Source organism: Panicum hallii, chromosome 6 (genome assembly GCF_002211085.1).
Source record: "Panicum hallii strain FIL2 chromosome 6, PHallii_v3.1, whole genome shotgun sequence".
Lineage (NCBI taxonomy): Eukaryota > Viridiplantae > Streptophyta > Magnoliopsida > Poales > Poaceae > Panicum > Panicum hallii.
In genome coordinates this window covers 1,467,838-1,536,152 of record NC_038047.1, presented here as the reverse complement: position 1 = coordinate 1,536,152, position 68,315 = coordinate 1,467,838, and the positions used below count along the sequence as shown (strand labels likewise).

At 46.6% G+C, this 68,315-nt stretch overlaps 8 protein-coding genes and 3 long non-coding RNA genes across 17 annotated transcripts; 5 read left to right on the top strand and 6 right to left on the bottom strand.

Moving 5' to 3' along the window:
• Positions 1-23,494: 23,494 nt before the first annotated feature.
• LOC112897646 lies at positions 23,495-25,359 on the top strand. The gene is made up of 3 exons (XM_025965998.1): positions 23,495-23,616; positions 23,720-24,096; positions 24,196-25,359. Exons 2-3 carry the CDS (start codon positions 23,863-23,865, stop codon positions 24,958-24,960), a joined length of 999 nt encoding a protein of 332 aa, XP_025821783.1. The 5' UTR covers positions 23,495-23,616; positions 23,720-23,862; the 3' UTR covers positions 24,961-25,359.
• A 756-nt stretch (positions 25,360-26,115) lies between these two features.
• On the top strand, positions 26,116-28,732 carry LOC112897512 (zinc finger BED domain-containing protein RICESLEEPER 2-like). 2 transcript variants are annotated; one of them, XM_025965818.1, is made up of 2 exons: positions 26,116-26,279; positions 26,383-28,732. In XM_025965818.1, exon 2 carries the CDS (start codon positions 26,428-26,430, stop codon positions 28,357-28,359), a length of 1,932 nt encoding a protein of 643 aa, XP_025821603.1. In that variant the 5' UTR covers positions 26,116-26,279; positions 26,383-26,427; the 3' UTR covers positions 28,360-28,732. The 2 variants fall into 2 exon arrangements, with proteins under 2 accessions (XP_025821603.1, XP_025821604.1); XM_025965819.1 differs by having other exon boundaries at positions 26,380-28,732.
• A 1,388-nt stretch (positions 28,733-30,120) lies between these two features.
• Positions 30,121-32,611, top strand: LOC112897883 (zinc finger BED domain-containing protein RICESLEEPER 2-like). The gene is made up of 2 exons (XM_025966280.1): positions 30,121-30,375; positions 30,502-32,611. The coding sequence occupies exon 2, from the start codon at positions 30,575-30,577 to the stop codon at positions 32,528-32,530; it is 1,956 nt and encodes a 651-aa protein (XP_025822065.1). The 5' UTR covers positions 30,121-30,375; positions 30,502-30,574; the 3' UTR covers positions 32,531-32,611.
• Positions 32,612-32,857: 246 nt separating this feature from the next.
• Positions 32,858-35,143, bottom strand: LOC112897884. 3 transcript variants are annotated; one of them, XR_003229783.1, is made up of 4 exons: positions 34,981-35,143; positions 34,741-34,865; positions 33,851-33,954; positions 32,858-33,133 (listed from the first exon to the last, which is right to left on the bottom strand). XR_003229783.1 is itself a non-coding variant. In XM_025966282.1 (3 exons), exons 1-3 carry the CDS (start codon positions 35,109-35,111, stop codon positions 33,114-33,116), a joined length of 276 nt encoding a protein of 91 aa, XP_025822067.1. In that variant the 5' UTR covers positions 35,112-35,143; the 3' UTR covers positions 32,858-33,113. The 3 variants fall into 3 exon arrangements, 2 of the variants coding, with proteins under 2 accessions (XP_025822067.1, XP_025822066.1); XM_025966282.1 differs by lacking the exon at positions 33,851-33,954; XM_025966281.1 differs by lacking the exon at positions 32,858-33,133 and having other exon boundaries at positions 33,582-33,954.
• A 2,000-nt stretch (positions 35,144-37,143) lies between these two features.
• Positions 37,144-41,281, top strand: LOC112896744 (serine/threonine protein phosphatase 2A 57 kDa regulatory subunit B' theta isoform-like). Its single transcript, XM_025964865.1, has 3 exons — positions 37,144-37,525; positions 37,596-38,880; positions 40,395-41,281. The coding sequence occupies exons 2-3, from the start codon at positions 37,672-37,674 to the stop codon at positions 40,701-40,703; spliced, it is 1,518 nt and encodes a 505-aa protein (XP_025820650.1). The 5' UTR covers positions 37,144-37,525; positions 37,596-37,671; the 3' UTR covers positions 40,704-41,281.
• Positions 41,282-48,300: 7,019 nt separating this feature from the next.
• LOC112897730 (glycosyltransferase family 92 protein Os08g0121900) lies at positions 48,301-51,122 on the top strand. 3 transcript variants are annotated; one of them, XM_025966125.1, is made up of 2 exons: positions 48,301-48,744; positions 49,286-51,122. In XM_025966125.1, the coding sequence occupies exons 1-2, from the start codon at positions 48,525-48,527 to the stop codon at positions 50,842-50,844; spliced, it is 1,779 nt and encodes a 592-aa protein (XP_025821910.1). In that variant the 5' UTR covers positions 48,301-48,524; the 3' UTR covers positions 50,845-51,122. The 3 variants fall into 3 exon arrangements, with proteins under 3 accessions (XP_025821910.1, XP_025821909.1, XP_025821911.1); XM_025966124.1 differs by having other exon boundaries at positions 49,259-51,122; XM_025966126.1 differs by lacking the exon at positions 48,301-48,744 and adding an exon at positions 48,753-49,197.
• An 88-nt stretch (positions 51,123-51,210) lies between these two features.
• On the bottom strand, positions 51,211-52,642 carry LOC112897733. The gene is made up of 3 exons (XR_003229731.1): positions 52,124-52,642; positions 51,443-52,004; positions 51,211-51,343 (listed from the first exon to the last, which is right to left on the bottom strand). It is a non-coding gene; the product is annotated as an uncharacterized LOC112897733 (long non-coding RNA).
• Positions 52,643-53,239: 597 nt separating this feature from the next.
• On the bottom strand, positions 53,240-55,298 carry LOC112897731 (30S ribosomal protein S21, chloroplastic-like). 2 transcript variants are annotated; one of them, XR_003229730.1, is made up of 4 exons: positions 54,868-55,298; positions 53,914-54,124; positions 53,680-53,813; positions 53,240-53,591 (listed from the first exon to the last, which is right to left on the bottom strand). XR_003229730.1 is itself a non-coding variant. In XM_025966127.1 (2 exons), exons 1-2 carry the CDS (start codon positions 55,245-55,247, stop codon positions 54,004-54,006), a joined length of 501 nt encoding a protein of 166 aa, XP_025821912.1. In that variant the 5' UTR covers positions 55,248-55,298; the 3' UTR covers positions 53,766-54,003. The 2 variants fall into 2 exon arrangements, 1 of the variants encoding a protein (XP_025821912.1); XM_025966127.1 differs by lacking the exon at positions 53,240-53,591 and having other exon boundaries at positions 53,766-54,124.
• A 1,649-nt stretch (positions 55,299-56,947) lies between these two features.
• Positions 56,948-58,547, bottom strand: LOC112896822 (UPF0481 protein At3g47200-like). Its single transcript, XM_025964952.1, has one exon. It carries the CDS (start codon positions 58,545-58,547, stop codon positions 57,138-57,140), a length of 1,410 nt encoding a protein of 469 aa, XP_025820737.1. The 3' UTR covers positions 56,948-57,137.
• Positions 58,548-61,065: 2,518 nt separating this feature from the next.
• Positions 61,066-62,808, bottom strand: LOC112898528. Its single transcript, XR_003229848.1, has 4 exons — positions 62,551-62,808; positions 62,400-62,434; positions 62,022-62,107; positions 61,066-61,328 (listed from the first exon to the last, which is right to left on the bottom strand). It is a non-coding gene; the product is annotated as an uncharacterized LOC112898528 (long non-coding RNA).
• A 2,560-nt stretch (positions 62,809-65,368) lies between these two features.
• Positions 65,369-66,197, bottom strand: LOC112897999. The gene is made up of 3 exons (XR_003229813.1): positions 65,775-66,197; positions 65,605-65,680; positions 65,369-65,512 (listed from the first exon to the last, which is right to left on the bottom strand). It is a non-coding gene; the product is annotated as an uncharacterized LOC112897999 (long non-coding RNA).
• Positions 66,198-68,315: the final 2,118 nt, after the last annotated feature.

The following is a 68,315-nucleotide window of genomic DNA, read 5'->3' as shown; positions in this document are numbered from 1 at the left end:
GTTCTTTTTTTTAGAAAAAATATTAGTATGAGATAACAGTATTTGGGTTTTCACTTCTTTGGTTTGAACCACCTATCATTAGGCCAAAAAAAGAGAGATCTTTTATGTTACACAATACCATCACTTAGTGGTATATATTATAGAGGAGATAGGGTAAGTTTATAATTATTTTTCAATTATAAATGAAAATGAAGAGATGAAATTAGAAAGATAGTCCAGATGAAATGGATCCACATGTCATTAATATTTTCCAAATTCAGCACAGCATGTTTTCATTAACAGACGGTTTATTAACATGCATGATCACTAATCAGCTTTAGTACAGCACAACAGGCTTTTCCAAGTGCTTCGAGACATCTTTGAAGGCGAATTAACGAAGAATTTGCCTTCATCCCCGACGTGCTACTTTTTTACCTTATAATTTTCTTTTCTATATGTATGCCTGTATGGTGAGCGATTTAGCTAACATTTCTAAGTTTCTAACTTCCCGCATTTTCGTAATAAATTGCTATAGAGTGTTTAAATAAAGTTGCCTTAGAGATTTGACCAGGGCCGTACCAAAATTTTTGAGGCTCTGGTGCGAGATATCAAATGGGACCCTACATATCGTAAATATAAATACTCAAAATAAATGAAATTCATTATTTAACTTCATGTGTTTGGCAGTGCTAAGAAATACCATAAGCAACTAATAAGCTGAAGGAGAAAATGACGAACCTTTCTTACCAATATTTTCTTAACCTCTATTAAATATAATCAGCGTCTCGGTGACAATCAAAAAGTTGGCAACATGGCAAGATAGCAGCAGATAGTCAGCGACAACCTGTAAGTTAGCAACTCACCAGTCACAGCTGCAGCGCGGCAGGTCATGGTGTCGGCCCTTCGTGAGGGCGGTGCGTCCTGCACATGGCCGTGTCCAATAGATGAACAGTCCAGGTCAAACCGTCCAATCCTAGATAGCAACGAGGCTGTGGGGCTTTGGTCTGTGGAAAGGAATCAGCATTAGAAGTTAACGGAAGCCACGGTTGGCTATCGCCCGGGCATAATATACGGGCCTGGATTTGATGTTTTTGGTTTATTTTTGTTATCTTTTGAATTTGTTTCGCAAAATATTTTTATTGTTTCCTTAATTTATTCTTGTGTACCATGTTTTGAGATGCTCCGTGCTGCTTCATTTTCTGGATGGTGGAATTGTATTGTTCTTGCAATAGATATACTAAAGGATAAAATAAAACATGAATATGTCCCAGGTACTTAGTCAATGATACTTTAAGTTCCAGGACCAATTTAAACAAAAACAAACAATATGACTAATATCACCCGCTTCGAGTAAAACACAACGATCTTTTTGCTTGTTCTTTTAATCTTTGGCGCTGCGTCCGATCGCCTGCATGGGGCAACACACAACACACGCAAATAACTAAAGATGCTAATCGATCAATGGAGCTGCTGCCAGTGGCAGCTAGCTATAAGGATGGCAACGGTTATGAAATACCCGCGTACCCATGGATATTAAATCCAGTGGGCACGGGTACGGGTTTAGATTTGTGCCGCGGGTACAGGTGCGGTTACAGATCTAAACCCAACGGATAGTTTGTAACGGATTTAAAAAATTAATACCCGAACCCGCAAACCCGCCAGACCCGCTGACATGTGGGCCCCGAGTGATTATATATATACACATTTTAGGGTTTCATTGTTCCCATCCCCGACTCCCCACTTCCCCAGTCCCTACCCCGACCTCCCAGTTCTTCCCAGCTGCCACCCCCATCCGCGCCCGGCGGCGCCCGCCCGCCCGCCCGCCCCCATCCGCGCCGCCGGCCGCCCGCCCCCGTCCCCGCCGCCGCCCGCCCGTTCCCATCCGCCCCGCCGCTGGCCGCCCGCCCGTCACCATCCAACGCTCGAGCCATACTGGTAGAAACAGATCTGGCCCTTGTTCTTCATGACATTTATGATGTTTTTGCTTGATGCGTTAAGAACCACATTATTTACATGATGTACTTTATGATGCGCGTGATATGCATTTTGATGTGGTATATTGAACAAGCGTGGAAGAACCATTTCAAATTAGCCTTGTTCTGTTCTTTGTCTTTGGTTTCATGAATGACTTACTGGATGCACAATTGGTACTTGTGACACATATTCTTTAGATAGATGCCGAGCTATTTAGTTATGGTTGGCTACTAGTGCCACTCTGAGTATAAATATCCACATATTGTGCAAAGAGCAAACTTTTAGTTGATATTATGGATAGTCATATCAGGCCTTTCTCATTGATGTGAGGCTGTGAGCTACTCTGAAATAGCTCGAGCTATTTAATTTAAGATCATGTACCTTTCATGCTTGGTCTTTTAGCTAGATATCTAACTTAAGAACATGTTAATTGTTCTACAGTTGCAATGGCTAGTGCTCCTAGTAGCTCCCAAGTTCCAGGTTCCTAAGCATTAGGTGCTGTAGTGGCTGCGGCTGATACAACAGAAGATAATGTTGTGCACATTTCGGATGGGGAGGAAGAAGCTCCTGCTGCTCCTGGTAAAAGGAGGAAACTTTATTCTAAAGTGTGGAATGACTTCGTCCAAGTTTGTGTTGATGGAGAATGGAAGGCCAAATGCAATCATTGTGACAAGAAATTTTCAGCCGTCTCAAGGAATGGTACAACCCATATGAAAACCCATCTGAAATCTTGTCCTTTAAATAATAAGAAGGTAGGAGATAAAATTCAAAGTAATTTGCGGCTTGTAACCACTGAAAAAGGGGCAATAACTGTAGAAAACTATATGTTTGATCAAGAAGTAGCTAGGAAAGCTCTTTATTCCATGATCATATTGCATGAGTACCCATTATCCATTGTTGACCACCATGGTTTTCGTAAGTTTGTTAGTGCCCTGCAATCTTTGTTTAAAATGGGTACTAGAAACACTATTAGAAGGGACATAATGCATTTCTATGAGGGTGAGAAAAGGAAAGATAGGATATTGTTGCAAAGGACCAATTGTCGTGTTGCTGTTACAACTGACCTTTGGACAGCTGATAATTAAAAAAGAGGCTATATGGCTGTGACTGGATATTTTATTGATGAGTCGTGGATGCTTAAAAGCTGCATTTTGAGGTGATTATCTTTTTTCTGCAATTGTTGCTTGCTGTTCAGCTTTCAAATTTCTATACATTATGAACTTTACATCTAAACTATTGCTTTGTTATGTGTAGGTTTATGTATGTGCCGTGCCCCCATACCGTTGAAGTTATTTGTGATGCATTGCACAAGTGCCTCCAGAGCTGGGATATTGATCGGAGGGTATCAACCGTGACTCTTGACAATTGCAGCACCAATGATAGTATGATTGGCTTAATGGAGATAAGGCTGTAGGAACAAAGACACCGGCTAGAGAGGGGGTGAATAGACGGTTTTAACTAAAAACAAAGCACTTAGGAGAAATTTAATTAGTACAATAAGATATTTAAATTTCTAACCTAAGTCGAGCTAAATTGGGTTTGCAACCTAGGGTGATCACGCAAAGTTAGAATCTAGGAATGTAAACTTGCACAAGAGTAAATGCGATAAAGAATTGTAAGGTAGGAACCAATTCTCAAGACACAAGAATTTATCCCGTGGTGTCGATGACTTGCCGGTCACCCCTAATCCACGTTGAGGTGGATTCAATGAACTCGATTGCTCCTCTACCAAGTCTTCACTTAGTCCTTAAGCCAATTGATCAAAGAACCTCTCCAAACCTCGATTCCACTAGAATGCTCTTCACCGCTCCGGCGAGGTGAGCTCAACCTCTCACAAATTTGGCCATGGCACCTTCACAATCTCCTTTTAAGTGCTCGGTGGCCCACACGATCTCCAAGCCGTCTAGGAGGCGGCAACCTCCAAGAGTAACAAGCCAACAACGCTTGCTTGGAATCCCACTAGTGCCTCAATGATCAACCTCTTTGATGCAATGCACTAAACACTCTCTAACTCACAAGAATGCAATCACTAAGCAATAGTGAGTGAGAGATGAGTGAATAAGAGCTCAAGTATGTTCTAGTGTCTTTCTCAAGTGCCAAGAGAGCTCTCATGCAGTCAAGGGGTGAGTATATATAGCCTACCAACACAAACTAGCCGTTTGGAGAAGTTGGTGGACATTCTGCGACATTGGCAGGTGTCTGCCAGCTCCACTGTCCCCCAACGGTCAACTATTGCAAAAACGGCGTTGTCAGAACTAGCCTGTAACATTCCTGTAATTAGAATCTGGACACTAGGTATTAGTGTGTTGTATGTATGTTAAGGTTTGTATAAAGGAATAGGGGTGTATTTGTAAATCATGAGTTTTATAAATTCTTATGTGCAAGTGTGTGAAAATGTTCTTAAGTGTCAAATTTCAGATGGCTATAGAAAAGAAAAGAGCAAAAGTTAAATAAACTTAAGGGGAATAGACTTTATATGAAATTAAGGACCTTTATGTAATTAATACAAAAATATAAGGATTTACATGTGAAAGGGTAAAAGATAAAAGTAAAACTTAGTTTTACCTAAGGACTAAAGTGTAAAAAGAGCTAGTCATGATTACTGCAGAAGAACTTACAAAAAGACCCCAAACATTAGGGCATTTTATTTTAATTAACACATAAAGTTTATAATTTGAATTGTGTTCAAAAATTCAAAATAAAACCGTACCCTTTAAGATTTTAAACCCAAGCCTTAAAGCAATATTGTAGAGTTTGAAAAACTCTACAACTTTCATGTTGAGCACTTTTTCATTTGACCTTTGTAGCAGTAGGAAAATTTTAGTTTACAGTAGGGTCCCTGAACTTTTTGAGAATTGCAAATAGATCCCCTGACACCTCCCCGCTTCGTCTTCCTCTGACCCCGCCGCTTCCCCCTTCTGCTCTGCTCCTGTCGCCACCGCCCACCGCCGGCACAGCTTCCCGAGCACCACCTCCTGCTGGATTTCTCTTCCACGCGTCGCTCCTTGCCTTCTCCACTTCTGCTCCCCTCCCTTCCTGGCCTCACGCGCGCGCGCCACGGCAACCCGAGGCCCTCGCCGGCCGCCACCTCCTGGTCACCGTGGACAGGCCATCCTGGTGCCTTAACTCACTCTCTCTCGCGCGCAGCAACATTACTTCAACACACACGGCCTATTCTGTTACTCCGAGAGCCCAATTTCGAGCGCCCGAGCTGCATTCCGCCGCCGCCGTCCCGTTCCACTCCGGCCGCGCACGGCACGCCCGTGGGCAGCCCACACCGGACCTCCTCCGCCCCAACCAACACCCGCACCAGCTTTCCCGTGTCTTGCTCGTGCTCGACGACCCACTGATTTTCCCCAATTTCCACTGAAGCCTTGTCCCCGACGAGCGCCGCCGCCGCCGCCGCTTTCGGCCTCCACCGTGGGCAGCTCGCTCCGGGTACTCTCACGCCACCACGACTCTCTGGCCAGCACCACATCATCGTCCTGAAGCTGTTCGACCCATCCATTGGTTCCCTAGTGCACCACAGAGCCTTCCCGACGCTCGCCGGCGTTCTTCCTCGCCGCCGCCGCATTGGTCTCCGTCGATTCCCCTTGATCCAGCGTGTTTTCATTCAATTAATTGCACGTACACGTTCCCCGGGACTCACCGGTTCTCGTGCGCAGGATCTTGGCCAACGTTCATCGCCGGAGCACCCTCGTCGCCGTCGACCCCTCCGCCGCCGCCTCGGGTCCTCATCGGGATCCCTCTTTCCGTCCGTCCCAGCCCTCGACAAGTGGAGCAACGGGATCACCATAAGCTCCTGACCCTATCCCTGCACTTGGACCTCGCCGCCGGTGACCGCCGTCGCCGGAACACGGTCGCCTCCAACTTGCTCTGTTCGGGTTCACGGCCAAGGACTTCGGGTTAGAAGGAATAGAAGTCCAGGGGGTTTTGTGCAAAGGAGTAGACTCAGATGAATAGTACCGAGGGACCTCCTTATGTAAATATTGCTGCCAACTTAGAAATACTATATCTCCTCGAGGAAAACTCATAAAATTGCAAACTAAATTTTGTTGGAATCCTCAGATAAAGATCTACAACTTTACTTAAAGAATCAACTTCAGTTTCTGTATGCTTGGTGATCTAATTTAAATATTAAATCTAGTTGCTTGTAGGCTTTGGAAATGCATAGTAATTCATAGAAAAATGATAAAATAGTAAAACTAGTGATGATAATTCTCTTTTAACATATAGAATTGAAGAAAAATAATCATCATGGTATGGTAGTATTATTTTCTTATGGTATAAGTTTTATTAGAAATAAGGAGTAGTTTCTTTAGTATAATTAATAAATACAATTTTAAATGTTCAAAAATCATGAAAATAGATTAAGGTTCTGTTTTGTAATATTGTAACATGTTATTAAGTTTCCAACCAAGGGTTAGGTATTAAATAATTTAGATATAATATAGTTGATTTATAATGTAATGGTAACTCAAGTTCATATAAGTAATTAGTATAGTCATTATATAAAGCCTTTAATATAAATGTTAGGAACCACCCCACCTGTTGCCTCATGCCACTAGATAGATACTTAACGTAATTAGGTTTACTGTTTAATGTATCTAAGTGAACTAATTAATACTCGATAAATGACTGCCCAGTACTGGGTAGTTAGGAAATTTATCAAAATGACATGTTAATTATTTTGGATTGCAACTTTATCGGGAAGTAAAATAAAAGTAAAAGTATTCCATAACTTGTAATTTTTGCATTTCATATAGACTCGACCACTCTCGCTGACGGGGATTATCAGCTGATCCCGGAACAAGAAGAAGTTTATTCTGAAGACCCCGGGAATCTCGTCGCGGATTTCTCTGAAGCCCCGAACCAAGGTTCGGAAGAAAATAGTTTGACTAACCCTAACCCTACCAGCGAAGGCAAGCCCCGGAAATAACCCCTACTTTATTACACTGTAACCTATGCTATTATTTATATATCTCTTTATGCATTACGTTCTAGGAGTTGTTTGGAAACTTAGTTGCATTATTCTAGGAACCAATGTATTGAACACTAGAACTTGAGTCCGACTAGCTGCTCTGCTTATAGGACCGGTACAAGTCGAGTGATTTCCTGTCACTCGCGCGATTTAGGAATTGTAATGTTTACATTCCTGCTATCACTATAAGGATGCCGGACGGGAGTTTTATGAGGTATCATGGTCAAGATGATACCCCGTCTGTGTTGATGAATTTGTTAAGGTCGCAGTGTGTGGTAGCGGTGGTTAAGCGTTTGAAAGTACTAGCCACATGCCGTGAAATATGGTAAGCGGTAAGCCTAGTAACCGATCGGCCCGAGGAGTGGACATACCACCCACCACATGTATTTGCTTCTTTTGGTTACTTTGTTCGACGTGTAGGTATACGTGTTGCTGGGCAACCAGGAGTACGGGTTTTGTAGTCGCGCTACAGACGTACGTCCTGCACTTTGGAAGTGCGTATGACCTGCAGTCGCTTGTGGTGGCACTGATCCACGAGTCGGAATGAAAGGCAAACGGTTGCTTCGGAACAACCCTGTGGTGTTCCAAGCGTGTGAGTTAGGTTTACCTTGCAAGGGTTGAATCTCGATTCAGAATCGTCCGCCTCTCACGATGTATGAGACTTCTTATCCCCTTTATCACATAGAGTAACAAGAGCAATTATGTGATTATTCAAGATGATGTTTGAATAAAGATTCTACCATGCTTGAGTAGTTATAGGTGCTTACCTAGAATGGTTAATCAACTAGAACTTGAAAGCTAAAAGTTGAAAATAAGGATCTACTCTTTGTTGCTTTTCAGCTGAAAACCCTACCCAAAGCTAAAAGCCATCATGAGTCTAGTTATGGGCTAAGATATACCCAATTCCGGGTAAGTCTTGCTGAGTATTAGTATACTCAGCCTTGCTTTTGTTGATTTACTCCAGGAAATTCTTCTAATGAGCCAGCGTTCATTACACCGTGGCCCTACCCCTTGCCTGATGGTTGGTCCGTGGAATGGGATCCGTCCCCGGCCAACACAGATTCCGCCGAGTGATATTATGCCAGGGCTAGCATAATATCTGTAATGACGACGTGTATAATGACTACGCTTTTCAAACTCCGCTGCTTTGACTAGAAACCTGAACTTGTTTTGTAATAATCTCTCCTTAGTGGGAGCTAATGTTACTTTATATATCCTTGTAATATAACTGCCTGTGGTGTAAATTATTTTGGCATTATATCTCTGGACTCACCTTCGTGTGAGGTACCTTGTTGGATCCTGCGTTCGGTGGTTTATCGGGACGTTACCCGACAGACCAATAGTTTTATACTGTTTGAAGTACGAGGTAGCCCTTCAGTGAGGACTCGCGTACTTGAGCCGGTATAATTCAGGTTGGTTCTGCCACAGCTGGTATCAGAGCTAACAATTGTACCCTGGAGATATAATTAGCCTTAAAAAGTAATTTTTAGTATAAAATTTCATTAATCAAGTATTTGTGAAATACGTTGATTCGTTAAGGATTATGTATAGTACATAAGCCCTAGGGTAATGTTATTATGGGAATTAAAGGTGGCTGTAATATGTATATATATGACTAACTTCCAGCATTACTTTTCAGTTGAAACTTAATTTTGTGCACAATTCAACTTTACATTATGTAACGACATCTTCGATCGGGAGGTAAGAAGGTAAGAATCCTCAGCCAACTGAGGGAGCTTGGCCTTCCTGTCGGTGATGCGAACCGAACGCTGTTTCTCAAGCAGTGGCCTACTTGAGATGCTGCCAATGTATCAATTTCGATTGATCACATTGGGAGTATATGGTTCGGCGCAGGGTATGGCGATCGCTGTTCATACCCCCGCATTTTTGCGGTACCCCCGTGAATACGTTATCCAATAACGTATGTTAACGTTGTCTGTACGGCGGTAATTGTACAGATGCTATTTCTATAGTGAGCAGTAATGAATGGGGACGCTTTCATGACATGCTGGCATGAAAGGTTCATTGGATATATATATGCATTGTGGTTTTCTGCAGGTACACTAACCACGATTCCGAAACTAGGACGGATAGGATTTATCGACTAGTTAATAGTGAGAGACGTATTTATATTGTGCCACCGTAACTAACCACGTAAGACCAAGATTACTTGGCAGTTAATTTTTGTTTGTGAGATCGGTTAGTACGTGCATGCATAATCCATTAATCAACTAAATTGAATGCTTAAATTGATGCTTTCTAAGAAATAGGCAACATGTTGGTATTCCTTAATTTGGGTAAGTAGGAATTTTTAGTTGGGTATCTTAGGCATCCATCTGATTTCCAGCCTTTGCTGTTATCAGAATTAGCTATCCTAATCCACTTTACCTTGTAAACTTTCTCAACAGGGTAAAAATATCTTACCATTTGCATTGTTGTCGCAGATGGCTGCTCCTACTAGTACCTTTTGGGATCAGGAGGGGCACTTTCATACCAATGGTTTACATTGGTAAGGGTTTCCTCGTCTTTTGTGGGAATCCTTGAGTATGTTTCATTATACAGAGCCTCCTCTGTATGATGGGGTAGAGTATCTTGAAAAAGGAGTTTCCCGCTGCAGGGTTAAGATGATAATTCCTCAACACCCTTTCCGCTCCTTATGGCCTCCCATAGAAGTGGAAGTGGTTGGATATCGTCTAGTGGATACTCTTGAAACTGCTGCTTTAGAAGCTATCAAACTCTTCTGCAATCAACATCCTATTGAAGTTGCCGCATATCCTATTGGGTTATTTCCTACCATAGACCCGGGTAATTCGGACTGGGATTTTCGGATAGACCATCATGGTCATCTGCTAGGAGATCTGGCTGAAGAAACCGTCCGTATCGTTACCAGGTTCATGGACGTGCAATATCATTATCAAATGCTACTGCGTCATGGGGTAAGTCAGATAACTGGTGTGGCTCAAAGCCACTATCGGAATGCTGACCACCAAGTAACCCAAATAGAATAGTTACAAGCTTTGGTAACACAAAAGGATGAAATTATTGCAGCAAGAGATGAAACAATTCTTCATCGCGAAGATCAGATCAATGAGAGTGATCATCTTATCACTCAACGTGACGCTGTTATAGAATTTCTACAAGAGCAAATTCATGATCTGATACTCGAAGCGGATGATGCCCAGGCTCATATTGAAGAATTGCAGCAGCAACCCATACTCCCCGCTATACCCATAGTACCTGAAGAAGAAGAAGAAGAAGACCCAGAGGAGATTGAGGGTATTTCAGAAATTGACTCTGAGCATGGGGACCCTGTTATTAGTCCCCATCACTCTCTTTCTGGCAGTCAGTCTTCTGTAGGAAATTTCGACGATTTTTAGTAAATCGTCGACTTTCGAGATGTAATCTAAGGGAATGTAATAGTTTAAGTAGTCAAACCTCGCGCCATTTGATGTAATATAGATGGCCTATGTAGTGAACTTTCGACATGCGAAGTGGGAACTATCTGAGTCAGCAATGTAATATAATTTCCGGTTTTATCATCTTGTTCATTATCTTTAATTCTGAGATGAGATGATTGTGCGGAATATATGCATTGTTTATGTCTTCTTAAATTGGGAGTAAGGATATATGGTTAATAATGGACATCTCCTTTATTTCAGATGGTTGGAGCTACACGGGGAACCCCGGAGGGTTTCCGGGCTGATCAGGCCAGCGGTTCTCAGCAACCGCCACCACCTCCTCCCAACCTTGCCGAAGTCATGGCTCGGCAAACGGAATTGCTTAATTTGCTGGTTCAAGCACAGCAGAATCAGCAGCATCAATTCCGAGGAGGCCGGGATGATCGTAATCCTCCTGTGGCTAGTTACCAAGATTTCCTCAGTACTCAACCGCCTTTCTTCAGTAAGGCCGAGGAACCATTGGATGCCGATGCCTGGCTCCACATCATTGAATCGAAGTTCGCTCTCCTGACCATACCTTGTGCGGATTCTAGCAAGGCTTCCTTTGCTGCTCAACAACTTCGTGGTGCTGCTAGAATATGGTGGAACAATTTCTATGCCATGCAACCTGCAGGGCATATCATCACATGGGATGAATTCCGGGTCGCCTTTCGAGCGCATTATATTCCCGCAGGACTGTTGGAACGAAAACTTAATGAGTTCCTGGCTCTTACTCAAGGTGCCAATACGGTTCTGCAGTACGCACAGAATTTCAATCATCTGTGCCAGTATGCAGGGTATCATGCAGATAATGATACCAAGAAACAAGACCGCTTCCGTCGGGGCCTGAACACCAAACTCAAGGAACGCCTGAACCTTGTGAGGGCTAATACTTTTAGTGAGTTGGTCAATATGGCCTTAACTCAAGAAGACTGCATTGTGGCGCAGTATGCTGAGAAGAAGCGGAAGAACCCTGCTGGACCCTCGAGTGCTCAACCACCGAGGTATCGGGTTGTTTCCAATACGCCGCCCAGAGCACCACAGCGCAATGCTCCAACGGGTAGATTGGTTTTTAGGCCGCCTCAGCAGCAAGGAAGGTACAGACCTCCTGCGCCCCCGCAACAAGCACAACAATCTGGCCAACGGCCAAATATTCAGCAAGTGCCACAGAAAGGCAGCAACTATCGCTGCTACAATTGCGGAAGTGCGGACCATTTCATTCGAGATTGCCCGCGGCCTAAGAAACCTAATCAAGGGCAGAGCTCCACCCAGGGAAACCAGAGTAAGGGCAAGAAGCCAGTGATGCAAGTCCGGCAAGGACGAATTAACTTCACCACTCTTGCAGAACTTTCAGATGGAGCTCCCGTCATGTCGGGTACATTTTCTATCTACCATAAACCAGTTGTTACTTTATTTGATTTCGGAGCAACCCATAGCTTTATTAGTAACAACTGTGGTACCCGACTAGGACTTGAATCTTGTCCTATCCAGGGGTCATATATGATCACTACCCCTGGAGGAAATATTACTTCCAACCGAATAAGTAGATATGTGCCAATTCAGTTAGGTAGTAAAGAGATCAAAACTGATTTGGTTTTACTCAGTTTAGAGGGTATCGATGTCATACTTGGGACAAACTGGATGACTGAACATCGAGTCCAGTTAGATATATCTTCCCGAGTTATCGAAATTGATTCACCATATTGTGGAGCCATTACTCTTGTTCTGCCTCCGCCAGAATATCTACACCCTTGCGCATATGCTATCACAGATATCAAAGTCAAAGATATTCCGATAGTATGTGAATTTCCCGATGTCTTTCCAGACGATTTGCCTGGAATGCCCCCAGATAGAGACATCGAGTTCATCATTGAACTTCAACCGGGCACTGCTCCAATTTCCAAGAGGCCGTATCGCATGCCTCCAAACGAATTAGCAGAACTGAAAATTCAGCTCCAAGATCTTCTTGATAAGGGTTATATACGCCCCAGTGCTTCACCTTGGGGTTGTTCTGCTCTCTTTGTTAAGAAGAAAGACGATAGCCTGAGACTATGTGTCGACTACCGTCCACTCAATGCGGTTACTATCAAAAATAAGTATCCTCTTCCCCGCATTGATATCTTATTCGATCAACTAGCTGGAGCAAAGGTCTTTTCTAAGATTGATTTACGCTCCGGTTATCATCAGATCAAGATCAGGCCTAGTGACATTCCAAAAACGGCCTTCTCAACCAGATATGGACTTTATGAATATCTGGTTATGTCATTTGGACTTACAAATGCACCGGCATATTTCATGTATCTCATGAATTCCGTATTTATGCCGGAACTCGATAAATTCGTGTGGTCTTCATCGATGATATTATGATATACTCCAGAACCAAAGAAGACCATGCTAATCATTTACGTGTCGTTCTTCAACGACTACGTGATCATCGCCTTTATGCCAAATTCTCGAAATGTGAATTCTGGCTGGATAGTGTGAAATTTTTGGGACATACTATCTCCAGTCAAGGCATATCAGTTGATCCAACTAAAGTTCAAGAAGTTATGGACTGGAACCCTCCCACTTCAGTCCATCAAATCTGAAGTTTTCTTGGATTGGCAGGATATTATCGCCGATTCATTCCAGACTTCTCCAAGATAGCTAAACCTATGACTGAGCTACTCAAGAAAGAAGTTAAGTTCCGTTGGGATGATAAGTGTGAGGAAGCATTTCACACCTTGAGAAAACTTCTAACGACTGCTCCAGTACTAGCTCAGCCAGATAGTACCCAGCCTTTTGATGTCTATTGTGACGCTTCTGGAACTGGCCTTGGTTGTGTTCTTATGCAAAACAACCGGGTTATTGCTTATGCATCCCGCGCACTTCGGACTCATGAGCAAAATTATCCAACACATGATCTTGAATTGGCAGCAGTTATTCATGCTCTCAAGATCTGGAGACATCATCTTATGGGTGCTAAGTGTAACATTTACACTGACCATAAGAGCCTCAAGTATATTTTCACTCAAGCTGATCTAAATATGAGGCAAAGGCGTTGGTTGGAGTTAATCAAAGATTATGACCTTGAGGTACACTATCATCCGGGCAAAGCTAATGTGGTTGCGGATGCACTTAGCCGCAAGTCACATTGTCATTGCTTAACCATATCCACCTTAAATGACACTCTTTGCCATCAAATGAGGAGACTCAATCTTGAGATTATTCCCCAAGGTGGTTTAAACTTGATTTCCGTTGAGTCTACTCTGCGGGATAAAATCATCATGTCGCAGCTACGTGATGAGGGTGTCAAAATTATCAAATCCAAGCTATCCCAGGGAGAAGCTAAATATCGGTGTTTTCACACTGATCATCAAGGAGTCCTATGGTTCAACGATCGGATTGTTGTGCCTAAGGATCATCAACTTCGTAAGCAAATCCTTGACGAAGCACATTTGTCCAAATTCTCTATTCATCCTGGTAGCACCAAGATGTATCAAGATCTTCGGCAATATTTTTGGTGGACCAGAATGAAGAGAGAAATTGCCAAATATGTATCCGAGTGTGATACGTGCCAGAGAGTTAAAGCTAGCCATTTAAAAGCCTCTGGTACGCTTCAGCCATTACCCATTCCGTCATGGAAATGGGAAGACATTAGCATGGATTTCATTGTCGGTCTTCCCAACACATCTTAAAAACATGACTCCATATGGGTGATCATAGATAGACTCATAAAAACAGCTCATTTTCTTCCGGTGCATACCACTTACTCTGCTAAGAAGTATGCCGAGGTCTATCTGGAACAAATCGTTCGATTGCATGGGGTTCCAAAAACCATCATCTCTGATCGAGGGCCCCAATTTATCGCACGGTTCTGGGAGTAGTTACAATCAGCCCTAGGAACCAAATTGATTCGAAGCTCTGCATATCATCCCCAGACTGATGGGCAGACTGAGCGAGTTAACCAAATCCTTGAAGACATGCTCCGAGCTTGTATTATTCACTATGGTGCAAGCTGGGACAAGTGCCTTGCTCTAGCTGAATTTGCTTACAACAACAGTTATCAAGCTAGTCTTCAAATGGCTCCTTTCGAAGCGTTATATGGTCGCAGATGTCGAACTCCTTTGAGTTGGTCAGAGACCGGTGAACGCAAGATTTTCGGACCAGACCTAGTCGTTGAAGCCGAAGATAAGGTTAAGATTATTCAATCTAATCTTAAAACCGCTCAGTCCAGACAAAAGAGTTATGCAGATAAGAGGAGAAAACCTCTACAATTTCAAATAGGAGATTTTGTCTATCTCCGAGTGTCTCCAACTAAAGGTGTCCAACGTTTTGGCATAAAGGGGAAGTTAGCACCTCGATATGTCGGACCCTTCGAAATTTTAAATGTTTGTGGCCCAGTGGCTTACAAACTTCGTCTTCCGTCTCAATTGGCTGCTATTCACGATGTCTTCCATGTCTCTCAACTTAAGAAGTGTGTCAAAGTACCCACGGAAATCGTTGAGACATGTGCCATTGAGATTGAATCCGATTTATCGTACATCGAGCAACCTCTTCGAATTCTGGATACTAAGGAAAGATTCACCAGAAGAAGGGTAGTTAAGATGTACAAGATCTTATGGGATCATCACACCGAAGAAGAAGCGACTTGGGAAACTGAGTCTTATCTTCAACGGAATTTTCCAGACTTCCTTCAAGCCAATCCCCAAATCTAATCATTCTGTTCTACTCAACTTCGGAATCTCGGGACGAGATTCTTTTTAAGGGGGGAAGGCTGTAACATTCCTGTAATTAGAATCTGGACACTAGGTATTAGTGTGTTGTATGTATGTTAAGGTTTGTATAAAGGAATAGGGGTGTATTTGTAAATCATGAGTTTTATAAATTCTTATGTGCAAGTGTGTGAAAATGTTCTTAAGTGTCAAATTTCAGATGGCTATAGAAAAGAAAAGAGCAAAAGTTAAATAAACTTAAGGGGAATAGACTTTATATGAAATTAAGGACCTTTATGTAATTAATACAAAAATATAAGGATTTACATGTGAAAGGGTAAAAGATAAAAGTAAAACTTAGTTTTACCTAAGGACTAAAGTGTAAAAAGAGCTAGTCATGATTACTGCAGAAGAACTTACAAAAAGACCCCAAACATTAGGGCATTTTATTTTAATTAACACATAAAGTTTATAATTTGAATTGTGTTCAAAAATTCAAAATAAAACCGTACCCTTTAAGATTTTAAACCCAAGCCTTAAAGTAATATTGTAGAGTTTGAAAAACTCTACAACTTTCATGTTGAGCACTTTTTCATTTGACCTTTGTAGCAGTAGAAAAATTTTAGTTTACAGTGGGGTCCCTGAACTTTTTGAGAATTGCAAATAGATCCCCTGACACCTCCCTGCTTCGTCTTCCTCTGACCCCGCCGCTTCCCCCTTCTGCTCTGCTCCTGTCGCCGCCGCCCACCGCCGGCACAGCTTCCCGAGCACCACCTCCTGCTGGATTTCTCTTCCACGCGTCGCTCCTTGCCTTCTCCACTTCTGCTCCCCTCCCTTCCTGGCCTCACGCGCGCGCGCCACGGCAACCCGAGGCCCTCGCCGGCCGCCACCTCCTGGTCACCGTGGACAGGCCATCCTGGTGCCTTAACTCACTCTCTCTCGTGCGCAGCAACATTACTTCAACACACACGGCCTATTCTGTTACTCCGAGAGCCCAATTTCGAGCGCCCGAGCTGCATTCCGCCGCCGCCGTCCCGTTCCACTCCGGCCGCGCACGGCACGCCCGTGGGCAGCCCACACCGGACCTCCTCCGCCCCAACCAACACCCGCACCAGCTTTCCCGTGTCTTGCTCGTGCTCGACGACCCACTGATTTTCCCCAATTTCCACTGAAGCCTTGTCCCCGACGAGCGCCGCCGCCGCCGCCGCTTTCGGCCTCCACCGTGGGCAGCTCGCTCCGGGTACTCTCACGCCACCACGACTCTCTGGCCAGCACCACATCATCGTCCTGAAGCTGTTCGACCCATCCATTGGTTCCCTAGTGCACCACAGAGCCTTCCCGACGCTCGCCGGTGTTCTTCCTCGCCGCCGCCGCATCGGTCTCCGTCGATTCCCCTTGATCCAGCGTGTTTTCATTCAATTAATTGCACGTACACGTTCCCCGGGACTCACCGGTTCTCGTGCGCAGGATCTTGGCCAACGTTCATAGCCGGAGCACCCTCGTCGCCGTCGACCCCTCCGCCGCCGCCTCGGGTCCTCATCGGGATCCCTCTTTCCGGCCGTCCCAGCCCTCGACAAGTGGAGCAACGGGATCACCGTAAGCTCCTGACCCTATCCCTGCACTTGGACCTCGCCGCCGGTGACCGCCGTCGCCGGAACACGGTCGCCTCCAACTTGCTCTGTTCGGGTTCACGGCCAAGGACTTCGGGTTAGAAGGAATAGAAGTCGAGGGGGTTTTGTGCAAAGGAGTAGACTCAGATGAATAGTACCGAGGGACCTCCTTATGTAAATATTGCTGCCAACTTAGAAATACTATATCTCCTCGAGGAAAACTCATAAAATTGCAAACTAAATTTTGTTGGAATCCTCAGATAAAGATCTACAACTTTACTTAAAGAATCAACTTCAGTTTCTGTATGCTTGGTGATCTAATTTAAATATTAAATCTAGTTGCTTGTAGGCTTTGGAAATGCATAGTAATTCATAGAAAAATGATAAAATAGTAAAACTAGTGATGATAATTCTCTTTTAACATATAGAATTGAAGAAAAATAATCATCATGGTATGGTAGTATTATTTTCTTATGGTATAAGTTTTATTAGAAATAAGGAGTAGTTTCTTTAGTATAATTAATAAATACAATTTTAAATGTTCAAAAATCATGAAAATAGATTAAGGTTCTGTTTTGTAATATTGTAACATGTTATTAAGTTTCCAACCAAGGGTTAGGTATTAAATAATTTAGATATAATATAGTTGATTTATAATGTAATGGTAACTCAAGTTCATATAAGTAATTAGTATAGTCATTATATAAAGCCTTTAATATAAATGTTAGGAACCACCCCACCTGTTGCCTCATGCCACTAGATAGATACTTAACGTAATTAGGTTTACTGTTTAATGTATCTAAGTGAACTAATTAATACTCGATAAATGACTGCCCAGTACTGGGTAGTTAGGAAATTTATCAAAATGACATGTTAATTATTTTGGATTGCAACTTTATCGGGAAGTAAAATAAAAGTAAAAGTATTCCATAACTTGTAATTTTTGCATTTCATATAGACTCGACCACTCTCGCTGACGGGGATTATCAGCTGATCCCGGAACAAGAAGAAGTTTATTCTGAAGACCCCGGGAATCTCGTCGCGGATTTCTCTGAAGCCCCGAACCAAGGTTCGGAAGAAAATAGTTTGACTAACCCTAACCCTACCAGCGAAGGCAAGCCCCGGACATAACCCCTACTTTATTACACTGTAACCTATGCTATTATTTATATATCTCTTTATGCATTACGTTCTAGGAGTTGTTTGGAAACTTAGTTGCATTATTCTAGGAACCAATGTATTGAACACTAGAACTTGAGTCCGACTAGCTGCTCTGCTTATAGGACCGGTACAAGTCGAGTGATTTCCTGTCACTCGCGCGATTTAGGAATTGTAATGTTTACATTCCTGCTATCACTATAAGGATGCCGGACGGGAGTTTTATGAGGTATCATGGTCAAGATGATACCCCGTCTGTGTTGATGAATTTGTTAAGGTCGCAGTGTGTGGTAGCGGTGGTTAAGCGTTTGAAAGTACTAGCCACATGCCGTGAAATATGGTAAGCGGTAAGCCTAGTAACCGATCGGCCCGAGGAGTGGACATACCACCCACCACATGTATTTGCTTCTTTTGGTTACTTTGTTCGACGTGTAGGCATACGTGTTGCTGGGCAACCAGGAGTACGGGTTTTGTAGTCGCGCTACAGACGTACGTCCTGCACTTTGGAAGTGCGTATGACCTGCAGTCGCTTGTGGTGGCACTGATCCACGAGTCGGAATGAAAGGCAAACGGTTGCTTCGGAACAACCCTGTGGTGTTCCAAGCGTGTGAGTTAGGTTTACCTTGCAAGGGTTGAATCTCGATTCAGAATCGTCCGCCTCTCACGATGTATGAGACTGCTTATCCCCTTTATCACATAGAGTAACAAGAGCAATTATGTGATTATTCAAGATGATGTTTGAATAAAGATTCTACCATACTTGAGTAGTTATAGGTGCTTACCTAGAATGGTTAATCAACTAGAACCTGAAAGCTAAAAGTTGAAAATAAGGATCTACTCTTTGTTGGTTTTCAGCTAAAAACCCTACCCAAAGCTAAAAGCCATCATGAGTCTAGTTATGGGCTAAGATATACCCAATTCCGGGTAAGTCTTGCTGAGTATTAGTATACTCAGCCTTGCTTTTGTTGATTTACTCCAGGAAATTCTTCTGATGAGCCAGCGTTCATTACACCGTGGCCCTACCCCTTGCCTGATGGTTGGTCCGTGGAATGGGATCCGTCCCCGGCCAACACAGATTCCGCCGAGTGATATTATGCCAAGGCTAGCATAATATCTGTAATGACGACGTGTATAATGACTACGCTTTTCAAACTCCGCTGCTTTGACTAGAAACCTGAACTTGTTTTGTAATAATCTCTCCTTAGTGGGAGCTAATGTTACTTTATATATCCTTGTAATATAACTGCCTGTGGTGTAAATTATTTTGGCATTATATCTCTGGACTCACCTTCGTGTGAGGTACCTTGTTGGATCCTGCGTTCGGTGGTTTATCGGGACGTTACCCGACAGACCAATAGTTTTATACCGTTTGAAGTACGAGGTAGCCCTTCAGTGAGGACTCGCGTACTTGAGCCGGTATAATTCAGGTTGGTTCTGCCACATAGCCGTTACAGCCAAACCGAACAGTCCGCCATACAGGATCGGACAGTCCGATTTGACGAAACTTTCTGTCCAGAAGTTGGAGGAAAACCGGACTGTCCGATGTAATGGACCGGACTGTCCGGTGTAATGGACCGGACTGTCCGGGGGTGCCGGACTGTCCGATGTAAAGAACCGGACAGTCCGGTTCAGACGTGAAGTGCCGAAAACCAAGCTATGTGTGCACCTTTTCTCTCATGTGCTCTGTTTCTCAAGGTACGCAATGCAAAGACTCGATCATAAGGCACTTAGCAAATTTTCAAGCAAACTAACATCAGCCCCTCTTAATAGTACGGCTATCTAGCCTAAAAACCCGGTCGAATTCTTCTATACTCTTCTTTGGACCGGCAAAAATAAAATTCCTATGTTATACCTTTGCTTCGAGCTATCCGTTTTGAGTCTCTTCTTAGATCCTTGCGCCATTCGCTCCTTTTCAACTATTCATTTATGAACCATCCTACACTCATAAATCTCAATGAAGCAGTTAGTCCACTTATAGTTATCATTAATTACCAAAACACAATTTAGGGGTCTAAATGCTTTCAAAGGCTTGGTGCAGCTAATATGCTTTTGAGGGGTAAATGGCTGCATATGCGGTGCTGCGCACATATTCTCAACCTCATCGTCAAAGATGGCATGGACGTCATTGGAAGTGCCGTTTCAAACATCCGAGACAGTATTGCTTATTGGGTTGCTACACCAAAGAGGTATGAAAAGTTTGAGAAAATAGCTTTAGATGAAAATGTTGAATTGGTCAAGAAGTTGCAACTAGATTGCAAAACTAGATGGAACTCAACCTATGTCATGCTTAGAATTGCTATACCCTATAGAAAGATTTTTGAACGCTTGGATGAGCTTGATAGGAACTATGTTTGTCCACCACCAAATGATTGGATATTTGCTAGTATAGTTTGTGAGAAATTAGAATTATTCTATGACCTTACTGAGTTATTTTCTGGGACTAAATATGTGACAGCCAACCTTTTCTTCCCTAAAGTATGTGAGATTAAACTTAAGATCAAATCTTGGGAGCATGATGAATATGAAACAATTAGAAAAATGTCTGCTGCCATGATAGAAAAGTATGATAAGTATTGGACTGATATACATGGTCTTATGGCTGTTGCTGTCATTCTTGATCCACGTCTTAAGATGATAATGTTACATGCTTGCTATATTGCCCTTTTTGGTGAAGAACATGCTGAAATTTATGTGACAGAGGCCCATGAATTGCTATCTGATTTGATGAAACAATACCATGTTAAGGAACAAGAGTTTGTTAGTACATCATCTAGTGGTGCTAGTTTTTCAGTTGATGCAGCTGGTGTGTTGTCTATTTTTAAAATCCTTGCTGCCAATAAGAAGATTACTAGCTTTGTTAGAAGTAAGAATGAGCTAGATCGCTATTTGGATGAAGAAACTCTTCCTCATGATGAGAATGAATATTTTGATATCCTTAGTTGGTGGAAGTTGGAGAGGACTCGGTATCCCATTTTGAGGCAAATTGCTCGTGACATCTTAGCTATTCCAATCACAACAGTAGCTTCGGAATCAGCTTTTAGCACTAGTGGAAGGATTTTGAGTGAGCATCGCAGTCGTCTTACTCTTAAAATGTTGGAGGCTTTGATATGTGGTCAAAGTTGGCTTCGTCATACTCTTAAAGGTAGTACTCTAGAATGTATTTTTAATATAAGACCTGTAAATTGTATCTACTAATATATATGAAACTTGTTTGTAGATGACGGTGATGGGAGGGTCAATAGCTTCTGGTCATGTCTTGAAGATATTCAAGAAGATATGAAGGATTCTTGCATCAGCACTGTTGATTCCGACTAATGATTTCTAATATTTGCTCAATTGGACTTTTATGTAATAATGGTTTTGAACACGGACTCTTGTATGGTTGCATATGATTGTTTCTGTTAATGTGTGATGTATCATGTATTCATATATGAGACCAGTTTATTTATTTGCCTAGATTTATTTATCTCGTAAAATAAATAGTGTTTACTTGCTGTTGAAATATAATATGTGCTTGATTTTCTAAAGTTTGCGGGTACGGGCGTGCCCGCGGGTACGCGGATATCCGCGGATAGCGGTTACGGGCGTGGTTTCGTGCCCGTGGCGGGTTGCGGGCGCGGGTGCGGGTACGGATTTTAGTACGCGGATACGGATATACAAAGTTAATATCCGCAAGGATATTATCCGTTGCCATCCATCTATAGCTAGCTAGTTACGTACTACCTCATGACTCCGGACGCGATCGAGGAGGGCCGAGCGGCGGTGCAGACGGCGAGGCAGAAGACGGCCGAGTCCGCGGCGTCGCCCCGGTCGCCGCCGCAGCCGCTTGCGAGGTAGCCGCGCTTGAAGCGGCGGCGGCCCTGGTCGCTGCAGCGCAGCATCTGCATCTTGATCGCGTCGCCGCGCCGCCGCCGCCTCCTCTTGGCCTCCCTCGCCATCATCGCCCGCAGCTGCGGAGCCGTGCCTGACGACGACCCTCTGCACCATGGATGGTGGATCATATTCTCCTCTTTTTTCTCGGTGCTTGTCGCTTTTATAGCAGAAAGAACGCACAAGGGAGGCAGGCCTGAAGAATGGAGGACAGGCGATCAGTGCTATTTATCAATGGCCGTATCGTCCATAGATCACGATTTGAGAGGACAAGTTCGATCTGGAGGGGGCAAAAACATGGATTTTTAATGCTTTGTGATCTGACCTCGATGCATTATTCAGGCAGCAGAAGCAGGAATGGTCGGTGATGACAATGGCTGATTGCAGCCGCCTCACTCCATAATCACGTGCAAACCCATCCAGTTCGTTCATCAAGCAGTTAACGAGGGTGCGTGCGGTGCAGGCCCCTTGGCTCGTGGGAGGCGCGTGCACGAAGAAGCTTGCGTCGGGATACTTTCTCGGCGCGGCTGCCCAGGTCGAGAAAGGGCTCAATTGGCTTCGTGGGTTGGAGGACCAGGACGGCTCAAGACAGAATTTTTTTAAAAAAAGGGTTAAAAAAGTTAAATTTGGAAAAAAGGTGTCGATTTGAAAAATTTTCAAAAATAAGTATCTCCCGTCCGATCAACGGGCGGAAAGCGTGAGGCCGAACACCTCCCGTCCATCCAACGGAAGGTACCAAATTTTTTTTAGACCCCTCACAAGGATCTCGAAACTTTTCTTCGGCATCCCGCCCTGTTGGGGCGGGAGGTGCCCAGACGCCCACGCTTTGCTTTCCGGGCGGGGCGTCTCGACGCTCATCGCTGCCCTCCTGGCCGGTCACTTCTGCTGCTGGGTTACATGGCGCTGTCGTTTTCTCGCCCACAGTGAACGCTCGATCGCCGACGTATCGGGGAAATAGGATCGATCGCGAATCGGAAGAAAACGGCGCATACGACGCGGTGAAACCGGGCAAGGAAGGACAGCATCTTCTCTTTCCACGGCTTCAGTTGACGCGTGTGGTGGCTCTGGGGCGATTGGATCGACGTACTGTGAAGCCAGCGGAAGAGTGGCACTAGCACCCGTACGTCATTGGATCTACATGATGCCTACACTGATAGCCTATGCATGGCTAGCAGGACTTGCTAGCAAGCCTAGCGCAACCACTGCTCTGTGGTAGGGAGTGACTACGTGACATCTCAATCAGCGAAAGTTTCGGAGTCTAGTGGTGCTAGCCTGCTAGTCAGGAGTAGGAGCAGCGAGGTGTTCGGTTCTCGTACAACCCAGCAGTAGAAGTGACCGGCCAGGAGGACAGCGATGAGCGGCGAGACGCTCTGCCCGGAAAGCAAAGTGTTTTGACACCACGGGAGGGGTTTCTTCACGAATATTTACGAATAAAAAAAAATTTATTCGCGAAGAGACAATCAGGAGAGGTCTGAAAAATTATTTGGCACCTCCCGCCCGTTGGATGGGCGGGAGGTATCTATTTTTGAAAATTTTTCAAATCGGCACCTCTTTTTCAAATTTATTTTTTTAATTTTTTTAAAAAACAAATACTTCGGCCCACGAATGAAAACAGAGGAGACAAAAATAGCCCAGCTCAGCCCGCAACCGGCAAAGGCGTCGCTCGGCCCCACCAGGCCCGCCTCGTGGCCATCGGGTATTCGGCGGTCGTCTGCAAAGAAGTCAGTCAACGTCTCCGCTGACGTCTGCTTTGACAGCGTCTCCTAGCCCTTCCGACTAGCAGCTGCACAGGCACAATCAGACGCACGCCCCCGGCCCTGCTCCGTCGTCTCCTCCGTCCGGCCGCCGCCACGAAGGCGCGAGCAACAAGCCGCCGGCCGGCGCCGCTACCTGCGTGCTCGGTCGATCAGCTTGTAAGTTGCCTATCCCCCCTTCTATGCCTTTTACTCCAATTGGTAATCGATAGCACGGTGACTTGATTTTCTTCCGCCCGTATATGTGTATCTTCTCCGCTAGACGCTTCTAGTGTTTCGAGGTCGAGGGTGGAAGAACAAAGGGGATCGAGGGAAACCAGCCTGCAGTAGTCTCTGGTAAGGCAAAAGGAGATCGCGGAGAACACACAAGGGCAGGGGCAGCCAAGGCAAAGGGCACGCACCACGATGCACGCGTCCGCCGCGTGGAAGATCGAGAGCTTCACTCATTTCAGAGATGACGACGGGAACTACAGGGCGCGGTGCGAGCGCTGCCAGAAGGTGTTGCCCGCAGATGCTAGGAAATACGGCCCGTCCACCCTGCGGAGGCATGCCACGGTCTGCAGGGGACGGAAAACTGCTTCGGGCGTTGTTGTCAAGCAGATCAAGCCCATCACAACGCTAGCTGCCGACACTTGCAAGGTAGGTTCTTCTTGTTCCCTGCACTCTCGGGTCGACTAGCTAATTTCTTTTCCTCCGTAGATCCAAGTACCTGATCTTTCTTTTCTGTAACACAAGCAGGGCATCGCCGTCCGCTTCACCCCGGCCGACCAGATCGAGGAGCAGCAGAAACGCTGCGCAGCGTACTCGAAGCAGGCGCTCCCCTTTGCAATCACCACATTCTTGGCATACGTGGATGCTCCGTCTGCCTCCAGTACGAAAACGACCTTCAAGGTCGCCATGGCAGCCTTCTTCCTCGCAGTGCCCGCTGACCTCGTCTGCATGACCAGGCCACCAAAGTGGGGCAGTCTCTTGACCTACCTCTCGTGGTTCCTTCTGGTGCTAGTGTCGTACCTCCTGCTCATCTCGTTCAACGAGGGCTACAGCTACGCCATCCTCCCCGTGCCGATCCCCGTTGTTATCGCCCTCCTCCAACTCAACAGGTCTTCTCGAGCTCTCAACAGAGACATTGAAACTGGTCATCTGAATGCCGACACCGAAGATGAAGCTGTTCCAGCCGTGAACAACACTGCCAACAACCAAGAAACTGATCAAGATCTTGACGGCATCTTCAATTTGTCGGCTGGCATTGTGAACTTTGGTGGCCTCGTCAGCTTGATCTTTGCACGCTACATGGGAGGGCCAAATGAACTCACCATTGGTTTCTTCTTCTTCTTCACCATTGTCCTTGGCCTCTACCTCATGATGGCCACAACGGTGAGAACTGTGGCGCTCACTCTCCATGCAAGGCACCTCTCCTACCTGCTCATGTTCCTGCTAGTGAGCACCCTCATCGCCACCTTAACCCACAAAGTTCCGGACTCAGGAAGCGGTTCGCATGTTTAAAGTAATGGCCTTAAGTGCTTGGCCAGAAGGGATTGTTCAGATGCCGGATCAGCATTCAGAGGTGCAAGACTGATGGTGGGAATTGAAGCGTCACTTCGGCACTTGCCTAAGACAACAAGAAGAGTGAAAGGCTGCGCTCCTCATGTATACGGTTTGGGATATTTGGAAAGAGAGAAACCGGCGCGTCTTTGAAGGGAAGTCCATGGATGCATGCTATTCAGGTGGAGTACGAGATAAAGGAGGAAATCTTGCTGCGCAAGAGGGCAAGTGGAGGCCATGAGCATTTTTAGTTTATCTATGTCGTCGCTTTCCTGCATTCTGTTGTGTGACCTTCTATCTTGTATGTAATAACTATTTGTTAGAAAATTTTAAACTCGCCTCTATTTAAATGATAGCGCAGTGCTCTGCAGTCTTTTTCATAAAAAAATAAAAGTTCGTTACATGAATGTTTGCAATATATGTTTGGACTTGTGGAGCAATAATGGCCTCCAACAAGTTTTTGGGATGTTTCCAAAGAGCTTTTGGCTGCCAAGCTGCTGCTTCCATTTCTGATGATGAGGTAAGATGGACGAGATTTACACGGACTATGTTGGACATGGTGGTGGTGGTGTTCTCTGCGATGGTCGTGCTTGGCAGCGTCGCTGATGCATTACAGTTACAGCACCAAGCATGGGATGTGCATCGCCAAACAGAAGCCCGGACAGAACTCGACCGTTGCTGCCGCCCGTTCAGCACACGATCTTGACGTTCTGAAGTGGTGGAAGGACGCAGCAGCTAGCTGGAACTAGCAGACGAAGGATCGGTTGGCAAGGATGCTGCGGCCATGCCCACATGCAGAGCAAGCTAGCTTTCCTCTGAGCAGATCATAGCTGTAGCTGACCCGCTGCTCCGATCCACCGCGATCATTCATTGGATCGAAGGTCAAACCGGTCCTCTGATTTGCCCTGCCCGGCTCATGTTCACGGCGGCGGAGGTGGCTGGCGCCGCAGCAGAAAGGGCTTAGTGGTTTCGTGCGTTGGAAGGCCGTGATGGCCCAAAACAACTACGTCGGCCCACGAACGAAAAACAGAGGACCCAGAAATAGCCCAGCTCAGCCCGCAACCTGCAAAGTCGTCGCTCGCCCCGCCCTCGTGGTCGTCGGCAAAGCCGGTCAAACTCTCCGGCTTGCCAGCGCCTACGATTCCTTCCGATCGACTCTACGTCTCTACCAAACCTTGTGTTGCCGGCCGCACCACCAGACGTCCAGACGCACGCCGCCGGCCTCCGCGCCGCCGCAGCCGCGGGAAAGCTGCGGCTCTAGCTCATCGATCGGCCACCTTGTAAGTTCCCAGACCTAGCCGTGATTTCCTTTCTTCGCCTTCATCCCCATGCCTAGCCTGGTAAATTAATCCCGTCCGCCGTATGCATCTTCTCCGCTAGTAGCGTTTCGAGGTCGAGTCGCGGGAAGCCATAGCCTCCGCTAAGGACATGGAAGCGGAGGAGGACCAGAGCGCCCAGGTTCAGGGGCAGCCGGGGCGAAGGCCGCGCAGGGTGGCCCGGCGGCGGTCCGGCGTGTACGAGCACTTCACCCGTTTCAGCGACGGCGACGGGAACGACAGGGCGCGGTGCAGGCGCTGCCAGCTGGTGCTCGGCGCGAGCACCAGGAACGGCACCAGCACCCTGTGGACGCACGTCAGGATTTGCTGGGGAGAAGAAGCCGCCGCCGCTGCGCGGCGGGCGCCACGGCCGCCGGTACCCGGCGCTTCCCCGTCACGCTCCCGTGGATCCCGGGGTCGCCGGGAGACTGATAGTGCAAGTAGTGCAGACCTTGCTCGGATGATCGCGCTGCACGGGTACGATCCGTCGTTCGTGGAGGACGGCTACTTCAGGAGCTTCGTCCGCCGCCTGAACCCTGAATTTGAGGTGCCCTCGCGCGTCGCCATTGAGGAGATGTGCGATGGGATCTTTGATGAAGCAAGGAGGCATTCCTTCTCCAGGATAAGGCGCGCTCCTGGGAGGGTCAGTTTGGCAGTGGGTAAATCTAAAACCATCGAGGCAGGGAAAGTCATTTATGTAGCATGCCATTTCATCGATGATCAGTGGAATCTTCATAAAGTCGTCCTGAATGTCATGGTCGATGCAGAGAATCATGCCATGGATGGTCCAATATTGGGAGTCTTTGTGGTTGATGATCTTGTTGATGTCGCCGAGCTTGTTATTTCAGAGCATGTGCATAGGCTGTCCATGGTGGCATATGATATTACTGACGACGATTTTCACCCTGAACTGGAGGATTACATCGACCAAGACATAAATTCTGATGCCAATAAGCTAAGTTGTACCACTGCCACCTACGTGGACGCTGTGCTTCACTCGATTGCTCGATGCTTTCTTCCAGCTCCACATTTCACTAGCCACATTTCCTGGAACATGATCAGTTTAAATTTGACTAGACAAGAGCGCCTGCAACTTCTTTCGGAGCTTGACCTCGACTTAGAATGGGCATTCGACGAGAGCTGGTGTGCGTGCTACTGTTCTTTGCAGGTTCTTCGCAAGCGAGGCTTTACTGATCAGCTTGAAGGCACAGAGCCATGTGAGCAACTATTGTGCAAGGTCTGGGAGCAAGTATACCGCGGCATTCAGAGAATTTCTGCCTCCACCTCTCCCACTTCGAATCTGTGTCTTGCAGAGTTGTTCAAGCTGAGGGAAATTTTGCAGCCTGAACTAGCCCGGCTCAATGGAGAAGACGAAGAGGTTCAAATACAATATGATTGGTTTTTTAATAACATCGCCGTAGATGTTCTTAGAGAGGCGAGTGACGCTTTGGACAGTGCTATACAAGATTCGTACCTGATCTGGTCAGTACCACTTGCACTGGACCCCAGGTACAAAGTCAAGTACATTGAATTCTGTTTCGAAAGAGCGTTTGGTTCAGAAGCCGCAAAATACGTCACCGAGGTGACCAATACGATCAGCAAGATGTATGCAGATTACATTAAAGAGTATCGTACAAGCACTGATGCAGATCATTCAGATGGTGCCAATGCGACAATGGCCACTACTAGAGCAGATCCATTGGAGCAAGCATGGAATGAGCACTGCCTTTCACAGGATTTCACGGTGACTCAGGTTGACAGCCGTAACCCAGAAACCCAGACGGAACTCGATCGCTATCTGCAAGATCGTCCTGAACATCCAACAAAGGATTTTGACATTCTCAAGTGGTGGAGGGCTCACAGCTCGGAGTACCCGATGGTTGCTCGGATGGCGAGGGATGCTCTCGCCATGCCCACATGCAGCAAGCTTTCTTCTGACCAGCTCGCCCAGTTCAGGAGCATACTTCGTGGTTATTCCAAGAAACCGTACGGAGATACAACCTTTTCATCTTCGTCGTCAGCAGAAGGAGGTGACATGATTTAATATAGTAGCTCATATAAGTGTTGGATTATTTCTGCATTTTATTCAAGCTCCTGTTTTCATCAGTTTGTTTGAGACGAGCGCGTCTTTATTGCTACTCTCTTTGTTTCAAAATATAGGTCGTTTTAGTTTTTTTTATATTAATATATTTTACTATGCATCTAGATATATGTTATCATATCTGGGTGCATAGCAAATATTATGAATCTAAAAAATCAAAACAAACTGCATTCATTTTGGAACGGAGGGAGTACCATTTATTTACCAATAAGCTCGGGCACGAATACGTGCAGAGCGGGAGTGATTCACCTGACGTCGTGTGCCCGCCCCTCCTATGTACTCTTTATTATGTAATGGTACGTCCATAATTGTTCAATGGAGTCCAGAAAGTCGCAGCTCTTGCGGCACCAAAACTACTTGTCTGCGTGTGCTCTTGAGTACGCATCCCGCCCGGAATGCCCGGAACGACTGTCCTACCGCTATCACGATTCTACCGTTCTGCGCGAGAGGTCTCAACGGCACAAATATAGGAGCTTGTACGTAGCTATTATGAAATATTGGCAGGCTACATCTAATCACCGCGAGTACGTAAACCATATTGAATAGTCTAATATATAAGTAGACTAAGGATGCAAACACCATGGTGAGCTAATGACGACGCCGGAGGGTGCGATTATATATAGCTAGAGGCGATAAAACCAACAACCATCACCCCAAGACGGTGATTAAATGGGCTGTTAGCCCAACACAAGCAGACGTATAGTATATTTAGTTCACCAGTTGCACAAATTTAATTGGAAAAGTAATATCACAAGTAGTACTCCCAGATGCATGTATATAGGTGGAGATAAAAATTGATGGCATCGTCCACATGCAAAGGGTTTCAAATTAAAAAACCTATAAATCTTAAAATATGCATCGAAATTAAAATTCCGATTACATATAATTTTGTTCGTGATGTGGATAAATTTGTTCGCTACGTATCATATTCATTTGTGATGTGGATGTATTTAATTTTATAATTGTTTGTCTGTAAAAATAATTTATTCGCATTATCGATATCTTTTATTCGTATGTAAAAAATAATTTGTTCATGATGTGAATAGATTTGTTCTCCATGTATAATTATTTGTTCGATGGTGCAACCATCGGCTTAGACTATCTTTATTACGATATTAAATTATTTATTTATTATATATAATAGTATATGTCATTCTGATGATCAATTTCTAATATTTATCAAATACGGTTACATGCTCGTAGTGTTTTTTCTTTTTTGCTCATACTATACTATTATTTTGTTAATAATATATACTATTATTTTGTTTGGGGAAATTCATTATTTGTTCCTTTTGCTTAAATATTTTTTCAACGTGATAAATAATTTTTTGTAAAATTTTTTGAAACATGTTCAAGTGTGATCTTATTTTGAAGATTTTATCGCAAATTATAGAGTAGTGCAATCAAAAATTAAATTGAATGTGCAGTTTAAGAGTTATGATTTTTTAAATTTGAAACCTCTTAGCATGCAGGTGATGTCATCAACTTTATCTTCATCTGCATGTATATATGCATGATTTTCTCTAATAAGGGGGATTTCTCGGAATACTATTCTATCCAGTTTGATTTAACCAGTGTTAGTATGTTCATCATCTGAAGTGATGTATAACCGCACCGCGGTGTCCCCTGGGACCGAAGACAACTATTTCAGCCCACGAACGAAAACAGACAAAAATAGCCCAGCTCAGCCCGCAACCAGCTGCAAAGGCGTGGCTCGCCCCGTCGGGCCCGCCTCGTGGTCATCCATCGGGGTCGTCGGCGAAGTCAGTCAACGTCTCGCACGGCCGCGCCTATCCATTCCTTCCTTATCGACTCTGCCTGACCTTATCCTTGTGCGCGCGGGTGATCGGCCGGCTTCAATTCCGACTAGCTGCACCACCCAGACGCACGGCGTCCTCTGCTCCGGGCACCGGACGCGCCGGCGCCACCGCCGCCGCGAACTGCTCGATATATCAGCTTGTAAGTTGCACAAGCCTAGCCAGCCGTGGTTCCCCTTCAATTCTCCGCCTTTACTCCAACCAATGGCTAGCAGCTTGGTGACTTGATTTTCTTCCGCGCATACGTATCTTCTCCCTCCGCTGGTAGCCTTTCGAATTCGAGGTTGGAAGCGGAGGATCGAGGGAAGCCATCATCGCGTAGCCTCCGATCCGCTAAGGACATGGAAGCGGAGGAGGAGCAGAGCGCCCAGGTTCAGGGGCAGCCGGGGCGAAGGCCGCGCAGGGTGGCCCGGCGGCGGTCCGGCGTGTACGAGCACTTCACCCGTTTCAGCGACGGCGACGGGAACGACAGGGCGCGGTGCACGCGCTGCCAGCTGGTGCTCGGCGCGAGCACCAGGAACGGCACCAGCACCCTGTGGACGCACGTCAGGATTTGCTGGGGAGAAGAAGCCGCCGCCGCTGCGCGGCGGGCACCACGGCCGCCGGTACCCGGCGCTTCTTCCCCGTCACGCTCCCGTGGATCATCATCCCGGGGTCATCGGGAGACTGATGGCCTCCGAGACAAGAGTGCAAGTGGTGCGGACCTTGCTCGGATGATCGCGCTGCACGGGTACGATCCGTCGTTCGTGGAGGACGGCTACTTCAGGAGCTTCGTCCGCCGCCTGAACCCTGAATTTGAGGTGCCCTCGCGCGTCGCCATTGAGGAGATGTGCGATGGGATCTTTGATGAAGCAAGGAGGCATTCCTTCTCCAGGATAAGGCGCGCTCCCGGGAGGGTCAGTTTGGCAGTGGGTAAAGCTAAAACACCCGAGGCAGGGGAAGTCACCTATATAGCATGCCACTTCATCGACGATCAGTGGAATCTTCATAAAGTCGTCCTGGATGCTTTCATGGACGATGCAGACTCGGAAGGTCCAATATCGGGAGCCTCATCTGTGTTTGGTGATCCTGTTGATGTCGCCGAGATTGTTATTTCAGAGCATGAGGATAGGCTGTCCATGGTGGCATATGATATTACTGACTGCGATTTTCACCCTGAACTGAAGGATTACATCGACCAAGACATAAATTCTTATGCCAGTAAGCTAAGTCGTACCACTGCCACCTACGTGGACGCTGTGCTTCACTCGATTGCTCGATGCTTTCTTCCAGCTCCACATTTCACTAGGGACATTATTTCCTGGAACATGATCCGTTTAAATTTGACTAGACAAGAGCGCCTGCAACTTCTTTCGGAGCTTGACCTCGACTTGGAATGGGCATTCGGCGAAAGGTGGTGTGCGTGCTACTGTTCTTTGCAGGTTCTAAGCAAGCCAGGCTTTGCTGTTCAGCTTGTAGTCGAAGACCCACGTGTACAACTATTGTGCAAGGTCTGGGAGCAAGTATACAGCGGCATTCAGAGAATTTCTGCCTCCACCTCTCCCACTTCGAATCTGTGTCTTGCAGAGCTGCTTAAGACGAGGGAAATCTTGCATTCTGAACTAGCACGGGTTAGGGGAGACAACGCAGAGCTTCAAGAAATAAATGGTAATAATTTATATCGTGGCAAAAATGTCGTAGATGTTCTTATAAGGGCAAGTAACATTCTAGACGAGGCTATACAAGATTCGTACCTGATCTGGTCAGTACCACTTGCACTGGACCCCCGGTACAAACTCAGGTACATTCGATTCCGTTTCGAAAAAGCCTTTGGTTCAGAAGCAGCAAAATTCGTCTCCGAGGTGACGACAAAGATCAATAACATGTATGCTGCTTACATTGAAGAGTATGGTGCAGATCAGTCAGATAGTGCAAATCCGATGTCGGACACAAGTAGCGCTGACCCATGGGACCAAGAATGGAATGATCACTGCCGTTCAGAGGATGTCATGGCGGCGGCTCAGTCTAACAGCCGTAACCCAGGAACCCAGACGGAACTCGATCGCTATCTGCAAGAAGATCCTCTTGCCCCTGCAACAAAGGATTTTGACGTTCTCAAGTGGTGGAAGGCTCACAGCTCGGAGTACCCGATGGTTGCTCGGATGGCGAGGGATGCTCTCGCCATGCCCACATGCAGCAAGCTTTCTTCTGACCAGCTCGCCCAGGTCAGGAGCATACTCCGTGGTTATTCCAAGAAACCGCACGGAGAAACCTTTTCATATTCGTCGTCGTCAGAAGGAGGTGACATGATTCGGTAGCTCATATAAGATGTAGCGTCTAAACTATAATATATAAGTCGTTTTGGCAAATCTAAATATATAATTTTTATTATGCACCTAGACATAGTGTATATCTAGATACATAGCAAAATTTTTATATCTAAATTTACCAAAACGACGTACAATTTGGAACGGAGGGAGTATTTTAAATAGTTCTGCATGTGCCACCCATCCAACTTCAGGGCCCCCTTTTGTCAGGATCGAATCCATTGTTATTTATCTAACAGTTCATTTGATTGCTCGGTAAAATGATGACCATGAACATGCTCCCAACAGTTTCTTTATCTGTCTAAGATATATTAGAGATTGAAGAAAGCACCAACCACAACAAATTTTCAATCGACAAGAACCAAGCATGTACTTCCAGATACGTTTCATCACCAAAAGCACGTCAATAACAGAAACCACAAGTGAAACCAATGTACTTCCAGATACGTTTTTCTATGACTCTCACTGAATTAATGGACTCTCATTTGGTCCAGCAATGGTACAGAAACAAAGAAACTAGATGGATAAGAGCTAGACAACGCTGTTTGGAATTGGTCACCTTCTTCAGCCTTCATTACCGAGGGAGAGCAAAGTCTAGTGCATCGTTTCGAAACAAAACAACAGAGCTCCATCAGAAAAGGTGCAAAGAAGTAGGAATTTTGTGAAAATCAGAAACATGCAAAGGAAATCACAGGACTCGAAAAAGATATGTGTGCTACTGTAAAATATGCAACTCATAACTAAATGCCAAACAGTGTGTGAAGTCAAAAATTTAGTATCTGCTATTATGGTAGCGATGGACAAGCAATCTAAACCTCAATACAATAAGCATCTTGATACGGTCACCAAACAAACTGAGTCTAGACATAGCAAACTACAACTCAAAGAAAACAGAAAATGATCTCTACCCCCCACAGTATATTTCGTGGTTTTGGTTCAATTATTTGAATGCAAAATGGGTCTCAGTTCATGATCTGATAGACAATTAAGTTTGGTGCTTTGCATAATTTCCCAACTACAAATATTAAACACAGTCATGATCTGATAGACAATTAAGTTTGGTGCTTTGCATAATTTCCCAACTACAAATATTAAACACAGTCATCAATGCACTTGCCAGTTCCAACAAAATTAGAAAATAACCCTTCCGCAATCTCCAGAATGATCAGAGTGTTCTGTTACTTCATACAATGATAAAGCCAAACTTAAACAGAAGTCAAAAGTTCCCATGGCTGTATGCAGTTCTTTTTTTCTGCTACAATTTCCTTTAAGAAAATTATCTAAGACAAGCTGACACGCGCTAGTCCTTACAGAAGAACGGAGAGATATTGCAAATTATGTCATGACGCAGTAGCATGTGAGCCATTCTCTTTCACATTGCGTCCCTAGCCATGATCAGATGCGCTTGATCAAACCTAACAGAATGATTATCAAATTAGTTATGAAAAATGGATTTTGATAAATATAAGATAATTACTTGACGATTGATGTACTCCAAAATATTAGTTGTGGTCATTTGATACTATCTTTGACAACAATCTGTAAATGTCCAACTTTAGTTTCATCAAAGCTTGGATTTTCTGCATAGCTTTGAAACCCTTCAATTTTTTAACGGCCCTTTTAGAATTTATGATGCCACAAATAGATAGGAGGAAAGAAACATGCAGAGGCTGAGAAAAAAACAGGGCCATGAGTACATTCAGTCAGGCAAAGGCTTTTAGCCTTTCACGGCGAGTCTCCATTCTTGATTTCCCTACATGCAGATAAATACTATGCCTGTTGCCTTGAGTTTATGTATTGAAATCATGGACACTAGACAGAAATGGTTATACTAACTTTCTAATTTACTGCCAACAAGCACTGCAGTGTTCTTGAAACTAACAAGTTCAACAGATTGGTACTGTAAATCCAATGACTTGATCTACCATGTTCAGTATAGATGACTAGATCAACAAAGATCTTAGACTTTTGCATTCCTAACTAAATATAAAATAATTTTTGGAATAAGAATGCAATAACCTAACCTCATGAGTTGACGAGTTTGATAAGAAATGCAACACATCACAATTCTCACACCAACAAAGCAGGACATTTCATCACCAGAGAACACAGAATGTAAGAACAAGCAGCGGAAATATAACCAACCACCACAGCCTTCAACCAATCATATAACGCAAAGAGAAGGACACAAAATGAACCACCTTCGGAGAGGCAGCTCCAGCATGCCGAGTCGGCGGCGATGCAGGACCGCAGCCGCGCGGCCGCCACAGCGCTGTGCAGCGGCATGAGCGAATCGAGACTCGCCAGCGCCGCCGCCACGACGGGCCTGAGACAGGCAGGATCAGCAAAAGGCATCCCATTTTCAGGCTTCCGGGATCGCTTCGAGCAAAGACCAGTTATAGGCAAGAATACGCAAAAGGGTTCAGGGGTTTGGGCATTACCTGCGGATGCGCGGTGCCGCGAGAGGAGACCTCGCCGCCTGGAATAGCCTCTCCGCGGGGGATCTCGACCGGAGGGCCCCTGACCTCATGACGGTGGCGGCGGCGGCGGCGGTGCGGCACAAGGACGCCATGGCTTCTCGCGATGGATGATGCTGACGGGGAAAACAGGGTAAATGCTATCTGCAGAGGCCTCATTCGTCCTACTTCGCTTCATTCAGCTATGGCCCATGGTAGCCCACTGGGCCAAATGCGTCCGAAGAGAGCTTTGGCGCAGATTTTCGGAATTCCAAGATCTTCTTTCTGTTGCAACTATTGCGTGAATAGTTGGATACCCTTCATGGAAAGGTGTCATTTTGTTACGAAAATAACAAACTCCGAAAAAATATTTATAAATATTTACAACTGTTTCTTGCAGAATCTTTTATTTAAAGAAAACACTTTTCATGGACTCTTACACTAACTTTTTCTACCGTTTCAATCCCCAGTGAGCTATCTCGAATGAAATTTGCTAGCTAGAGTAAAGTGAAACGGATTAGGTAAATGTTGCTTGCACGAGCAGGTGGTCGCCGGACAGAGCGGCAGCCAGGCACAGCAGGTGAGCAGCCGAGGCCTTTGCTTTATCACATTGCCCTGAACCTGAAGCTGAATGCGACACCTCTTTCTCCCACCCATTTTGTCACTCGCTTCGCTTCTGGGCTCAACAGTGACAGCAGGGGCAGCTAAGCTAACCACTTTCCTCCACCTTTTAACTCTCGCCGTGTGTGCTAATCACTGTTCACCATCCGTCCATTATCCACTGCATCATTTTTTTTTCTGATGAATTTTGTCAAAAACAAAGCCTGCCTGAGAAATCTTCAGAAACAGCTGGGGTGTTCCTTTGACCGGGAATTCTGTTTTCAGAGCGTTTTTATCATTGGTCTCGTGCTCGTGCTGAAGAACGAGGAATTTGATTTTGGGATTTGACAAATCCAGAAACGGTGACCCAGTGCAGGAATGCGCGTGTATGCTGGCTGCTCTCTGGTCAATTCTCTTGCTAGTGCTTTGTTGGACCTGCTACAAGTCTACCAGCCGGTCAGTGGGGCACCATTGGCTTCTTTCTTTTGTTTTATTTAATCCGAGTATGATTCTCTACATGAGTTCCATTAACATTTGTTTTAGTGCATCCTTTTCCTTTGGGTACCCACTGAGGGTACCACACATAAAAGGACTAAGGTTTTATTTATTCAACCCATTTTGTTTTAAAATTTGGTCTACGAGCTTAGACTAGACTGCTGGTTCAATCGTTTAGAAGATTTTGACGGCCTCAATCAAACCATCTACTCAATCGTACTTTATAAAACTAAAACAATGAGAGGGACATGTGTGTTTGTTTCTTATGGAAATGTTTCCTTTTTTTTGTTTGGAATCACAATACTCTCATTCATCCATAGAAATATCTTCGAGAGACTAGACCGCTAGACTTTGAGATTAACAAGGTTGCTACAATCTTCGGTGTCGATATGTGCTATCGCCTATGCTGAAATAATAGTTTATAGAAAATGTAAGCACTCATACCGTCGGAGATTCAAATCAGGTAGGCAATTTCCAACACGAAGAAGACAACCAACTCGGTTTGCTTATGACTTCATTTCAATGGTGTCTAACATGACAATAACTCATCTTAACGATAACAATCATACATGTTCTGTTATATATGTGGTTACACATGGGCTACTAAATAACATTTTTTATTTGCCTTATAAATCTATGTGGACTAATACTTGCAACACTTTTAAAAAAGAAAAAAGAAACATAAAGACAAAACCCTACATCATTTCACTACTTTTTTAAATAAGATCCCAAACATAAAACATGAAGATACAAATCATTATACAGGAGGATATATTTCTACAAACCTATTAACGGGTAGCAAAAACTATTATACATGTGAAACTCCTTTTATTTGACTATAAATCTTGGTGGATGAGTACTTGCATAACCTAGAAATTTGTACAAAAGTACAAAAGAAGAAGATACGAACAATTTTGCAGGGGAATATGTTTCGTGGCACCATCGATGTGGAGGGGAATTGTTCAGCGCCGGGTGCGCCACAAAATTTACGGCCGTCGGAGGCTATCCATTCTCACGAATTTGGATTTGGTCCAGAAAGGACTCGCCGTCGTCTTTAATTTCCTCGCCCAATTTGGCCCTCGCCCACCTACTATCTCCCTCCCCGCACTGCGCCGGCCCCCCGGAAGAGACCCGAACGCACGAGCCACCACCGTCTCCTCCGCGAACTCCACCCAAATTCCCACGGGCTCCCGGACCAATCCGTCCGATTCGCAGCCTTCCGCGCCTGCCCCGGGCCAATCCCTGCGGGAATTCGTGATAAAGCCGCGATTTTTCTCCGCCTTTTGCTTTCGCTCCCCGCGCCCCCTTTTCCTTTTTGACTCCGCCGGTCTGCCCCTTTATTGCCGTTCCTGATTGTGTTTCCCCGTCGAGAGGCGCGGTCTTGCGAGGGCGTCGATCGCGGATTCGGCTCCGGAGGCGTCGATTCGATCCCCAGGTGCGGTTTTCCCCAATTTTGTTTCGTGGATATTGCCGTTTCAGGTTATGACGGTGTTTAATTTGATCAGGCGAAGGGATTATGGATTTGGGGAGGCTTCTTTAGCGCGATTGTGATCGGGGACTTGTTCGGGGGTTCAATCCGTCATGATTAAGCAAATCCTCGGCCGGCTTCCCAAGAAGCCGGCCAAGTCCGGCGAGAAGGAGTTGGCCGGAGCGGGCACGTCGCTGCCCAGCCCGACAGCCGATGCAAGAACCACCACGGATTTGACCATGTCTAGCAGGCTCGTCAATCCCAGCAGTTATGCCTCCACGGTCACAAATCCCGGCCAGAACTACGCGGCCAGGAACGCCGGCGCTGGTGCCGGCGTCAGCAACGGGTTCACGGCCTCGGCCGGGTACGAGGCGCTCCCGAGCTTCCGGGACGTGCCGGCCTCCGAGAAGCCCAGCCTGTTCCTCAGGAAGCTGGCCATGTGCTGCGTGGTGTTTGACTTCACGGACCCGACCAAGGATGTGAAGGAGAAGGAGATCAAGAGGCAGACGTTGCTTGAGCTGGTGGACTATATCACCTCTGCCACCGGGAAGTTCCCGGAGCCTGTTGTCCAGGAGGTCATCAAGATGGTGTCTATAAATTTGTTCAGAGCCCCAAACCCTGCTCCGAGAGAGAACAAGGTGCTCGAGTCGTTCGACTTGGAGGAGGAAGAGCCTGTCATGGACCCGGCATGGCCTCACTTGCAGATTGTATATGAACTGTTCTTGAGATTTATTCAGTCTCCTGAGACAGATGCAAAGCTGGCCAAGAGGTACATTGATCATGGTTTTATTATCAGGCTTCTTGATCTCTTTGACTCAGAGGATCCTAGGGAGAGGGAGTACTTGAAAACAATACTTCACAGGATATATGGCAAGTTCATGGTGCACCGTCCATTCATCAGGAAGGCAATTAATAATATCTTCTACAGGTTCATATTTGAGACAGAGAAGCATAATGGGATTGCAGAGCTGTTAGAGATTTTGGGGAGTATAATTAATGGCTTCGCTTTGCCGCTCAAGGAAGAGCACAAATTGTTTTTGGTCCGGGCATTGATTCCACTCCACAAACCAAAATGTGTTGCCATGTACCATCAGCAACTGTCATACTGTGTCACTCAGTTTGTTGAGAAAGATTGCAAGCTTGCTGATACTGTCATAAGGGGTTTACTGAAGTATTGGCCCATCACGAATAGCTCAAAGGAGGTGATGTTTTTGGGTGAGCTAGAGGAGGTACTAGAGGCTACTCAGCCAGCAGAATTCCAGAGGTGTATGGTGCCCCTTTTTCGTCAGATCGCCCGTTGTTTATGCAGTTCTCACTTTCAGGTAAGAAGGGTACCAGAGTGCCAATTATACCACAAATGTAGAATATTTACTTGTTTTGCTCATGGAACTTCTCATATTTAAAAATCTGACTGATTGCTTGGTACATGACTATCATTTATAAGTGCAAGTCAAATAAGCTGTAGCAAGCGATAAGTCATGTGTAAAGTGCATACTAGTTCTGTTCATGTTGATACATAAAGACTTGAGCCTCTTTCTACCTGCCACTTCCACATGATGGAAATTTAACAGTACCTAAATTCTGCCCAGTGTCCATTTCAGTTATTTCTCATTAATTCCTTTCCAGAAGCCAAAAGTTTTTTTTTTCTTTGAATCAAACTGTAATTGGAGTTGTTTATTATAATTGTTCCTTACAGAGTTATGCTATTAATTCTAACTGGCCTTTGAAGCTTCCTTTGTTTTACTTCAAATTCTGTACCATACTCAGATGATTAGTCCCACTAAAATTACCCCAGGAACTATACTGAGTTAAAGAAGCTTAGGAAATGATTTGTCATGAGAAATATTGTAGAAAAGTCCAGTTTGCTATATGAAAGCTAACCTCCTTCTGGAGTCATAATTCACTTTTATCCCATTGTGTTGCATCTATGTATGTGATACTCTATTTGTCTCAAACAGTTTGCTCTACCAATATCAATGCTGGTTTACCAAGGTGCTCCTCATGTATACTCTCGACTAGCATTTCATCATTTCGAAATATGATGTCAGAATACTGTATATAGACATCATTAGTTTCATCTCATATCATCACAAGGCACCAACTTGGTCCTCCATTTGTTTGAAATACTACACTACTTATCATACCAAAGTGGAACGGTGAAACCTTGTGGCTGTTATGGAGCATGCTAATTCATTCATTCCTAACATATGACTTTTCTTACCTGAGTGAGGGAGTTGAGGAGGATACTCATATGGCTTTTCCCTGTTTCAAGTTCCCAGAGGCACCAACCGATGTTTCCTTGGCCATGAAAAATGTCATTTTGAGCTTCCTTTTTCTCTTGAATATACAGGAGAGCTGCATATCATTTCATCAAGAGAATAAAGGGGTACAAGGGGCTCACACACACATACACAAAGTCACAGCATAGACACCTAAGACATTAAGAATTGTGCGCCACTAGAAAGAAAAATGCGACAGAAAAACAAGGCCTAGGACCAAAGCGGCCTAGGTTGCCCCTTTTAACGGACCTTGGAGCTCCTAAGCTCCAGCAGCACACCAGAGAGTTCCCTCCTCAGAAACTTCGGGACCACCAAGTTCACAATTTTGAGCTAGCTTATTATCACTGTTACAGCGATTTTCTGCATCTGCTTGAACCCATGGAACATAAATATCTAACTGTTGAGAACGACCATCTGTTTCTCAATCTTTTACTTGATGATTTCATATTGAGTGCTTTCTGAGAATCAGTTATAGAACAAGCTGTGTCTTCCAGTAATTCCTTCAAACTGTTTGCTCTGGAAGCTAACCATATATACTTTCTTCTTTTGTCTCTCAGGTGGCAGAGAGAGCTCTCTTTCTATGGAACAATGACCATATTGAGGGTTTGATCAAACAGAACAGTAAGGTGATACTGCCCATAATCTTTCCTGCGTTAGAACGAAATACAAAAGGCCATTGGAACCAGGCAGTTCAAAGCTTGAGTCTAAATGTTCGTAAAATATTCATGGACCATGAACCTGGACTGTTTGAGGAGTGCCGAAAGAAGTTTGAGGAAGAGGAAGCTCAAGAAGCTAGCAAGACGTCCAAACGTGAGGCTGTATGGAAGCGTCTAGAAGAAATCGCCTTGTCAAAATCTGCTCAGTGAAGCAGCACATCTTCCTGAGGCTAGTTCATCGGCAGAGTTCATCTATCTAGTCTTGCTGACGGCATATGAGCAGATCTCTCTCACTGGATCAAGTTAGATCGCTGATGTAAGTGATCATGGATGGATGGTTGCCTCGTCTTACTTGTTGCCGGACATTTTACAGGCTCACATGTAAATACGAGGTAGATGATGGGCTGCTTAAAGCTTCAACAGAGCCTCGGGTTCTGTCAGCTGTGTGACCCCCCTGATGATGATATCGGTTTCATCATCAGAGGACAAAGGAATGCAGAGGCAAATGATCTGTTCTGGCTTTCCTGAGATGCAGGCGACACAGCCTGCAGCTTAGTTTCCTGATCCAGGGTCGGTTAGGAGCTGATGAAAGATCAGCAAGTCTGGTAGCACTTGCTCTTGCTTGGTGATGGTGTTTTCGCTGAAATGTAATATGCTTTATGTATGAATGGTAACTTGAAGGCCATGCCTCGTGATAATATGTAATCCAGTGTACATGTGTTTTGCTTCCGTCAGTTTATACAGAAATTTGGAATGAGCAGTGCTGATTACCACCTGTTTCATCAAAATTTGGTGTTCTGACCTGAATGTTGGCTTCCATCATGATCTGTATTGTTTGTGTGAACAAAAATACAATTTTGCAGTTCATACGCTTTATTACCATAACGTTTGCCCATTTAGTACTGTCGCTTCTTAGCATACGCACAGTTGGCCACACGGTCCCTGCACGCCTCCACGTCCCCCAGCGCCCTCTTTTACTCGCCGCCGATGTCGGGGCCGCAGTGATCCGGCAACCTGCTCCGGACCCTGTCCATGGCCGCCTCGGCCTCCTGGTACCTGCCGCCGACGCAGAACGGCCTTCTCCTCGCCGGCGGCCAGCGCCGCGTTCCCGAGCAAATGCCACGCCCGGCCCATGGTGTCGAGGTACGCCCACAGCGCCCGCCAAGCGGCGCGGTACGCGTACTCGCCGGCCACGTCGACCGACAAATCGTCGTCGCTCAGCGTGTCCATGCAGAGCTGGTACATTGCCCTCGCCGTCGCCGGCGCCGGCGCCGCGCCGCACGCCTCGCGGCAGGCTGCCTCCATGGTCATGTTCCTGCGGGCGCCGGGGCAGCCGCCGGCGACGACGGTGAAACCGAGAGAGAAAGCCACGACGATCGCGACGAGGAGAGACATGCTGGTCATACGCCCTCTGTGAAATGTTTTTTTTTTCGCCACCGTGCCTGAGCACGAAACGCTTTGCATACAACTATTTCATATACATGTATATAAGCACCTATTGATGGGTTCTTTTATTGATGCTACATGCATAAGTGGTCTTGAAATGGTCCCAATCATATGACGGAGACATCCAAATGTTGGTTTCTAGACTTCTAGTATCCAAATGGTCTATCTTTTATATAAATTTATTGCACATTAGTTGATTATAAATAAATGAAGATCTTGGACCAGACATAGGACATACCCAAAAGCCACTGAGAAAGGTAGGTTTTGCTAGAGGACACACTTTCTTTGAAGTATTTTAACAGGCCAGGGAAATAAGGGCGGCTACCGAATTGGATATCAAAGGAGATTGAGTCCAATCTGAATGTTGATTAACTGATTTTGATAGGGTATCCAAATTGTTCTGCTGCCAAATGGATGCAAAGATTTCACTCCTTGCTTTACTGAAAATACTGTGTGTGGGTTACTCATACTCATAACCCATAACCCTGAGCGCCCCCAAAGTGGCATCTGGGACAGTTGAAGATGAGAGAGTGGAGGGCATCAAATGTTGTGCATACCTGAAGATTTGGTATCCTCCAACACTCACTTCCAGCTACCAAATTCTTCAGAGAAGATTAGTCTAGCTGCACTACTTGCGCTACACATAATCTGATCAGCTGAACACGAGATATTGGAGGAAACCAAGTCTTGCCTCGCTTTCGCAATAAGATTCGGTTCCATCCAATTCTCAAATTCAACTGCCAAAGTTGAATTCTGAATTGCGATGCTAACCAAGTTAAGTCACCACGTCTACTTGATTTTACCGATAGAGGCGCTGAAGATAAGATGTTGGAGAAAACTGAACTCCTGAAACTGTCACAAAAGACAAGGAAGAGTTCAGTTTACTACAACTCTTACCTTCAGAGCTAGCTAATTAGATGTTGGTCTGAAATGCTTCAAGCTAATGGCGCTGCCCTTTTATATACCAGTGGAACCTGAAGTTCCTATGCTGCTCCATTCTGATACTCTTGGCATGGGTTGTGCATGTCAAGAAAAGAAGCTCTGCTTTCTAACAAAACTATGACCAGCAATATTCTTGGCAAACTTTTTCTTTCCGCATCTGTCAGCAAATCTGGCCTATGTTAGATGTTCATCAACATGGTATGCTCCATTTCTAAATGGCTTTAGTACTGAATTTTAAACATAAAAAGAATCATCATTGGCAGAATGTAATTGTTGACCGGTATTTCCGATAACAACATTTGATAGGATAAAAAACCCTGCATTGAGGAGCATTATCAGATATGTAATCAAGGGATGAGGCTTCTCTGCAGTAGTTGCTCCTGCACTTGAGTAACTGATGTGCGGGCCCGGGTCCACATCGTAATCAAGGTGTACTTGTGTTTTGCTTCCTTCGACGTACACAGAAATTTGGAATGAAGCGCTTTGCTTGTTATCGGTGTCGTGAATCGCTGAACTGAGTGTTGAGCGCGTTATCCTTTTAATAAAATATGTGCTTAGGCACGGTAAGAAAAAAAATGTTGAGCGCGTCATGATCTACCTAAATCAAGTTTCAAAAAAAATGATCTGCCTAAAAGTAGAAGACCAGATAAAAAGTTTGCATTTCATACTTTTTATTACCATAACTTTTGCCCGTTGACATGCAAACATCATAACACACGCACGCAGTCACTACTTTATGCCTAGCAATTTACCGAGCAGGTAAGCCAGCAGGGTCGAGTTGTAGTCCTCCTCAACCATGGTGAGCAGCGGCGACGGCGGCAGCTTTGCCAGACGGTCCCTGCACGCCTCCGCGTTGCGCAGCGCCGTCCTGTACTCGTCGCTGAGGTCGAGGCCGCAGTCAAGCCCCACCCTGTGTGTCACCTTCCCCATGGCCGCCTCGGCCTCTCGGTAGCTGCCACCGGCGACGCACCCGTACGCCGCCTTCTCGTCGCCGGTGAGCGACCCGTTCCCGAGCACGTACTGCGCCCAGCCCTCGGTGGTCCCGTACGACTCCACGGCCCGCCACGCGGCGTCGTACGCGAACAAGTACGCCTCCTTGACCGCCCCGGCGCGGTAATCGTCTCCCAGCGCGTGCATGCAGACCTGGTACATGGGCTCCCCCGCCGTCGCCGTCGCCGTCGCCTCGCGGCAGGCTGCCTCCATGGTCATGTTCCTGTGGGCGCCGGGGCAGTCGCCGCCGGCGACGATGGTGGAACTAAGAGAGAGGGCCACCCAGACGAGGAGAAACATGTCGATCAGAGGCTATGTGCGAAATGCTTTGCGTATGAATGGTCTTTTGAAATGATCCCGGTCATATGATAAATAAGATGTAGATGTTGGATTCGAGTATCCTTCTAGCTAGCTGTATTTTAGTAGGAAATTTATTGCACATTTGCTTCATTACAAATAAATGAAGGCCCCTTTGACCATAACTTGGCACCTTGCACATACAAACTTTTAAATATTTGTCCAAAGATGCCAAAAAAGGTGCTTGTGCTAGAGGACACACACAATTTATTTGCAGTATTTGACCAGGCTAGAGAAATACTCACTTACTAAAGGTGACACTGAGAATTGGATTTCAGAGAAGGTTCAGTCCAATCTGAAAACTACACACATATGACATGTACATTCTGAATTTGGAAATGTTCAGAGGAGGTTCGGTCCAATCTGAAATCCTTTTCCCAAATGGATGCAAAGAACTCGCTCCTTGCTTAACTGGAAATGTTGTATGTGGTCACTCGTGTGATTATAACCCTGAAAACGCCTCCAAAATTCCATTTGGAACAGTTGAAAATGAGACATTGGAGGAAACCAAATCTTGTGCATAGCTGCAGATTTGGTTCCATCCAACACTCACCTTCAGCTTCCAAATTCTTCAGAGAAGTCTAGTGTACATCTGCACTACTTGCACTACGCATCCATCTGATCAGCTCAGCTGAACATGAGATATTGGAGGAAACCAAGTCTTGCCTCGCTTTCGCAAACAAGATTTGGTTCCATCCAATTCTCAAATTCAACCGCCCAAGTTTTGGTTCTGAATTCTGATGCTACCTAAGCTAAGTCACCGTACCAATTTGATTCTGCAATGGCCCATGCCTACTGATAGAGGCGCTGGAGATAAGATGTCGGAGAAAACTGAACTGCTGAAACTGTCTGTCGCAGAGAAAGGAAGAGTTCAGTTTCCTACAACTCTTACCTTCAAAGCTAATAAGATGTTTGGCTTGCACTGCTCCAAGCTTATGGTGCTGCCCTTTTATACACGCAGTTCAACCTGAGGATCATGTGCTGCTTCATTCTAATATTCCCTGTCATGAGTAGTGCATGCCCAAAAAAAAAGCTCCGAAAACAGTTCAGCTTTCTAACAAACTCTGACCAGAAGTATCCTTGCCTGCTTTTGCATTTCATGTACTTCTTCCTGCAAAGCATACTCCATTTCAATGGTTTCAATACTGAAGATAACACATCCCTATTAAAACCAAAACTTTTGATCTCTCTCCATGAGATGTTAATGCCAATAAATTCAGTACGGACGACTGCTTTTACAGAACCAGTAGCCTTAGCGGCAATACCCCACAAGTGATAGCATTCTCTGAAATTTTTTTACTTATGAGCTGCTTCAGAGTTCAGTGTCTTTGGAGTAGCTGAAGAATATGGAATCGGAGTGTCCCACAGGCCATTCGTCTTACATTGTACAGAAAGGCATAGTTGAAGGAATAGCAGGACAGTCAATAAGTATTACTAGGACAAATGTCTTTCTTTTGGTATGGCCTCTAGATTGGTTGGATGCAGGTTTTCTGGAACAACTCTCTCTCTCTCTCTCTCTCTCTCTCTCTCTCATACAAGTTGTTAACAGGGATTAAGGCAGAGATTAATTTGTACTCCTAGATGAACCTTTAGTGGCTTTAGTGGACCACATTTGACTTTTTTTTTTGCCCTTTGAGGTAGGGTATACTTGTGCTGGCTACAGGCCCCAGATTCCTAGATCAGACAAAGGGCAAAATTGTATTATTCTTTTTTGAAGAACGAGCATATGACTGCTTACTTAGTTGCAGTTGCAGGTGAGTACAAATTCATATCTAAAATTATAAAAGAAACTAACTACTCCATGATGCTTGTATATTATGTTTAGGTCAAACAGTTTCGGCCCAAAGTGCAATTAGCTGTGAAATGTGAATAAGTTTGACACGGTATTTTGAGTAACTTAGAATGAATGGAATTCATAATTTCTTTAGGATTAATAGATTTCATAATTCAGATGACTTTTGGCGTTAGAAGAAAGGGACTGAGGTTCACGTGCATGTGAAACATGCCAAAACATTTCAATCAAGTAGGACCATAAACGGTCCTATTGAAGAATTCTCGTGACCACAAAATTGAACACGTAGAAGCTTTCTTCGTCCAGATGCTACTCCAACTTAGCCAATCAACACCGAGTAATATAAAAGTATTAGATGGCAGCGAACGAATCATCAACCGATATAAAAGTCAGACACTAGAAATCGAACCTGACATTCTAAAACTATTTGGGGCTAACATGCACCTGTAATTTGTGAGTATCTACAGTTCTAAACATGTTGTAAAACTGGGAGCTTATGTCCTAGTACTAAAATCAGGGGATCATGGCACTATCTTTCCATGCTCAGTTAAATCTGAACTTTTTTTCAAAATACAGGACATAAACTCACATACACATAATAACCAGTTCAGGGATCCGGGGTCCAGCGGGCCGACTTCCTGCTGGCACTCTGGATGGTCTAAGACCACGCGTGGATCAAACGGGCGTCATCCTGGGCTGTGGCTTTCTCCAGGCCATCCAGGCCCACGGTCCCGACCGGCCAGCCGGTCGGCTGGAGTCTCGGCCCGCGACCGAGGGGAGGATCAAGGCTTAGGTCCGTACTATGGTCTCAACCTAAGATTCCAACCAAACTCTCTCACGCACGTGTCACTTTCCCCGATCGATGAGGTCGGGGGCCGGCCAGACCTCGCACGCTAACCGTCCTCGAGGCCAGGTGCTGAGGATAAGGACGGACGCACCAGAGTCAACTACCGTGTAGGGCCAACCACTCCCCCACGGAGGTTACAGTCCCTCTTATTGCCGCTACAGGAGGATACTATTTTACCTGCCTGTCCTCGTGAGGGGACGAGACGCAACGTCATCACGACGCGGCGGTCACACCTCCGTCACAACGGAGTGACGGGCGTAGCGCCGGGGGCGGAGCATGACTACCGTACCATACTTATTGTCGCACGCTCGCCCCCCGACCGATGGAGCATGACGCACATGGATAAGATAAGATGACCGCCCCACGATGCAAGACTTGGACGGTGGTCTTCGGAGGACCCTGACTGTGGTCCTGACTGGCGGAGCTGACGACCCCGATCAGCGAAGCAAGAAACACCCTCTCTTTCTACCTCACTCTCTACAAAAGGGAGGGTCATCCGCCTAGGAAAATGCTCAATATCACCATCACCATCAGAAGACCTAGACCTCGACCGATCTCAATCATACTACATCATCCACTCGCAAGTTTGTAACTCCTAAAACTCTCACGAGCACCTGGACTCAAGCAATACAATCGACTCGCTTCCGACTTTACGTAGGGCACGATTGCCTGAACCAGTATAAATCTTCAGTCATTGTGTGCTAGACCACATCCGATCACAACGCACGATGCACACTTCGAGCAGGTTTAGTTGCCGACCGTTTCCGGAACCGACGTACACAGTCACTCTATGAATACAGGCGCACAACTTTTAACCTTACCAGCAACTTTGAAAGATTGCGCCGAGCCTTCGTTTATTCATGCTGTACTTTTTCTTGTCTGTAGTCTCCCGTTGCATCAAAACAAAGCAAAAAGAAGAAATAATGGAAATGGAAAGAAAACCTTGCATAGTCAGAGTTATATAAAAGTATTACAAGTATATTCTCTTGAAAAATAAATAATCTCCCTAATAGACATGCAGAATTACAGAATTAGATACCTTTCCCATGTGCCCAGTGCCACCAATTATTGTTGTTTCCTCCAATCACACAGCACCAGCACCTATCCCCACCTCAGCAACTGACACGGTGGATCCACACGTACCGACCCTACTGTCATACACCGCGTCCCGCCGAGACTAACCACCCAACGATCCCGCCGCCCCATTGGCCGGACGTGCCCGTGCCGTTGGGGCTGGACGCGGCCCCACCTGTTTACTGTTCCAAAGGGCCCACACGTCATTCCCGGCCACGCGCCGTCCGACCGCGTTGCGCGGCCGGCCTTCCTCCACCGACATGTGGGGACAAGCGAGCCCCCTGGCCCACCCGTCAGGCGCGTGGTCGCGGGTATAAACGCGCCGGTGGCCCAACAGGCAGGCTGCAGCAGCGGGGAGTAACCAGCTTCCTTGCGAACGCAACCGGCCGCTTCGGATTCGCCGGCCGCCGCTCCGTCTCCTCGCCGTTCACGGCCACCGACCGCGGGGAGATAGACTTGGGGGCGACGATGCCTCCCTCCGCGTGGTAGCATGTTGCTTATGGTGTGGTCCGTGAGGCTCGCTGCTGCCGCTTGGGGATCTGGGCTGCGTCTGGACCGGCGGCGGCGGTGACCGGCGGCGGCGATGGTGATGTCGGCGAAGGAGAGGAAGCTCAGCAGGCTCGGGAGTTGCAAGGGTTCCGCGGTTGCGGGAGGTTGCGGCGGCGGTGGAGGTTCCCCCGCCGCTAGGGGTCACCGGTCGGCGGCGGCATCCGCGGCGGGGCCGCAGCGGCGTCTGTTCGCGGCGCTCTTCGCGTTCCTGTGCGCTGGTGTGGTCGTCATTGGCGGCGTTCACGTCATTGGAGGTGATGCTTCCTTCCCATTTCCCTCCTCCCTGGACTTCCTCGCGTGAATTGGATCTTGGTGGGGTTTTAGGTGGGTCGCCGGAATTGTAGCGTCACGGGAATCTTGTGCTTGGAGCGTGGTGGGATTAGCAATGATTTGGTTAAGAAAAAAAATCATTTGTAGATACGAATTTGGTATGTGGTTGGTGTTCGTTGTTGGGGAAGTGGGAAAAGTCGGCTCCTTTTTGTGGGGGTTACCGGGTTGCCATAGATCTGATGGGGTCTTACCACTCGCGGCAAAATTGCATCTTTTCTCCTTGGATTCTTGCGTTTGTTAATGAGTTCATGGGAGCAGGAGCAGTTTTGCATTCCTGGGTTGGAACGTTAGGGAGCAAGTTTTTTATACTCGTGGTGGTGCTGCGTTCGACTGATTGGTACAGAACAGGAAAAGGCTCATGCCGTCACATGAACAGTGTGTGTTGGTGTTTGTGAATTCAAGCATACTAAATCCGCTTGGTTTGTTTCTTTTCTAAAGGTGTTGATGTTCTTGTCCCTGATGCAGCATCGTTCCGGCCAGTACTCAGGACGGCGTGGCCGTCGGGGACCCTGAACGCCATTTCCTCTGATGCCGGAGCGCAGCAAGCTGGGGGCGGCGCAGACACCGTGTTGCCGTCAGTCCAAATCCGGCACGCGGTTGGCTTCCCGGACCGCGTTCTCCTGATCCTCAAGGACGGGTCGTCGCTGCCAGCTCCGGAGCGGTTTGAGTGTCTGTACTCCCCTGCCAATTCCTCGGAGCTGCGCTACCGAGCCCTCTTGGCAGTGTCTTTGCCAGATGGATCCAGACTCGTCCATTGCCCTGCTGAGCCATCTGGTATGGATATCTCACTGTCATTGTCCCTGTCACCTCCGGTGGCGCCGCTACAATGGGACAGGCTTGTGTACACCGCACTTGTTGACACCAGGGACAACTCCACTGTTGTGTTCTCCAAGGGGATGAACCTCCGTCCAGGCCGTTTGGGTGTGGCATCGCGATATCAGTGCGTCTTTGGCCGGGACCTATCGAAGCCGAAGCATGTGCTCACCTCCCCTGTGATTTCTGCAGCACAGGAGATTTTCCGGTGTGTAACACCAGCTCGCATTCGACGGTATCTGAGGATGTCAACTGATGCTAACAGCAATGGAGACACTGATGATAAGCCTATGTTGGTCTCCATCAGGACAAAGGGCCAGAGGGACTCTACACTACCCTCAATCGCTGAACCTGAGCCACTTCCTCGGTATAACAGGCATCGGCGGCAAAAGGCACACTCAATGTGTGTATGCACCATGCTGCGCAACCAAGCAAGGTTTCTCCGAGAATGGATCATCTACCACTCCCATATTGGTGTGGAGCGGTGGTTCATCTATGACAACAACAGTGATGATGACATTGAGCAGGTCCTCAATACCATGGATCCATCAAGGTACAACATCACGCGCCATCTGTGGCCATGGATGAAGTCTCAGGAGGCAGGTTTTGCACATTGTGCTCTCAGGGCCCGAGAGAGCTGTGAGTGGGTGGGGTTCATCGACATCGACGAGTTCTTGCACTTCCCTGGCAACCAGACTCTAGCAGATATTCTCCAGAACTACTCAAACAGGCGACGGATCGGTGAGCTCAGGACTGCGTGCCACAGCTTCGGTCCATCAGGTCGGACCAAAATTCCCAAGAAAGGCGTTACAACAGGCTATACCTGCCGGCTGGCTGCGCCGGAGCGCCACAAGTCAATTGTCAGGCCGGACGCATTAAACCCATCACTCATCAATGTGGTGCATCATTTCCATCTGAAAGAAGGGGTGAGGTATGTGAACATTGGTCAGGGAGTGATGCTGATCAACCACTACAAGTACCAAGTTTGGGAGGTGTTCAAGGATAAGTTTTCTGGCCGTGTCGCAACATATGTTGCAGATTGGCAGGATGAAGAGAATGTGGGATCCAGGGACAGGGCACCAGGATTAGGGACCAAGCCGGTGGAACCAGAGGATTGGCCTCGACGGTTCTGTGAAGTATATGATACCGGTCTTAAAGATTTTGTGCATAAAGCTTTCACAGATCCAGACACTGGAAGTCTTCCATGGTAATCACTGTATTTGATCTGGCACGGCTCACAATATCCTGCATGGAGAATGGAGATGCACATACTGGGAAAGAAACACAGAAAAGACTTAGGTAGAAGAGTGATTTGCTCTTTGGTAAATGTTAGTCTTAAGGTTTTTCTCGTTCTTATTTTCTTTTATAATCATCCATTTTTTTACATATCTAAGAGGGAGAGAATTCTTTTGTAGATACAGATAGGTAGCAGGTTCACTGTAAGTTTTCTTGATGAAAGATGAAATGAATAGGATGACTACTTGACTTTCTTTCTTCAGTTATTTTACATTGCTGTGTGCTCATACTGATGGGTAAGAAAACACTAAATTTCAGCACCTAATTACATCGTCACTGTCTCTGCAAATGCAAACAATTTTTTTTTCTGGAGAAGATTACACTCAGTTCAGGAACCACAAGCTGATTAACTGGCAGTTTGCGGTGTAGACAAGGATGGTGCACCATGCTTGGCTCCTTTCTGTAGGAGTGGTCCTGGAAGAATATTTAGCTTCTCACTTCTCAGGGAAAAATCACACCCAGAACATTTGCTTTACATTTACATAATGGGAACTTTATGCTTAGCATCTTTACCTGTAACTTGTAGCTTTGGGAAAGCATCCTCTATTCCTCTTGCATCAAATCAGCAAGTTTCTTAGGATAAGGGAAGAACCAGATCAGCATCCAGATCACTCTCAACAAACATTGTTTTCTTCTCCATCTTTGGCGACTTGTCAGAGGTTGGGTAGTTTATTATAAACCTGACACATACATAAGCATAGTCTAGATAAAACCTAGGTTCCTTTCCTCTTTTACTTTATTGCCTCATTGATCTTACTTTATTGTCTAAAGGTTCATTGACAGGATGGCGTTGTCTGGATCAAGGTCCCAGTTCTTTATTTTACCACTATCCCTAGGTTTATCAGGACAGGTTTCTCATAGGTGAAGTCAAAAGCAAGGGGAAGTGAACAGACATAACCTTTCCATTTGCAAATATCCTACTTGCCGAACCCCAAGGTTAGTCCTTGTTTCTGATGTTAGTTTCGCTGTAGTAATCAAGGAAAGCTATGGGCAACAATACAAAAGCTGGCAAGTGTGTGGATTGGTTTGGTGCCTTCTGGTGATGTTGGCAACTGGAGTAAACTACAAATTTGAGCTGCAGTTTGGTACCACATCAGTATAGTATATATAGGGCTGAAAATAATGACCTCATGTGTAATAATGTGGTATACAACAATGCATGTATGTAGACATATGAGCTGCCATGAATGATACCTGGAAACTTTTGTCTAGTTGGAAGCTTGGAAGGTTCTTGCATTGGACAGCAGTGCCTGAGTTTCTGGCAGGTGGGCTGGCACACCTTCGCCTGTCCCTCTGCCTCTGGCACAGCAAGGTTTCCTGCCTGTATCCATAACAATAAAATTTCTGAAAGTGCTCCCCCACTTTGGCCCCCTTAATCTTATAACTGTGCTTTCCTTTTCAAAAAAAAAAATCTTATAACTGTGCTTATCTTAGCTGCGGTGAAGGAAATTTTGTTGCATTGTGCCAGCCCAACTGCATATTGGAGGGATCATGATTCATGAGACAGTGCTGGGATCCAGAGACCAGTGTGTACAAATGGACAGGCTTGTGTTCATGATACACGGCAGAGACGCTGCGGATCCATGTGGGCTTTGCACTGGCTGAAAATCGATCTCAACTCCTCTTGCATACTGATGCCCTGTGATCCGGGTATCTGCAGCCAGATCTCATCTGCAGCATGGATCCTTCTGGCTGCCAAAACCGTCCAGCCGAATCCCTGCACATTTGGTAGTCATTTCAGTACAGTCGGTTGCCGCCTGCACATCGCCGACGACCTCATGGACTGAATCATCCTGAAGCTGACTGTATTTTAAAAAAAAACAAAAACAAAACTTTACTGCCTGCACGAATACTTTGACTAAAAGTCTGGAAAGTGGAAATCATTGAGCACCGGGACGAGACCGGGAATCGCGTTCTTCTACCTTGGCCTGCCGGTGTCGGCGTGGGCAGTTTGGTCGCCATCGACGACTGGCTGACCAGGCACGCCAATGGCTTGTAACTCGTGCCGAGGCCCGAGGCACGCATTGGGATCGTCGTCTCTCCATCGGGCAGCCAGCTGCCAGGAGCAGGCGAGTAGCTCTAGATAGTGTTGGACTTGTACTGACTTGCTGACCAGGTGACCAAGGTCAACCAGATTCAGCGGAAACGGTGGAAATGAGTCCCAAAAAAAAAGAATTCAGTGGAATTAAGTGGAACCGCAGATCTGCATTCCCATGAACCCCAAAGAAATCAAAATACGCTAATCTACTCTGCATCGTTTCAATTTCGTCAAACTGTCTTCGAAATAAGTAATGAAAAGAAGAAGAAAACCTGGTGCGCCGGTGTGGGTCCAGAGGTAGGCACCCAGTCGCATGCTTGCGTCGCCTCCTCCGGAGGCAACACCTTCCACGTCCCCGTTGCTGTGCCATGGACCTTTCGAGCTTTCCTGCAGCTCGACCTGTGGCCCGCCACGATAATTGCCAGCTCAATCAAGACGACGACGAAGAGGACGGAACCCCCAATCATGCGCAGGATAGCACCAGAAGGAACATCACGTGGCAAATCTAAACAGGTGGGCGCCGCGAGCTTTCCTCGCCGTTCATTCCCCTCTTCGTCGCCTCATCGTTTTCTCCACTTCGTTTTTGCGTGAAATCTGCGACATGATTTGCCGTAGTGACAGCAGCTGCATCAGAATATTCTCTTAGTAATTGATCACCTAATCAGCTATCTACTGCATGCATCAGAATTCAGAAATCCTCTCTCCTTTTTACCAAAAAATACGTAGCATCATGGTAGTTCTTCTGAGAACAAACCAGTCGTTAGTCTCTTTCCCTGTCCAGTACTCCGTACATGAAGCCACAAGAACACAAGGGAGATCAAGTATTTGCAGCACAGTCAGGAGGCTCTGCACTTGAGACATACAACATTCAGAACAAAGCTTTACATCAGGCTACCGTGCTTTGCTCACCAATCAGCTACTAAGAAATGAATTTGGTAGCACCTACTCAATTTCCAATAGCTAACCAAAAAGAGCTGAGCTGAAGTGCTGAAACTCTTCGGCAGGCAATACCATGCCCAGTTTCTCGATTATCTCTTTATCTGTAAGACGGCAACTCTCCACCAGGGAGCTCCCAGTTGTCGTTCTCCTCATCGTCGTCGGTGTTCTGCTCCTTCGGCCCCTGTTTATCATCGAACGGATATGGACCTTTGAAGCGCCTGCAATAGAATGGTTGGGGCCAGCTACGAGTCAGGAGTTTGCTACAACTGAAATGAAATTGGCGTATTCCGGAAATGGCCAAGTACAATCATGTGTTCAGAAAAGTAGGTTGTACATGTCCATCACCTTACACATTGGAAAATTCAGTATGAGATAGTATAAAGTTTTCTGCATGATTCGATAACGGAAATTTGATAAGGTCGCTAAACTTGCACGTATCGGGATTTAGGATCAAGAGTAGAAACTATTGTTCAGAAAGAATAATCATGAATGGTGAGTTGGTGACTATAATCTCCTCAAATATGAAGACGATAGTCTAGGAAGCAGCTTAATAAGCGAGGACAAAAATAGGACATTTCAGAGGATCATTTCACATGCACAGTTATTTCAACTCAAAACTGATTTGTACTGACAGTTGCACCACCTTCAGGATCTAGACCGTTAGCAGTAGACTGGTTTGGATGCTACTGTCTAACGAATTTGTCAGATACTGTACACTGTTGTTATCAGATTCAGATATATGATGATCACATAGCAGCCTACAGTCCAACAAGAGTGAAGAATCAGCAATCATCACTTGATTATGACACCCAAAACTCTAAAAGACAGAACATAGAACGAGAGATCACATCATCCAACTATCCAAGCAAACATAAGCACAAAGCGACAAAGTAATACTAGCGATCAATTTCAAGCATAGCGCGATCACGACGGGGTGCATCGATCGAGCGAGGGGACGCACCTCCGGCGAAACCTCCAGGCAGCGGACCGTGCCTTGCGCTTGCGCTTGTCCCGCGCGTCCTCGTGCCTCCGGCGCCGCCTGATCTCCTCCATGACGCCCGCGCGGGACACCTGCCACGTGAACCGCCGCAGGAGCTCCTCCCCGTCCACATCCTCGTCGCCCGCGTCCGCCTTCGCGTTGTGGTACTTGGGGTTGGCCGCCGGCACCAGCGCCAGGCCCCGCACGCACAGCTGGGAGGGGGCGGAGAGCGCGAGGGAGGTGGCGGCGGGGAGCGGCCGCCGCAGTAAGGAAACGAAGGTCGCGTTGGTGTTCGGGTGGAGGAGGGGATACGGGCGCGTCGGGGAGACGGCTGCGGCGGCGGAGGTGGCGGCGGCGGCCATGGTGGTGGTGGTGCCCGCCGGCGAAGACGGGTCGGTATAGGGAAGACAGAATCCACCACCCACCCCACAGACAGTTCGTAGAAGGCCCCTGGCTGGTGGGCCTGAGGTTCCAGGCCGAAAAAATGGCATGCCGGTGTAGCATGCTGAACAGGGCCGAAACTGAGGCCGACCCACAGACGGCCAACAACCTTCCCCTTGGCCCATGGCTGCTAACTGGCAGGAAGGAAAGTAAGCGCTTTCATCGTTTTTGAGCCCATTAAGCCCAGCCTACCTACGATGGATCAGACCGTTAGGTCTGAAATGGGCTTAAGGTTGAAGTTTGCAGCCCGGATATTCGTGTGTGCTTCAAAAGATTGCACTGTATACGAGGCCGGTGGCCATTCCTACGATTCCAGCCCGACGATTAGGACCTGTATTAAATCCACCAGCCGGTAGGTAGCTAATTAGCTAATACATTGGTTTAAATAAGATCAACTAATACGTAGTTAAAATCTTTGGAAAGAGCTAAATAGCGCTTAGCTGATCCAGCCCAGCTAATTTCATCTAGCAAACTACTTCCACCACCCGTAGAGAAATGCTCAACGGTACCATTGATACTTAAAACTCTTTAGTTCCGGATTCTAACTCAAAAACATCTTACCTCACGCACAGTTTCTTTACTACTCTATTTACTACTCTACCTACACAGCATATGTAACTTTGAATAAGATGTCTTCTTTTTAAACTAACCCATGAAGGACCCTTCAGTCCCGGGTGGAGCCAACTAAAGAGCCTTTTAATCCGGGTTGGAGCCACCAACCGGAGCTAAAAGATCATCCTTTAGTCCTGGTTGGTGTTACTACCTGGAACTAAATGTTTGTCCTAGTTGGAGCCACCAACCGAGACTAAAGGGTGACTTTTAGTTCCGGTTGGTGCCTCCAAGCAGGACTAAAGCTCCCTGTCGTCCCCTAGCCGTTGGACCCGGGACTAAAGCTTTCGTTAGTTCTGAATCCAAAGTTGGCTGGGACAAATGAGGAGAACAAAAGATTGTTTTTTAGCAGTGTTCCTATATCTCAAATTATTAGTCGTTTAACTTTTTTAGATTCAAAGAATTTGTTATCCATCTAGACATAATACATATGTATATATTAAAAAAATTATAAATCTAGAAAAGTCAAAACGACTAATAATTTAAAATGGAGGAGGGAGTAATAGATTAGCTGTGTGGATCCATACGAAATCCTATTAGCCTAGCTAAATTTGGTCATGTTGGTTTCAGTGACACAAGCTGGACAGGCTAGTGGTATGCAGGTTTCATATGTTTGGTTGCATGTACAACCTCTTAAGCCAGGCTCCACCAATACAGTGGGGAGGCGTGCCCTGGCTCGCTGGAAACGAGGGGAGCGAGCGTTCCCAGCAAGCCAGTCATGCACTAGTCTCGTAGCGCAACTGAAAAGTATTTCCTCACCCTGGGTGAAGCTCACCAGCGTTGACGCTGCGGTGGCAGAGCTCGGGGGCCCCCCGCCCGGCTCGCAGCCGCACGCTGCGGCAGCGCTCGGCTGCAGGGATCCCGTCCGCACGCGGGGGGCGGCGCTTGGCTCGGCAGCAAGGCTCCCGCCCGTATGGCTGGCGGAGCTCTGCAGCACGGCGTACCAGGCAACCAAACAAGATGACTTCAGCACAGGCTTAGCCAGGTAACCAAACACGAGCTTATTGTATTGTTCAACCTAGGCCCGAGCTGCCCAGGCTTACGATTCTAGCCAGGCTAGCCATAGTCCAATAACCAAACACAACCTTAATGTCAACAAGAATATTGGACATAACGGAACAACAAAATAAGAATAAAAAACATGTTACACATGACGAATTTTGAATGGCGACAGCAACAGCCAGGCGGAGCATCTAGCAATGTCACTTGAGTGCGACAAGTGTCTTAAAGATGCCGATGAGCACGCCGGTGACGGACAGGAAGGCCGCGATGAACCTGTAGTTGTTGTAGACGAATTTGTGCGCGGCGATCCTCAGCGACCGGTGGCGCTTGTACGAGTCGATCTCCTCCAGGGCGGCGAAGTAGCGGCCGCCGAAGCGGAGGTGCTGGCCGAGGCCCTTGAAGAACCCCAGCGCCTGCTTGTTGCTCAGGGCGCCGTGCAGCAGGCGGCGCCGCCGGAGCTCGTGCACGTCCTCCTTCCGGTCCACGAGCATCGCCAGCACCGACAGGTACGAGCTCACCACGAAGCCGTCGGACTTCCTGCTCGCGCCGGCGGTGCTCGCCTCCAGCGCCGCTATGTTGACGAGCCAGCACGCGGTCACCTCGCTCAGGAACACCGGCGACAGCAGCAGCTCACCGACCAGGTGGCCCCGCCGGACGCGCGCGTCCCCGAACCACGGCTCCGTGCTCGGCGTGGGCACGACGCCGATCTCCGCGAGCTCCACCGCGCTGCTGGACAGCGACCGCGGGAAGAAGGCCGTGTAGGTCACCATGTCCTCCGGCATGCTGCCCACCTGGGTGAACCGGAGGAAACCAAGGAGATGCGGCGGCTTGTACTGCTGTTCGGCGCTACCGCCACCACCACGGCTTTTATCGGCGGCCTTCGTCGCCCGGCCGGTGCATCCCCATAGCGTCCGCCGCAGGCCGTTCTCGGGCTTCGCCTTCCCGGCGGGGAGGAACTTCGCTCCCATGCCGTCGACGAACCGGCGCACGTCGACGGACATGAACTCCGTGAGGGCCTCGAGCACCAGCCAGGGGATCTGGTTCTCGAGCAGGAAGATGTCCTTCTGGATGCTGGGCCCCGTGGACAGCGTCATCCGGTTCCGCAGCACCGGCGCGGCGTCGTCGCTGTCCACCATGTACTGCAGCAGGAAGCAGCCGTCGAGGAACATCATGGCGGCGAAGTCGGCCTCCCCGACGCCCTCCACCGAGGGGTCGGCGGCGTCGTAGCAGCCACGGGCGGCGCCCGCCACGGAGCGCACCCTCTCGTACACCTCCACCGTCGAGCGCCCGGAGCTCCGGCAGAGGTAGTGGGCCGCCGCGAGCTTGACCTCCTCCATCTCCTGCAGGCGCGGCGCGCCGTGGTGATACGGGCCGATGGCCACCACGCTCGGCGCGATGTAGCGGCCGCCGTCGCCGTCGATCCCCCGCAGGCCGCGCGGGAACCGGTGGATCTTGGTCTCCACATTGGCGAAGTCGGCCTCGAGCTTCCGCGTCGTCCTGGCCATCCTCTCGTCGATGGCCAGTATTTCTTGCACCAGCACGGCATCGTTGACGCGTACTGCTCGTCCTGGGACGTCATCGATGAGAATTGTTCTTGCGTCGGCGTCCATGGCGCTAACACGCAAATTAACGCTCCACAGTCACTTCGACGCTGATCCTGTCATGATGTGCACACCTTATTATATGGTGCTCTATAGATTCCTTTGCAAGCTAGCTAGGGTCCGACAGCTGTCACCTGTCAGATACTCGGAGTGAAGGCTGAAGCATACATGGTTGTTCTTTATCCGGATCCCTTGCCAAGATAGTTGCCTACGTCTGGTGCCAAGCTTCACCGTGAGCTTGCTAGCTGACCAACTAGATGCATGTTTGGTTCACTGTCTCGTTGTCACAGTTTGCCACGCCTAAAGTTAGGCATATTTTCTACCACACCTTGGCAAGATTTTTCTTCTACTGTATGGATCCCACTCGTCAATGACTTGTAAAAGTGTGGTAAGATTCCCTTAAGCATACCAAGGTGTGGCGCAGAATTTCAGCGTCTAACCTTAGCCAAGTGTGGTAGAAAATATGTGGCAATTTTTAGCACTTTAGCCATGCAACCAAACATGCCTGGTTGGACAGGGATCTGTGGAACAAAGCACCAACAAGACGGCAAGGAGGAGATCGATGCCATCCGAGGACAAAGGTTCTTTAGCGCCAACAAGTCTCGTTTTTCAGAAATGCACTGTCTCTTCTCGGGGCACCAGGTACTCCGTGCAGGCAGATTTTAGACATATATGCATGTGGGCGCCATGCTGTTCAGACGAAATGTGCCTCGCTCGCTCGTCGGCTTCGCGTGCTCTTTGCCCGCGCCTAGCTTGCCGTGGCCAAATTTTACCCAGGGAGCGGGGATTGAAACTTTTGCTTGGCGGGGCGAGGGGCAATGAAATGTTCCTTCACGAGGAATCAAAATACCCTCTCCCCAATTGACAACACGCTGGAACCCTAGACTCCATTGACCACTCGCATCATCCCCATCCTCCGGACCGGCGGCAGCGGAAGTGGTCCAGTCATGAGCCACCCTGGAGCCGTCGACCGCTCTCCCCATGCCCCCGCGACCTCTCTCGCGGTGCATCCTGCTCCTCCTGCTTTGACGTTGGGAGATTTGGGTGTCTGGTGCGGTCCACCGGCGCATGGAGTTGTCGCTCCTCTCCTCCATGGAAGGGATTCCGGCTTATTCTCGCTCCCTGGTTGCGGCAATCCAACCATTGGAGCAGTCATCCAAGCTCAGGGATCGGAGGCGCCTTCTTCCAGCACACCCCTATTGTGTACTCTCCATTCTTCATTCCAGGTATGCCTTTCTGTTTCTAAGATGTATGTGTAGTTTGTTTCTTTTTTCCGGCATTGAAGAGGACCTCAGCTTGGATTTTAGTGTAGTTGACCCTTGTGCCCGGTATATCCAATCATTTCTGCTCCATGGCGTTTCTGATCCGTGGGGCGCCCAGAATGGAGGCCAATCCAACCAACCAAGCAGCTCTGAAATTATTGGGGTTCTTTCAGGTATGCTCTTGTCATCTGTTCTGCTGGTCTTCTTTCAGGTGTGCTAGCCTTCTATGAAGGAACTCAAACGTACCGCTGCAATTGACAAGGACAGCACGCCCCCCTGCTCAGCTTTGAAGGCACAAGTTGCAGTTGATAGCGACGATGAGGAGATGCTTGATGGGGATGATGATGCTGACGATGAAGCTGGCGGCGATGATTCCGACCGTAGAGTTGAGCAGGGTTTGGATTCCACTGCGGAGGATGGAGTTGAATGCTATGATGAAGAGGGTTCAGACTTCAGAGCCCAGCGCAGATCCCGATAACGAAGGTACCTCCGCCGCCGCCGGATAAGCTCCGCGGCCGCTTATGCAAGTGGTTTTTTCACTTTGCTCTCTTTTTTTGCCATTCACAACCTCATCCGCAACACGACTTCATCGCCATCTTCAGTTAGTCATAAACTTAAATGTATATCTACCGACATTCTGATTGTTCAACCATATGCAGCATCGAACAAAGAGAGGTGCATGACAACGCATCCTGAACATACCTACAATTTCGGATGCAAAAGGGAGAGGAGGGAGGAGACGGAGAGGGCAGGCTAAGGCTGTCTACTTTTATCGAGCATCGTTCTGGCCCACAAAATGATGAAACGGAAATTTTCCAGTGTACCGAGAACCGCCAGAAAAATAATTTCTATCGGTAAACCGACAGGCAAATCCCGACAGGGATAGATCGATAGAGAAAATAAAATTTTTCAGTCGGTATTTTTTCTAACGGTAAACCCACAGGGTAATGTTGTCTCGTCAGGTTTAGAAATTTGTCAGGAACCGTCAGGTTAAATTTTTTCATGTGAGCTACAACCCTCAGGGAAATTTGCCACTTACCATCAGGGAAATTTGCCTCTTTCCTGACAGCCTCCCATCAGGGAAATTTGCCTCTTTCTTGACAGCCTCCCATCAGGGAAATTGAGGTTTCCCAAGACAGTTGGAACTGACATTTATTTATTGCCCTCAGAAATAGTAGAATTGTCAGCAGTAATATAACTTCAAATAGACATTCGACCTCAATATAACATTATATAGCTCAAATCACTAGCATGTTCAACCAGATTACAAAGTTTTCAGCATGGGGCAATATAGAAATGTCTTTGCCCTCTGAAAGTCCATGATCATTCTAATTTCTACACATAAGTCATCTTTATTCTGCCATGATTATGTTGTTCGAAAGACAAGGCAATAAATAGCCATACAATGTTCAAAAGACAACAACCATATGTGTTCTGAAAACAAAAGTTAGATGCCGTCATGTTTGCTGGTTGTAGCCAGTAGATGTTTGTGCCGATAGCCATGTTTAGACTTTGCAGTATACCCATCCTAGAATGCAAAAGAGATCATTAGGCCCTGTTTCAAAAATGTTGAAATCAACCATATTCATTACAAGCTCAGTAGGTCAAATGGTAACGTTCATTGCAAGTTTGTTGTTAAGTCAGGAAAATTATAGACGATTCCATGTTTAATTGAGCACAAAAATTATGGCCAAGCTGAAGGCAGCACAAAAGTGTACCTAGTCTAAGTTTAGCATGCATGCAAGTAGTCTTAGGCACTGTCATGTTTATTTGTTCCTTATTTCTTTCATATGTAAACAATCATGAACAAAAGGGTTTGAATTTTGGAGCCGAAAAGTTACACCCATGAGGTCATGCTATCAAGTTAACAGATTGTAATGAACTTTTTTTTTCTTGCAGAAGGAAACAATGTGATATACATACATCATGCATACAGGCTACAGTATTTATTATTTTGCTACCATCATGCATGTCTGATTGGTTTAGCAGGCAATAAAAAATATTGTAAGGAACCTGATATACATACATGTAGCTAACACTATATCTAAGTAAAACCGCAGTTCCAGTGTATGTGCAGAATTGCATATTAAAAGATCTACATACTATAAACCCAGTGAAGCAATGTGAGAAGTAAAGCAGAGAAAGTGTAGTTTCATGCTAAGTCCTGGGAATTTTCGGACATGAAAAGGAAACAACAGTACAAATGAAAGGACCTGCATACCTTCAAAAATGAACTGTAGGCTCTTTCTGAAGCAGATCCCCCATCCTTGCCTAGTAGTTGCTCCATTTCCCTTCACGCCACCACAGCTGAAACTTAGCACAGGGGAAGGAATATCAGTTCAAGAACTTTGCTGAAATGAAATAAAAGCTAGTATGCAATGAAAAATTACTACTATGCACAATACTACCAGATCACATCTCGTGTGCTGGCTAGACAGCAGCTTTACACATGTCAGCCAGATCTAGAAAAGAAACAATAATATGAAGCCCAATTTGGAATTGACAAATCAAACCAACTATACATGGACTAATTTGCTAGGTGCCCAGTATTATGCATTCAGATCTGAGGGGCGGAGAAAGAGGAGCAGCAGTGCCACACCTTCACAGCGTTGGATTTGGTGGCCGCTTGTTCTCCTGCATATGAGGCAGGTGGTGAGTGGAGCTTGGGGCATAAGAGTTCGGCGGTATCGGGGTTCATCGGTGAGGAGGCAGCAAACCGGCGACGTGGGCCTTAGGAAACCTAGCCTCACCTGCGTGGGCGCTCGACGACATAGAGGCAGCAGCTGGTTGCACGGGCTCATTGCGTGTAGGCCGGAAGCGCGTCGTCTCCTCGCCGGCCGGGCTTTCCCTTGCTTGTGCTCCATGCCACCGAACTACTCTCTTTGGATGTGGGAGACGAGCATGGCGAGGCACCACTCCACCATAGGCACCGGCAAGCTCCACGGCCACGACATCTGGCTGAGGCGGCTGCGCTGCGTGGGAAGCTGAGAGGCGCTGGCGGCCTGGCTTGTGGCCTGTGGTGGCGTGGGAGCAAATGGACGAGAGGCAATTCTCTGCGAGCTATTATAAAAAAATTCTCAATTATCTATGTACCATTAAAAGAATATAATATCACATGAGCAACTACTCCAATTTTTTTTACTCCTGAATGCCACTCCCGTTAGCTTTTGGTGGAACGGCAGCTAACAGCAGCTTAAAATGTCCCCTTTACCCCTCTTACAGATGGATCCCGCATGTCAGTCTTCTTCCTCAACTTCCAGCCTCCCCACTCTCTCTCCTTCCACCTTGCCGGCGCCGCCCGTCCGCCCGCCTCAGCCGCCATAAGCAAGCGCCGCCAGGCCTCCCTCCTCCACCCGCTGCCCTCGCCGCTGCCCTCGCACCACTGCAGCCCCTTCTCGGTTCGCCGCCACGCGCGCATGCGGCCAAGCCGCTGCGCCCTGCCTCGGCACAGACGGAGCCTCGCCGCAGGTGCACCGTGCGCTGCTCCCTCGTCGCGCAGGGCCTGGGCCTCCCCACGCTATGGAGACTCAGAGCGCTCGCCAGGGGATCCGAGGCTTGTTCGCGCTGTGCCTGGCCAAGGAGAACCAGCCCCGCGCGGTGTCCGCCAATGCCACGTCTACGCTGGCCCGGCGTGCAGCGGAGGATGACACCGGGGAGCCCGAGCGCGCGCTGGCGGCCATGGAGCGGCTGTGCCGCGCCGAGGGAGGGCGCGACGCGGTGGTCGCGGGGCCGGGGGCGGGTTGGCGAAGTGGAAGGTGAGGGGGTGAAGTTGAGGAATAAGACTGACGTGCGGGACCCACATATAAGAGGGGCAAAGGGGACATTTTAAGTTGCTATTAGCTGCCGTTCCACCAAAAGCTGACGGCAGTGGTATGCAGGGGTCAAAAAATTTAGAGTAGTGGCTCATATAATATTGTAACTTTTCTAGTGGCATATAGAAAATTGAGAACTTCTATAATAGCTCATTGGGAATTGCATGTACAATAGACCAATCTCGTGCATTGATCGAAGATCCAACGGTATACAATTGATCCAAACCCTAGACTTATCTGTCTATTGGGCTGGATGGGCTAGCATAAGTAGGCCCATCAACCCAGTTGATCATTTTTATTGGAAAAAGTCTACTTTCCCTCCCTCAACTATCGTAAAAGTTTGATTTTCATCCCTCAACTACAAAAGCGGGTATCTAGTCTCCCCCAACTATCAAAACTGTTTATGTTACCTCCCTTGGTGGTTTTACAAGTGGTTTTTGCATTTTTTTCATATATTTTTCTTTCTTATATCTTTTTTCACTCAATTGAGGTAGCAAACGTGGATCAAAAATCATGAAAATTAGAGAATCCAATTTCAAAACCTTTTGAAGTTGAAAGAAAGAATTCAAACTTCATTTTATCACAAAAACTTCAAATTTTTCTATAGAACCTACTCACAAAAATTCCCTAATGATGTACCTCTAATATGTGTCACACAGTTCAAATTTTGTCAAAGATGGAGTTCATCTTGATGCCTTAAAAATTCAATGAAGTTTGAATTCTTTATTTATTTAAAATTTTAAGTTTCAAATTTCTTTGGGTTTAAACTTTAAAAATTTGCAAAATTGGGTTCGTTGTACTCTCCTGTACAAGTATGCCAACTTTCATGATTTTTTAACCACGTTTGCTACCTCAATTGAGTGAAAAAGATAGAAGGGAGAAAATTCTATGAAAAAACAATGTAAAACCACTTGTAAAACCGCTGAGGGAGGTAAAACAAACGGTTCTGATAGTTGGGGGAACTCTATACCCGGTTTTGTAGTTGAGGGATGAAAATCAAACTTTTGTGATAGTTGAGGGAGAGAAAGTAGACTTTTTCCTTTCTTATTACTTTCTTTTACTTATTTATATTATTATCTATTTATTATATAACTACTTAGAGAACAACTAATCACTTTATAAATACTTAGGTCATTTAGCATAATCATTATGTTACTTCATATATAATTAGTATTGAAGAACAATCAGTCACTTTCCTACTTATGGTTGCATCATAGAGAACAATTACAAAGGTCGAACCAATGAGTATTTATAGTGATTCATAAATGTGATATATGTATTTTCAAGAGGTTTTAATGGTACTGCCATGAAATTGGCATAATTCGTCAATATTTTCGTAATTAGCTTTGATTCCATCAGATCACGCCTATAAAGCAAAGCTAGTACTCCCTCCGTTCCACTTTATAAGCATTTCTAGGATGCTGCACACCGAATAGCAGAAGCAGAAAATGTCCTATGTGCCCTCAAAAGTCTGACAATAGTACAAGTTCACTCCGTCAAAAGTCAGACAGTAGTACATTGTCACTCAATCATCTATTCGGAGAATAATATTAAGTAATGGCCACTAGTATATACATTAACTGCTACCAGCCCAACGTTTGTACATGCACCTCCTTTATTCGAGTGGCCGGTAACAAAAAGTTCTACACACATTTCAGTTGCCGCCAGTTTACAAATTTCAATTCTAAACAAATTCACATTTCACCAAAATTTTGAATCCACTGGAGGCAACTACGGAGTAAAGTTTACAGCTTATAAATAAGATCACTTCATCTCTTTTTTCCTCACTCCATCTCGTATCTTGCTGAGAGCCATGTCATTTGATCTCAATAATCCCCCTTTCTTTGATGACAACGAAGATGGACCAGCAGTAGGAGCAAGTGGTGGTGGCCTCCCGGACCTAAACTTCCCAGCAAGATCAGAAGAGGGTGGGGTTACATTCTCAACTTTTGTACTTTTTTTTTAGCTAATGAACAGAATCTTTCTTGTTACCTGTTGTCCTTTTGGTAAAAAGCTTTCTTCCTCCTTGTCCTAGATTTTGATGATGATGTGGACCCTTTCAATGTTTCTGCTGAAGCAGCATGTTTTGATTATTCAGGTATAATACATGCAAACTGTACTTAATTTTAAAACTATCTTAATCAGCACAATTCGAGTCTTACATTCATTTATTGCCACCATGAAGATGACGAAGATCCTGTGTATGGCGAAGATTTTCATGTCAACTTAGGGGAAGGCAGTCTCCAAGGACCCAGTGTTCAAGCACGTGATCAGCATGCAAATACAAATATTGTGAGAAGAAGAAAGAATCTGACAGAAAAGGAAAGACATGATATTTATGAAGAATTGCTTCTAATGAGCAACAATGGAAAACTGAAAAAAACAAGCACCACAGTAGTGGCTCAGTTGTTTAATGTCAATAGGTGTCAAGTGCAAACTATATGGAGGGAAGCAAAGAAATGTCGTGCTGCAGGTGTTCCAGTAAATCTTTCTTCAAAAAGAAAGCAAGCATGTGGCCGCCATAAGGTTCAAATTGATTTGTCTCAAATTTTGACAATACCTTTGAACATGAGAACCACACTCAAGTCTCTAGCTGAAGCATTAGGTGTGAAGAAGACTACCCTCCACCGCTTGTTCAAAGCAGGAAAACTACGCCGCCACACGAACACTATTAAGCCATGTTTGAGAGATGATAACTGTCGGTACATACAGATAGGGGTACCTCCTGCTAGGGTGTCCAGGCCCTGGTACTTCTCATAATCCACGCTCCCCCTCGCCTCTGGGCCACGTGGCATACGGCCTCCGGGCCTGACTGCTGGGACCACGGTCTCCGGACCCTCCCCGAGCTCCGTGAGGTCCGGGGCCTTTGCACACCCACGTGGGCGGGAGAGCTCTCGGGTAACCCCTGCGGACCCGGCCTCCCCTGGGAGGTCCGGGGCCGCCACATGTGATGGCCAGACCATCACAGGTCAGCCCGCTCCGGCCGGCCACGGGGGCCCCGGACCCCTCTTTCCCCCGGGAAGGGGTCCGGTGCCGCCATGTGCTGCCCGGCGGGAGGAGCGGGGCTGACCCCGCCGCGTGCCTGCGGCCGGAGGCCCCTTACGGGTCGCCTCTCCACCTACCAGCATTCAATGCGGTAGGTGAGTTGGGCGCGCCAAGGTCAAAAGGTGCGGCCTGCCACTGACACACGGGGCAGGTAAGCTGACACCACGGTAAGCCCGCCTGATCTGAAGGCGGCGCGTCGTATCACCGCGCACAGTGCGCGGACTGTGTGCAGTCCCGTCACGGCGCTGCGCGTGTGATGATGGTCTGTAATAGGCGTGCTAAGGCTTGCGCTGTAACAGTGCGCATGGCACGAGTCAGCGCTGGCTCGCCCCCTGACTGGAGGTTCGATCCCAACAGTGACAGCACGGCTTCACTGTTGGGCAACGCTGACACCAAACACTGTACAAGATAAGGCTGTACACGGCCGTATCCCGACTATGGATACGCACATCAACTCCCCGATCGAGAGGACTACGGAGAGGAGCTCGAGGAGATGACCTCCATATCTCTCGTAGAACAAGCTCCTGTTGGCCGGACCCACATGTCGGGGTCCCGCTCAGTGTAAGCATCCCCCTTGGACTATAAAAGGGAGAATGCACTCGTTAGAACACGGGATCAAAAACACTCACGCTAGACGTTCTAAGTTCCAGGTTGCATAAGCACAAGCTGTATGCTAGGCTTCATCCAGGCTTCTTCAAGCAAAACAACACCAAAGTGGACGTAGGGTGTTACGCTTCGGCGGCCCGAACCACTCTAAATCTCTGTGGCCTTCCTGCGTTCATCTGTTCGCCGATCGAGCGCTCCTAAGTCTCCTCCAAACCCATCCTTAACTAGGATTAGGCGGGTGCTTTCCGCCACCCGGCTGGAGAATTCCTCCGACAATAACAAAAGGGAGCGACTAAAATATTGTGTGGCAATGGTAGATGCTTTATCAGTTTCTAGTGAGCAAAGTTTATTGATATGAAGAATATTATTCATATTGATGAGAAATGGTTCAACACAACTAAAAAAGCAAAGAAGTTTTACATGCTGCCGGAGGAAGAAGATCCTTTGAGAACAATTCAAAACAAGAATTCTATTCCAAAATGTATGCTACTATGTGCTGTAGCACCCCCAAGATACAATAGTGCAGAGTGTGCTACTTTGATGGAAAAATTGGCATATGGCCATTTGTGCGCAAGGTGTAGTCCTAGTCACAATTAGCAATAGAGTGTGTTTGTTTATTTCTAAGTACTTATTTTCTGTACAACATGTTGTAGGAACCAGCACAAAGGGGTAGTGGAAATAGACCCAAAGGTACTTTAATCACAAAAACCATCAATGTTACTAGGGATGTCAGCAGAAGTTACCTGATTTGTAAGGTTCTTCCAGCTATTGTTGCATCTTGGCCGCGTGAGCATACAAGAGAGACAATCTGGATACAGCAAGATAATGCGCGCACATATATAGAGCAAAATGATGAAGCATTCCAACATGCTATAGCACAAACAGGTGTAGACATTCGGATATTTAACCAGCCTCCTAACTCACCAGACTTGAATGTCCTAGACTTGGTTTCTTTGCTTCCTTACGGTCCAAAATATTTCTTACAAATTCTAGGAATATGGACAAGCTGATTCAGAATGTGCAAAATGAGTATGCCAGTTATGATGCATCGC

Bases quoted from the DNA above. Each gene is read 5' to 3' on its own strand.
- LOC112897646 (XM_025965998.1), top strand. From the start codon at position 23,863: ATGCACGCGTCCGCCGCGTGGAAGATCGAGAGCTTCACTCATTTCAGA. The intron at 24,097-24,195 runs GTAGGTTCTTCT...TAACACAAGCAG, and splicing joins TAGCTGCCGACACTTGCAAG to GGCATCGCCGTCCGCTTCAC.
- LOC112897512 (XM_025965818.1), top strand. From the start codon at position 26,428: ATGGAAGCGGAGGAGGACCAGAGCGCCCAGGTTCAGGGGCAGCCGGGG.
- LOC112897883 (XM_025966280.1), top strand. From the start codon at position 30,575: ATGGAAGCGGAGGAGGAGCAGAGCGCCCAGGTTCAGGGGCAGCCGGGG.
- LOC112897884 (XM_025966282.1), bottom strand. From the start codon at position 35,111: ATGGCGTCCTTGTGCCGCACCGCCGCCGCCGCCGCCACCGTCATGAGG. The intron at 34,866-34,980 runs GTAATGCCCAAA...TGCCTGTCTCAG, and splicing joins GCGGCACCGCGCATCCGCAG to GCCCGTCGTGGCGGCGGCGC. The intron at 33,134-34,740 runs GTGGTTCATTTT...ACGATGCACTAG, and splicing joins CTGGAGCTGCCTCTCCGAAG to ACTTTGCTCTCCCTCGGTAA.
- LOC112896744 (XM_025964865.1), top strand. From the start codon at position 37,672: ATGATTAAGCAAATCCTCGGCCGGCTTCCCAAGAAGCCGGCCAAGTCC. The intron at 38,881-40,394 runs GTAAGAAGGGTA...TTTGTCTCTCAG, and splicing joins TATGCAGTTCTCACTTTCAG to GTGGCAGAGAGAGCTCTCTT.
- LOC112897730 (XM_025966124.1), top strand. From the start codon at position 48,525: ATGGTGATGTCGGCGAAGGAGAGGAAGCTCAGCAGGCTCGGGAGTTGC. The intron at 48,745-49,258 runs GTGATGCTTCCT...TCTTTTCTAAAG, and splicing joins CGGCGTTCACGTCATTGGAG to GTGTTGATGTTCTTGTCCCT.
- LOC112897731 (XM_025966127.1), bottom strand. From the start codon at position 55,247: ATGGCCGCCGCCGCCACCTCCGCCGCCGCAGCCGTCTCCCCGACGCGC. The intron at 54,125-54,867 runs GTGCGTCCCCTC...ATTCTATTGCAG, and splicing joins GCCTGGAGGTTTCGCCGGAG to GCGCTTCAAAGGTCCATATC.
- LOC112896822 (XM_025964952.1), bottom strand. From the start codon at position 58,547: ATGGACGCCGACGCAAGAACAATTCTCATCGATGACGTCCCAGGACGA.